Source organism: Amblyomma mixtum, chromosome 2 (genome assembly GCF_055824585.1).
Source record: "Amblyomma mixtum isolate Tamu chromosome 2, ASM5582458v1, whole genome shotgun sequence".
NCBI classification, from domain to species: Eukaryota; Metazoa; Arthropoda; class Arachnida; order Ixodida; family Ixodidae; genus Amblyomma; species Amblyomma mixtum.
Window position 1 is genome coordinate 132,964,719 of NC_143013.1, and position 71,633 is coordinate 133,036,351.

The 71,633-nt window shown below is 47.3% G+C and overlaps 2 protein-coding genes across 6 annotated transcripts; one reads left to right on the forward strand and one right to left on the reverse strand.

The window, feature by feature from the left end:
- Nucleotides 1-5,920: 5,920 nt before the first annotated feature.
- D2hgdh (D-2-hydroxyglutaric acid dehydrogenase) lies at nt 5,921-55,852 on the forward strand. 5 transcript variants are annotated; one of them, XM_089572558.1, is made up of 8 exons: nt 5,921-5,990; nt 10,220-10,448; nt 15,264-15,461; nt 29,300-29,496; nt 29,866-30,034; nt 46,508-46,742; nt 49,804-49,913; nt 54,442-54,693. In XM_089572558.1, the coding sequence occupies exons 2-8, from the start codon at nt 10,244-10,246 to the stop codon at nt 54,558-54,560; spliced, it is 1,233 nt and encodes a 410-aa protein (XP_089428684.1). In that variant the 5' UTR covers nt 5,921-5,990; nt 10,220-10,243; the 3' UTR covers nt 54,561-54,693. The 5 variants fall into 5 exon arrangements, with proteins under 5 accessions (XP_089428684.1, XP_089428680.1, XP_089428682.1 ...); XM_089572554.1 differs by having other exon boundaries at nt 5,922-5,990; nt 46,563-46,742; nt 54,442-55,852; XM_089572556.1 differs by having other exon boundaries at nt 5,956-5,990; nt 10,158-10,448; nt 46,563-46,742; nt 54,442-55,852.
- A 7,104-nt stretch (nt 55,853-62,956) lies between these two features.
- Nucleotides 62,957-66,899, reverse strand: LOC149360946 (histone H1-like). The gene has a single exon (XM_089572559.1). It carries the CDS (start codon nt 66,777-66,779, stop codon nt 66,204-66,206), a length of 576 nt encoding a protein of 191 aa, XP_089428685.1. The 5' UTR covers nt 66,780-66,899; the 3' UTR covers nt 62,957-66,203.
- Nucleotides 66,900-71,633: the final 4,734 nt, after the last annotated feature.

Consider the following 71,633-nt stretch of genomic DNA (forward strand, 5'->3'; position numbering starts at 1 on the left):
TTCTCATGCAAGACGCGTGGTCCTGCCAGCTCAGACAGCAGTTTCCGTCCCCGCTAAATCTTATGGAATTCGGTTGGAGGCTTGCCAGATCATAATTGAACCGGACATACGCAATGTTTTGAAGAAAAACCTATTGGTGACACATGCGCTCATGGACGCTGCGGACGGTTGCAATCACGGGTGGGTCCTTTTTCGTACCCAACAATTCTGGACAAAAGCATTTTTGATTCCAAACCTTTTATGGGCGCAATTTTTCATATAATGTAAGATTTCACTATAACAATCAACATGTCCGCCCATCGCCCGCCGGCAGTCTTGAATTTTTTTTTTCTTTGAACATTTTTGCTATCGTCAGAACCGCTCCCCATTGGTTTTCTATGGGAGTCTTAACTCTTCGATGCGATCGATGTAAACATTTAAAAGAAAGGTTTTGTTACATTTCGGAAGAATGGACCATTACCTCCAATATTTCATTAAAAGTAGTTTGCAATTTTGCAAAAATATTTGTCCGAAATTTGTCTTCCGTCTGGCTTTAGACTCGCGAGATATGACGGCTATGTTACCGACACTCTCTCTGCCGTTTCCGGTTGTCCCCGAACAGCATCCGAGTCGCCGGACTACGCTGCTGTGTTGCGATATACTGATCAACAAATCGCTCCCCTCTCCCGAGCGACGTGCATTGCAGTTCCAGTACACTGTAGCGCAGCAAAAGACGAGGGCACAGGATACGAGAGACGAACACCACGAGCGCTAACTTCCAACAAATTTTATTCTCCTGAAGCATCACATTTATACGCCAGAAAATAGGAATCACGTGTGCCAACAGTATCAATTCCTTAGAAAAACGAGCTCTTTATCTGAGAGGAGAATGGAAAGTGTGCTTACACATGCGCATCCTGACCTATTTATCTTCGCAGCTTCAATGATTGCGCGTTACCCTTTCTCTGATTTTTCCTATTATCACACTTTTATAAGCAAGGCTTACAGCAACCTACAAGCAAGGCTTACAGGTTTTTGACTTGCAGTAGGAAAAAGCAGAGAAAGGTTAACGCGTGAAATCATTGAAGCTGAAAAGATAAATAGGTCAGGATGCGCGTGTGCAAGCACACCTTCCATTCTCCTCTCAGATAAAGATGGTTTATGGTTTATTGGGGTTTAACGTCCCAAAGCGACTCAGGCTATGAGGGACGCCGTAGTGAAGGGCTCCGGAAATTTCGACCACCTGGGGTTCTTTAACGTGCACTGACATCGCACAGTACACGGGCCTCTAGAATTTCGCCTCCATCGAAATTCAGCTGCCGCTGCCGGGATCGAACCCGCGTCTTTCGGGCCAGCAGCCGAGCGCCATAACCACTGACCCACCGGGGTGGGGCCTGTCAGATAAAGAGTTCGCTTTTCTAAGGAATGGATACTGTTGGCGCATGTGATGCCTGTTTTCTGGCGTATAAATGTGATGCTTCAGGATAATAAAATTTGTTGGAAGTTAGCGCTCGTGGTGTTCGACTCTTGATTCTTGTGTCCTCGTCTTTTGCTGCGCTACAGTGTACTCGAACATGTACCAACAAGCCCAAAAAGCCACGCTACTGTACTCTGCAGGACGTTCTCGCGCTTAATTCATACCCACGTGTTCGACTTTACCGGACCGGATCTACTTCCTCTTTCCCAGTCTCTCGCATGCAAAATAAAAATAATACGGGGGATGCCAGCCCCATTCGCCCGAAACCGAATCGAGTCTCTGCAGCCGAGCGCGAAATCATTCACGATCAGGTCTAAGAGGTGCTGCGGAAAGGAGACATTCGAGAGTCTTGCAACCCGTGGGCCTCGCCCGTAACACCAGTAGGGAAGAAAGACAATTCAAGGCGATTTTTTGTCGATGATGTCACAAAGATCGGCTTTGGAAAAAATGCAAACGTTCATCTTAACAATGAAGCCCTCCACTTAGAATATAAAATTGCTAGAAACAAGGTGGTCGCTCTTCTGAGCGCTTCAAAACGCCGCTTTTTCTCCCAATAATGAAATGAATCGTCCAAAAATGCTGGCAAGACCTGGTCACTAAAAAAAAACAAAAAAAAATCTCAGTGGCAAATCTGACACCGCAGAACTCAGGAATATGTCACCCGAAACCCTACTAAACGGCCAATTTGTTTTGTCTTCTGTCAGGCTTCAAAAGAGGCGTCATCCAGGCTTCGGCAAGACTTGAACCTCGAAGATTCTTAGAGCATCCACCTTTTTGCCGCGGCTTTCAAAATCTGCTCTCGCCCGAATAATTTCCAATTTTGTTGTTGTTGTTGTTGTGACTGAGGGAAGGATGAAAAGGAAATTGCACGGGCCTGCTACTGGCTCCAGCCGAGCCACCACCGCTGCCATCGTGCAGACAGAGGAGAGTAAAGAGATCAGAGGAAAGAGAAAAAGGAAAGAAAAGACGCGCGTCGCAGCAACAACTGCGTCCGCCGGAGCGGACGCCGCTCAAAAAACAGAGCGGCCGAAGCCGCGCTCGCCGAAGATTCTTAGAGAAGATTCTTAGAGCATCCACCTCGAAGATTCTTAGAGCATCCACCTTTTTGCCGCGGCTTTCAAAATCTGCTCTCGCCCGAATAATTTCCAATTTTCGACTGAATAAACCATCCGGAGTAGATGGAATGCTTGTATGCATGCTGGGAAGAATCTTTGAGGCGCTTTCAGATTTTATATTAAATGGCCGGTGTTCTAGTCAAAATATCTAAAAACTTATTTGGTTAAACCGTTGCACAAATCTGAAAATAAATCAAATGCTGAGAAGTACCAGGCAATATAAGTTCTGACTATGTTATCTCAGATTATAGAAAAAAATTTACTTGAGGTTATGAAAAGAGGAAATTGGTTTTTGTGGAAAGGAAACGTCGCAGTAATTGTCTCACATCTCGGTGGTTCTCGACGTGCCGTCGTTTTCAATTCAGTCTGACAGACAATTTAGCTTCGTGCAAGGCCAGGGCACAACCTGGAAGAATTTGCAGATTATTTGTATTCTGCTTTTGAACGCAATTTCTTTAGCGTGCATTGTTCCCCGACGTATCCAAATCCTTTGATACAGTTTGACACGACATACTGCTTCGCAAGTTATGCCTAGCGAAGTAATAACTTGCGAAACTATCGTACAACAGGTCACAAATCGTTGTTATAGGCACTGAATATACTAGCAGCAATTTATGTCTTGATGCAGGTGTCCCTCAAGGTATTCCTCACTGGTTATGGTTGGGGAAGGAAGGGGGATATGGCCTATTGTTTTTCTGGCACACCCTTAGCATGTGGTAAAGATCCGCAGTTACTCCTCACTTCCGAAATTTTGTGCTGTAAAGTTCTGGCTACCCGATGTGCTGTTATTTGGGGGTGTGAAAGGTGTTGGTTTATATTGCCGCGAATCTTTGTAGTGTTTGTTTATTCATTATTCAAAGCTGCCGGCACGCCGCTTTATCGCTGTGTGGTGCAAGGACGCGAACAGATTTATCTCAACTGATCGCAGTCAGGCGGAGCCGCTTCTACGTTGTTCCAGAATGTTCAAGTAACTTTGCACGCTTTATCTCGAAAGTTGAGCGGCCGGCACTCTATTCGACGACCGCCGAGCTCGCCTGCTGCTATGCCGCCGCCGACTAAAACAGTTCTTCGTGGGCTCAAGTCAGCCCAAATAAAGAGTTTCGGTTAGCAGCCATTCTCGCCGTTTTCCTGCCGCCGGACTGCAGTCACCACTGCGTGACAGTATTGTTATTAATGCTATTTCAGTGTGCTCAGGGCCTGTCTGAGACTTCCTTCCTTTTTTTTTTTTTTCACTGCACTGCTGGTGGAGTAGATGGAGCTCGGTCGATTTTCTGCTGCTTGCATATTACTCGCGGTAATGTCCCTGCACCGCCGCTTCTCGGTGATTTCGCGGAAAACCGTTGGGCCAAAGTGCGATCCGTTTCTGCCATCGCTGCACCTTTCTCGCGCGGCAACCGATGCGGCAGTCTTCGCTCTGTAGACACAGCGTAGCCGTCTTATCCGCGTCAGTGGCCGTTTAGGAGCACCAGCTAGCCAAGAGTGAGAAGGTCTCGTGAGTAGCCGTGGTGTACCCTTGCTGGCGCGGAAAGGCAGAGTTCACCAAGGCTTTCTTCTGTTCAAATTTTTCTTCTTTTGAAATTGTTAAAATTACCATTTTGACAGTCAAAATGGGCAGAGAGCCACTCTAGCGACCTCGTCGTCTCGCATCTGTATATACCATAGAAGGGCTCTCCTCCTCCATGCCTAGCCACCATATATCGATCCATGCATCAGATGAACATCCACACGATCCACACTTTCGAGAGAGAGAGAGCGAGAACAGCTTTGTTTTCAGAAATAAGGGGGTTACGGAAAGGGTAGTCCTTCCATCTCCACATGGAGGAAAAAAAACTGAGGAGGGAGCGTCCGGCGACAACCTTGAAGCCTAGTCTTAACAAGTAAACATATAGCAAAAAAAAAGAGAGTGTGTCCCCCCGTGATCGCACCACGTGATAGCGTGCGGTAAAGACTAGCCCCGCTGCGCGCGCGCATGCGCCGATTAGCGCGGCAGACTAACTGTAGATCAACTTCCTTGCTGTAGACGCCCGCGCCGCGGGTCGCGCATACGCGCGCACTAAAACATACCGGAATCAAAACATAAAGGACCGGCTCGGAGAGCGAAAAACTGAGGGAGAAAACGACTTCAAAACACTCGGCTTGCGAACGCTGGCCGCGTGACGTCATGCTCCCTCCTTAGTTTTTTTTCCTCCATGCATCTCCATGGTGGGACTCTTTCTAGGACGGACGCCATGCGGCCGACTGGTGATGCCCTCTGGCGACCTCTTCGGCCCTTCTCGCGACCCGGAGTTGAACTTCCGGGTCCGTGCTGAGCAGCGCGGCCTCCCGCTGGGAAGAGAAGAAGGAACAACTTCATTTAAAAAAAAGAACAAAAGGATCCTCAAAGGTGGGCTCCTATTTGTCGAAGAGTCTATGGGCCTATGGGCCAGCTAGTTCAGCAGCTGTATATTCTAGGCACTATATAGCAGCTGGTTGGGCAGCTCGCAGAGCGGCTGCGGCCTCCCATGAGGCAAAATGGCATTCTTCTGGGCCAGTTGGTATGATTCCATATGGGATTCAGCGTGAACTTTGGGACGCAGGGACGTAGAGAGACACATTGAATTACGGAACACAGCGCTGACTAACAACTTTAACGAAAAGAGTGCGAAAACGGTCGGAAATATATAGCGGTGTAAAGGTGGAGAGAAGAGTGGAGAGAGGGCAAAGCGCATGGCAGATGAGGCTGCAACAAAAGAAAAAAAGAAAAAAACCTTGCAAAAGGTGAAGGAACAGCCGTCAAACGGGAACGCGAACCCAGTGAAACCAGACAATCTGAGGCCACGTGGGGGATGGGTGAGGTTCGGGGCATTGAGCAGAGTGGGAGGATCAAGATGGGGTGGTAGCGATGAAGGAGGTAAGGTGAGATTTCGCAGTTTACAGTTGCCGCCGAACCGCACAGTAATTTGAATCTAGTGTAGGGTGGATTGGTCGGAGAGTTTCAAGCCCTCCGGCGGTTTATCTCGATTGCACAGGCGTAAATTGTCTGGAGTGATTGATTTTTGGTCCGCACAAACAGATCAGACGGGGCTGAACTCTTCGGGGAGCCAATTTGAATACAAGTACTTACAGGTTAAAGAATGTGTCTGTCTGGAGTTGCCACCAGCAGACTTGTTGCGGTTTTTTGCTCAATGATTTGCGTGGTGTGGGGAATATTTGTCTGTTCTGTTTATATGGAGACGTAATTTCGTTATAGGATACCTTTCGCTCTCTGGTCGACTTGAGTCGGGTTGAGTACCGCCAGGTTGACGGCTAAACCTCCCTTTCGACACTGCATGTAATTTTAGAAGTTTTTGAATTCCCCGCGGTTCAATATCATCATCATTAAATGTGGCGCCACAAACCGGAGCAAGGTGCAAAGGCCGCATCTGGGTGATTGAGTGACGGTATGTTTTTTGGTGCGATCAGCTGTTGAATCACATGTGGTGCGGCGCGCTGTTTCTGTAGTTGCCGTGCTGCACCCGTTGCCGATTTGTGCCGCCTTGCTGGCAATACCAGCTGTGTCGTGATATGCCCGTCTACTGGTGTCTGGCCGACTCCGCGCGTGCGGAATTTCGTGGCTGATGCCTGACGATAGGTGCAGCAATCTTCTCACCGCGCGAAGTTTCGGATATCGCAGCTGCTGCTGCAGTGAACCACCGCCTTCCCGTGCTTCGTGTCACAGGCCGCTGTCGGAGAGAGGCTTGGCCGGGAGAGGATAAATCCGGCTGCGCACGGTACGTGGAGCTGCTCCGCGAAACCGGCGCTTGGTCGTGTTTCGTCGCATCTGGTCAGGAAGTCGCGAACGCTATCTCTTAGCTTGAGATAGCCACGTGGTGTTTAAAATGTGCTTCAAGCAACGACGCGCGTGCGACAAGCGAAGCACCGAAGGAAGACGGAGTGGACATATGCCCTGTCAAGTCGGAAGCCGCTTATCAGGGGAGACATGATAAAGCATGAAGACATAGAGCCTAAAGTTCGAAAAGCGTAGCTGACAAATCATGCGCATATTAAGCTAGTTGGTCGTCAGAATCCGCGTTTGCGATGCTTTTTTTAATTGTTTAAGATAGAATGATATGCATTTGTTCATTTTCATAAGGATGAATCCACGGGCAGATATGCTGAATGATGAGGCATCAAAATTATTAAGCATGTTTGCCCAGATATATAAGCAAGCATGTGTATGTTCTATAAACAACAACTGAAATGCGAACATAAAAAGGAGATCTTAGCCAGGGAAGCCCAATACTAATGCAGGCTAATTTCACTTCGAAGTCTTGAAGGCTGTCATTTGTAAGTGTTAATCAACCTGACTTGTATTTCCTCTCTAGGAGCTAATGTGTTTGTGTTCTTGTGTTGCCACTTCAGTTCTCTTGTTCAAATTTCATAAGTTCCTGATATTATACAGTTGAACCTCGTTATAACGATGTTGAAGGGGCCCCCGGCGATTACTTCGTTATAGCGGTAGCTTCATTATAGCTCATGTTGGCCAAGCTTCCAAGGGGAATCATCATTCCTTCGTTATATCCATTATTTCATTATAGTTCGGCAGTGTAGGCTTCAGAATGGTTCTAGTCCAAAAGTGACCCGTGGCTCAGGCAAAAGCTAGCATCTCACAATTCTCTGTGCATTGTGAAAAGCATCAGATGGTGACCTCAACTGCAGCGCTTATTTAGCAAGAGGCATTCCTCACCCATAGCCGTTGTCGACAGGAGGACCTGGACATGTTTCTGATGTCAGCAAGGGGCATGGTGAAAAAAGATGTTATGTGTCAGGCAACATAATTTCGCTGGAGCTACAGTTTTGTGTATCATGATATTGTCTGTGCTCGTAGCTCAAAGGTCCCACTCTGAGATCACCTCTGCTTTGTACTTGTTATTGTAATGTGAATATACTTGTATATTTGCATGAATATACAGAGCCTGGCTGTTTCGCTTAAGCAACATTTGTGACCATGCAAGGCAGCATCTGCAGTAGTTAAAAAACTAGCGCTTAGGACGGGGGTGAAGAAACAGGAAAAAAAAAACAGACGAGCACTTCGTCCCTGTCCTAAGTGCTAGTCTTTTTAACCAAAAATGAACCACCATCTAGCCCAGCTTTCTGTCCTAATGACATCGACAGTAAACTGGACTGCAGATATTATGAGACAAGTGATTGGCACAGTGCTTGTACTGAGCGTGCACTTGTTCTGGCTGCAGTGCTTGGAAGGTTTACATGAACAGGGCCGCTGACATTGCGTGCTGAGATATCCTGAGTCCCACTGCTGTGGTGAGTGTGGTTGGAGGCATCATGTCCCATGATACCTGCATGCAGTGAAACTGAACAGCACCTGTCTAGACTACCTGCAAGTACGTTGCTGACCGTTCCAGTAGCTGCCTCAACTACATGCATGCAAACATGGCGATGAGAGCAGCAGTGAAAGTTTCCTGCTTGGATGGCCGAAGGATGGCCATGTTAGAGTACCGCATTCAGCTTTGTTCGCGTGAGGATCCATTTCACAGAAACACTGCAAGTTTTACTGAAACAGCTGTATCTGGGGCTACTTTGGGCTGAATGGATAATGCAACCATCAATTAGCTCTGGAATGAAAAAAGCAAATCTACGGACTTACTCTTTATGGAGGCACTCTTTTGCATTTTGCTTTCCTTGGGGATGAAGTAATGGCAATTACTGTTCTGTGCCACCTCAAACAAGTACACTGATTCTAAGGGCTAGCTGGATCATACGATGATGTGTTGCATACCATATATTTTATTTTTAGGTAGTGCAGATTTGTTGCTCTGAGGCAGGATAAAAAGAGGGGAAATGTACTCCTCCTGACTGGGCCCTGTCCTGGCGTTCTCATTGGCAAACAGGTTTTAGGTTTGACACACTATAGAAAATCATGTGTACAGTCTTGTAGAGTGTTCTGAGTCATATGAGGCTGGGAAGAGGCATGTTTTTTTTTTCTATCCCTACTGTGTGCTTGTCTGTGCACTGTACATTTTAGGGCTTCATTACACCAGAAGTGTGTTACTGAGTACTCGAGGAGTGGATCTTCCCCACTAAAAGCAGTGCTGAAGACTTTCATGTTTCTACCTTCCACCCCACTACTTCTTCTCACCATTGCCAGAGCATCCACGTGCAGAGGGTCTTAACCCTTTCAGGCTCCACTTTTTGTTTTGATTAAAATCAATTATTTTTTCACCTAAGTAGTATATTTAGGTCTCAAAAAAGGGAATTTGTTAGTTTTTGAGCATGAAAAACCAGTCGGTAACTTTTTACGACTATGTGGAGAATCCCGTACAAAGTATCAGATTTGTTTGAAACAGTAACATCGAAATCTTCTCGTGTGTCACGTAAGCACACTAGGGATCATGGAATCACTTTGTGTTTTGAAGAATTACGCTCGAAATTGAGCACAAACAATCAATGTCTTCAGTCGCGGCGAAATCTGCCTGCCCAAAAATGGCGGATAAAGTGCTACCTGGCTCATTGTTACGTGAAATATTATTTACTGCGTTCGCTACATGGCTCAAAAAACCAACTTATTTGCGACAAGAAGGCTGCTCAGTTCGACTGAAACAATGAAATCACTGCTAGGTGCAGTAGTCTCTTTTACTTATTTATTTATTTATTTACACATACTGCAGTCATGGAGACCAAGCATGGAGGCAACATTCAAAATAAAAATAATATCAAACACTACGCAAATCCACCGTTCCGGCAACAAACAAAGGAAACCAAGCAGAGTGCAATGATATCGCTAAGTTTACACATACGGTAAGACACTCTTTTCAAAAGCAGCGGCATCATGAGCCGTAAAGACATTTGCTGGCAGTGAGTTCCATGTTGTGATTGTTCAGGGGAAAAAATGAGTTTTTGAACGTATTTGTGCGTGCAAAGTATGGGGTAAGGTTATGGTTGTTGCTATTGCGTGTCTGTCGTGTAGAACAGGAAGATATATAGGGAGCAGCATTAATATTAAATTGACTAGAGTAAAATGAGTACAGACATTTAAGCCTTGCAAGTGCTCTCCTTCTTTCTAGAGTGGATATGTTATTCGTAGACATCAGAACGGATGGCGAGATAGAGCTATGATAAGCGTTAAAAATGAAACGGAGAGCTTTTCTTTATATCTTTACAAAGTTTCTTTATATCTTTTTTCTTTATAGTTTCTCTATATCTTTTTTAAAGAACGGATCGGATACAACAGAAGCATACTCAAGTTTTGGACGAATTAGTGTGTTGAAGGCAAGTTGTTTAAGTTCAGAGGGAGCATGTTTTCACTTGTGGCTTAGAAGGCCAACATTTCTTGAAGCAGACAAGCAAATGTTGTTAATGTGGCTGAATCATGAAAAGCGATTTGTAATGGTGACTCCAAGATATTTGTATTCGTTGACCTGTAGCAGTGGAAGATTGTTTATTGCGTAATTAAAACTTTGTGGTGCTTTCTTATTAGTAACCTGAAGAAGAACCGCTATGAGTTTGTTGTCTACACAATTGCGTACAAAGCGCCTGAAAGGGTTAATGCGGGTGAACAGTTCTGGGTTGAACTGACTTGAACCTCAAACTAGGACAGGGTGCTTTTTCAGGGACCTGTGCCGAGCACACTCGCCCCAGTGGGCTGTGAACTGAAGGAGACCCCCCCTTGCAGCAGGGGGATTGCCACTGGCGAGTGATGCTGGCCCGGTGTGCACGGCGCTGCAGCCAGCTGGGCCGGCGCCATGCATCCAGTGAGCGTGTGCAGGAACACAGGGGCCCGTACGCCACCCTGGGCGATGCGGATGTGGCCACCTTCGAACGCCTGCTGGGCCCCTCTGCCGTGCTCACGGACCCCGGAGACACAGAGGCCTACAACGTCGATTGGCTGCGCACCTGCCGTGGTGAGTGTGTGTTGAACGACACTTTTCTCCGTCACCCTCGGTGCATGCACAACAGGTTGACGGCGAGAAGCCTCGCAATTCCTGGGACAGCTGAACGCAATTAACGCTATGGGAAATGAAATTTAGGGCAAGTAGTGACAGCTGATCCGGATCATGAGAGGGAAATAACTAGAAGATGTGGGGTTTAAAATAGGGGGGATAAACACGTTCTCCCCGTTTAACCGTGGCTGACACAGTTCAAAGCCGCGCAGACCCCACCCCGTGGTTGCGTACGCTACCGAGCGCACGCCGACCACGGCGGGCCTTGCTCTGCGGGAACAAAGGAACGACACACTGGCTGACACAAACAAGGCATTTATTGCTGCAACAACAATAACGCCAGCTAGCAACAAAATACACTGAGGAATCGAGGATGTCCGACTCACCAGCACGGCTACGAGCGAACGTTCGCCCACGCTAGGGCAAAGGGAAGCTCCAAGACCGGACGGGACGAGCTGAGGGGAACATGTTTCCACACGAGGTCGCCCGCCGACGAAGAGCGAAGCTGCGAGCGAAACGTCCACTCGCCATCCCGGTCCCAGTGAGAAGAGACCCCGTCGCTCCCCGCGAGCGCGCAGCAAAACGCCATCCGTGGCGCTGGTGTCGCTGCGACGCGAGCGCCCTCCCCTGTTAGTTACAGTAACCCAACTGAGAAGAGTGTATTGCGGAGGAGCTAACTACAGTAGGGGGTGCAATGCGGGAAAGTGAACGCAGGGGATGAAAGCGTCCCCACAAAGAATAAGAATGGGGTGGAGCGCACATGGCAGGTTCTATCAGATCATGAATGGCAGTTTACCTCAGTTCCCCTCTCCTTCAGTATCCTTATCACAGCAACACTTTCAAAGATTCTTTCTTCCCACTAGCAACAAGAGAATGGAACCGTCTAGACGCATCTATAACTAACGCTGATTCATTTTCAAATTTTTGTTCTGAAATAGAAGGTGCGTTTTAAAACTACAGTTGTGGTTCGAAAGCTTTTTTCAACTTCAAGGAGTATACGATGTGTTATGCCCATGTTTATATTATGTCTATGTCTCTGAACTAGCACGCTTTTTTCTTTGGATTGCTTGTGGAAATCTGTCAAACTTCTTTTCAGTTTTTCTGAGCTATGTATTGTCTAGATTATTGTTGTCCTTTGCACAGCCGCTTTTTGAAATGTTTATCCTTTACCCTGTATTATACATGTAATGCCCACCTGCTAAGGTCTCAACCAGAGACTGGCAGTATTTCAAGTAAATAAATAAATAAATAAATACAACAGCTGTATCTTACCGGTGCTCACCTATGGGGCAGAAACATGGAGGCTATAACAAAGAGGGTTCAGCTTAAGTTAAAGACAACGCAGCGAGGGATGGAAAGGAAAATGATAGGTGTAACATTAAGACATTAAGAGATCGGAAGCAGGTGGAGTGGGTGAGGGAACAAACGCGGGTTAATGACATCCTGGTCGAGATCAAGGGGATGAAATGGGCTTCGGCAGAGCGTGTAATGTGAAGGCAAGATAACCTCTGGTCCTTAAGGGTAACGGAGTGGATTCCAAGAGAAGGCAAGCGTAGCAGGGGGCGGCAGAATGTTAGGTGGGCAGATGAGATTAAGAAGTTTGCAGGGATACAGTGGCCGCAACTGGCATAGGACAGGGTTAACTGGAGAGACATGGGAGAGGCCTTTGCCCTGCAGTGGGCGTAGTCAGGCTGATGATGATGATGATGTCTGAGTGGTGAGATTCTCTGCCTTTTATGAAAACTCAACTAGGAAATTACCAGTAATGGTGCAGACTGCAAAGTGACGCATTTGCAGCATTCACTGCTTACATGGTGGGTTTATTGACTGCGTGAAGAGCATATTGCCTCTCTGGTCCAGTTTCTTTGTGTGGACAAGAAATTTACCATTCATTAGCTTCAGAAGAAGGGCACGAAAAGGCCCTTTTTAATATTTTTTACTTGGCAGCCAGCCAAAGACTTAGACTAGATGACTGATGGCAGTGATATGATTCAGTGGCCACTGGCCTAGTGCAAGCTCTCCGTCCCGCACCACTGCCAGTTTCGTCTTCTTGTTCACAATATGCTGAACATTTCAAATTAATAGAAAGCTACAAAAAGCTTCAAGTATGTAAAATGCTATTTATTTTATATCACCTGCCTTGCCTCAGTCGGTGACATGGTCTATACGCCCTGTATACTTAAGGTAGTATACTTAATAAGACCCTTAATTTTTTTAATAATCTCAGAGTGAGGTTGTTAAAGATTTCAATGCTACCCACCATGCGATGATGTCAAGATGTGGTTGAAGTCATATAACATTGCCCTTTGTGCACAGAAGGTTCAGCTCACAATAAATGGATCATATGGAAAATGGTTGGGTTTCGCAAGTGTGCTGTGGAATATCTTTCATCATCGTAGACCGTCTTCAGGATATCAGATGTCAGCAGTTCCAGTGCACTGCTTTAAGGGGAGAAGAGGGTCTTGGAAATAAATATTTATTAATGAAGTCACAACCATGAAATCTTCAGGGAACATGTACTTTTGCGTGCTGATTTCAAATATGTAATTTAATTATATGTACAACAAGTCATTGTGCACTTACACAATATGCTAGGTAACTTTTGCCGAGAGTTTGAAAGAAATTCTACTGCAGGAAACTTGTTAGATTGCATGCCATTTGTTTCTCTTGACATCAAGCTATGCAGTAAGGGTAAAGTTATCATCCTGCCTGTTATAGAAGGTGAGGTATAGGATTTTGAAATCATCACTTTCTTCCCGTCTGTGAAGTGGCAGATTCAAAACCCTGTAACTCAAATTCTATGACAGGCAGGATAGTAATTTTGCCCTTAGTGCATAGTTTGATGTGAAGACAAGCCAATGGCATACGTCCCAGCAAGTTTCCTGGTGCAAAATTTATGGAAAGCTCTCGGCAAGAAGTTAAATAACATATTACATAAGTGCACAAGGACTTGTTTTACATAAAATTAAACTGCCTATTTGGAATCAGCACGCAAAAATACATGTTTCTTGAAGATTTCATTACTGTGACTTCATTAACAAAAATTTTTTTCCTAAGACCAGCTTCCCCCCTTAAAGGACTATAGACACCAAATTTCTGCTTGCATGTTTTCTTCTTCCAACAATGTGTTAGACATTGCTATACATGGAGCACCCCATGGTACATTCACCTACGGCCGCTTAATAATTTGTAATTGGATTTCTTCTCTCAGGCTGTTTCAGTTTCGGTTTCATCAGCCAGACAATGGCTGTGACGTGTAGTTGGTGTTTAGGTCGCGTGAGGCACGAAAAATCGTCTATATAATTGCTGATAGGTCTTTTTTTTTGTCATTTACAGGACTTGCAAAGGCTGGCTTACGTGCTGTAATGAATTAAAATTAAGTATCAGCAGTTATAGTGCAGTTTTTCTAGTGCATCACGTGACCTAAACGCCAACTACGCATCACAGTTGTTGTTCGGTTCATGAAACCGAAACAGCATGAAAGAAGAAATTTAGTTGTAAATTATTTAGCTGCCGTAACCAAATACCACGCAGTAATTTATGTATTCTAATGTCTAATGCAGCATTTGAAAGAAAATGCACAATAAAATTAGGCATCTGTTGTCCTTTAACCCTTTCACTGCCAGGTTTGTTTACTCACAGCTGCACACACCCTGCCGGGTTTTTTTTGCACGTTAGTTTCCTGGAAATGTTTTGCTAGTAACGCACTAAAATGCTCAGCAGGGCATGGAGACATGTTTATTCAGGATAATCTTAGAGATATTAGTTGTACTGAATCAAATCTTCCAGCACCAATCGTGCCTGTCGGATTTCCTCTTCTTACGCGGATTTTTCGGCGGAACGGGGACTTCATCGCTGTCATCACTAGACGAGGCACTTAAGTGGGCTCCTTCCTCGTTCTCATTATCATTGGACTCCGAATTCACAAGCAGTTTTGAATTTCTTCGTCCGTCAAAGCGCGGACGAGTGTGGCACATTGCCTCACATGGCTGCTGTGCGGAAACCAAAACGAAGCGACTCAGATGTGGAAACATGCGCGCTATCTGTTGTGTAAAATTTACCCTACAAGATCTATGAGTTTATAGCGTCTCTCCATAGATGGCGCTACATGTTTGCATCGTTTATTTTTACACGAGTCTTATCGGGAGCGGCAGGGGGTGAGCTGAAAAGCCAAAACGAGTTAGCTCGGGAGAGGCAGGGGGTGTGCATATGTGGTAGCCCGAGAGGGAGTGGCGGTGAAAGTGTTAACACAGAGTACAGCCATTGATCACACAGCCAGTTCTTCTCTTGTGGTGTTCGGAAAGAAATTCTCATCCATAACAGATTTATTTATTTATTTTTATTTACAGAAGACTGCTCGCTTTATTGCAAGGCCTTAAGCAGGAGTTTGTTTTATAATACACTTCGTCAAAAAGAAAACCTCCTTGTAGTACACGCAACTCAGTACACAATACCGAAGAAATGAACGAGGAAAAGAAACAACACTATACAATATTAGACTACACCTCGAGTCAAATATGTCACGTATGTTTTCGTATGTGGCATTCCACAGGACCTATTGTTTAATACTGCTTACGTGTATTTTGACTAATGTTTCTTTCTTCTGTCCCAATAGTTTAGCTATCAGCCGCTGTGTTGCACTTCTTTATTTTTTTTCTAAAATGCCTCTCAGAATAGCCCCATTCAGCCCTGTCACCTCCTTCTGTGAATTCACATGCTCTCTGTTAACAACAACAGGAAAAAAAAAACTGATTGTGACCCCCGATGTGCATGCAGGCTCAGCATCTGCAGTCCTTCTGCCGCGCTCAACCGAGGAGGTGTCCGCGATACTGAAGCACTGCCATGCCAGTCGGCTGGCGGTCTGCCCACAGGGCGGCAACACGGGTCTCGTGGGTGGCAGCGTGCCGGTCTTCGACGAGATCGTCCTCTCCACTGCGCGCATGGCGCAGGTGGAGTCCGTTGACCCCTTCTCAGGTGGGCACCTCTTAAAGGGCAACTCCAACACTTTTTTGAGAATGTCGCGATATTCAAGGATTCAAATATATATAGGCTGCAGGTAAAGCATGCCAAGTGTTTTTCGACTGCCATTTAAAATAGTGACGTGATCGACGATTGAAATTTGCGCTTCTCCTCAGTGCACCAGAGGAGTGCAGAGAAATTCAATGTGACGTCACGGAAGGTATGATCTCAAATTAGCGCTGTCGTCAGCCACACCCTGCCCTGACTCATTAGATGCTGGCCAAACAACTCTCGGCAGGGTTTGCCTTCGGTGGCGTTGTTTTTTTTTTTTTCATTCAAAGCCAGAGTTTGTGCGTTGGAAATGCACCGATACCTTCGATGACGTCATCATGCACCCCCCATTTTGCGTGGTGCACTGCGGAGAGGCTCGAAGGGCGTCCGGATTTTAATCGGTGATTACGTCACGATTTCAAGTGCTAGCCCAAAAAGACTTCGCATGCTTTACCTGCAAATTTCACACATTCGACCCTCTTAAGCTCGTTGATTTCTAAAACCTGTGCAGTTTCCCTTTAAGGGTAGAGGTTGTTGTGAGCTACAGGTGGGATTAGCTTTGCATTACCTGCAACTGCGGCACCACAGCAACACTCCAGCAGTAATTAGAGATGAAAATTTGTTCCCCACGTCTGTAACCTACAGACCTATGCTCTCTGGCAGTGACACATTCCGGTTTGGTTTGGTTTATGAGGGTTTAACGTCCCAAAGCGACTTAGGTTATGAGGGCGCCGTAGTGAAGGGCTCCGGATATTTCGACCACCTGGAGTTCTTTACCGTGCACTGAGATCACGCAGAACACGGACCTCTAGAATCTTGCCTCCATCGAAATTCGGCCGCCGTGGCCGGGATCGAACCCGCGTCTTTCGGGCCAGCAGCCGAACGCTGTAACCGCTGAGCCACCGTGGCGGTTTGGAAGAAATGTTTGTTGCCAGGACTTGCGTAGAGGTGACTTGCGCGGTAGCTCCTGGATGATTGATCTATTAACTTTGAGTACAGAGCCGACTTGTTAGCTTTTAAAAATGAGTATGCAGATGTTTGCATGAGCAGCTGGTCGAACATGACATGATTTTCGTCGCTTTTTGCCCCAGTATTGGAAAGGTTGCTTCACCAAGAAAAGCATACCACTGTGGGACACCCATTTCTTTAAAATTTTTGCCTCAACATGGTTGTTATTTGCAGTTCAATAAGGTGCATTGTAGTAAGCCTGGAGTTCTTTACCGTGCACTGAGATCACGCAGAACACGGACCTCTAGAATCTTGCCTCCATCGAAATTCGGCCATTGCAGCAGGGGTCAAAACCGCATCTTTTGGGTCTGCCGCCAATCCTTGTGTGGTTGGTATCGTGGTGAAGTAAATGCTGATGACCACGGCATCCTTTGTGATACTGATACCCGCATTTTATGCCGGCGGATGGTGTAGTTTACTCTGCCATCCACAGGAAGCATCAGTTGAGGTAAGGGATCCGAATGTGTATAGAGATAGTGTTATGTAACCAGGGTGGAAATCTGGGCAAGTCGGTACTGATCCATTACACAAGAGTAGTGCAAAACCAGGGCGACGGACAAAAGGGGAGAGAACACTCACCCACAACACAGTGCCTGTGTTGTGGGTGTGGGTTCTCTCCCCTCTTGTCCGTCGTCCTGGTTTTGCACTACTTTTATATTATAGCGTTATATACACCACTGTTGAAGCATGACTTGAGACAGGGATCCGAACACGCAGCCCACTGGCCCTAGAGAGCTCGGCTTTTGTTCCGGAAGTGGTGCCGGGCAGGGCACTGGGCACAGTGGCTTAGCAAATAATTATTGTATTGAGGCTTACTACAATGCACCTTATTGAACTGCAAATAACCACCATGTTGAGGCAAAAATTTTAAAGAAATGGGTGTCCCACAGTGGTATGCTTTTCTTGGTGAAGCAACCTTTCCAATACTGGGGCAAAAAGCGACGAAAATCATGTCATGTTCGACCAGCTGCTCATGCAAACATCTGCATACTCATTTTTAAAAGCTAACAAGTCGGCTCTGTACTCAAAGTTAATAGATCAATCATCCAGGAGCTACCGCGCAAGTCACCTCTACGCAAGTCCTGGCAACAAACATTTCTTCCAAACCGCCACAGTGGCTCAGCGGTTACAGCGTTCGGCTGCTGGCCCGAAAGACGCGGGTTCGATCCCGGCCACGGCGGCCGAATTTCGATGGAGGCGAAATTCTAGAGGCCCATGTGCTGTGCGATGTCAGTGCACGTTAAAGAACCCCAGGTGGTCGAAATTATCCGGAGCCCTTCACTACGGCGCCCTCATAACCTAAGTTGCTTTGGGACGTTGAACCCCAGCAAAACAAATCACAATCAAGTCAGATACTTCTTCCCTTTTTGCTGCTAGAAGGTGTCAAAACTGTAGCCCCTATTACAGCAAGAGCATTAAGGCTCTCGTTCTGCAGAAAATCCGGTGGCAACGGCAGCGCTGTGAGCAAAAAATTCCTGGAGAAGCAACCTGGGTGGGCCACCTTGGTCACGTGACATTGTGGCATCATCACAACATGCCCACCGGATTGTGAGCAAACTGACCTCCTTGGCAGGTGGCAGTTAAATTATTGATTGGTCGTGAGAGGCTGCTCGGGGAGAGCAGTCTACGTTGCACAAGCCCCGCCGTTGCCAACGCCTCCCATTGCAGGGCAGTGGCTGGTCGCTTAACCGCTGCACCACTGCGCCAGGAACCAGGGATCTGTTCATAATAGATTCCTGTTGAGGATGACTAATTCCGCATATATGGGCGGTAACACATTAACGCTATTGTGTCATAGCCTTAAGGGAGAGCAGAACGATGTGTCAAAAAATCATCATCATCATCATTAGCCTGACAACGCCCACTGCAGGGCAGAGGCCTCTCTCATGTCTCTCCAATTAACCCTGTCCTTTGCCAGTTGCAGCCACCGTATCCCCGCAAACTTCTTAATCTCATCCGCCCACCTAACTTCCTGCCGCCCCCTGCTATGCTTGCCTCCTCTTGGAATCCACTCCATTACCCTTAAGGACCAGCGGTTGTCTTGCCTTCGCATTACATGGCCTGCCCAAGCCAAATATGCACAAAACTACAGTAAGGTTCAACAGTCTCGCATAGGAACAGCAGGTCACAACTGGCAGCAAGGTGCTGGAAGTAGTGAGCGAATATGTCTACTTAGGGCAGGTAGTGGCCGCTGATCTCGATCATGAGAGGGAAATAACTAGAAAAATAAGAATGGGGTGGAGCGCATATGGCAGGTTCTCTGAGATCATAAATGGCAGTTTACCAATATCCCACAAGAGAAAAGTATACAACAGGTGCATCCCACCGGTACTCTCCTATGGGGCAGAAATGTGGAGGCTAACAAAGAGGGTTCAGCTTAAGTTAAGAACAACGCAGTGAGCTATGGAAAGGAAAATGATTGGCGTAACGATAAGAGATCGGAAGCAGGCAGAGTGGGCGAGGGAACAAATGCAGGTTAATAACATTCTGGTTGAAATCAGGAGGAAGAAATGGGCTTGGGCAGGGCATGTAGTGCGAAGGCAAGATAACCGCTGGTCTTTAAGGGTAACGGAGTGGACTCCAAGAGAAAGCAAACGTAGCAGGGGGCGGCAGAAAGTTGGAACATTGAATTCCTCTTTGTTGCCACCTATATCGCGATTGATGAGGAATTCTACACCTAGTTCTCGTCTGTCCACTAATCCACAATAGCACAGTACGTGCCTGCCCTTTAACACTGTATATGCTTCACCTGTCCTCCTGTGACATCCCACCCTTGTTCTGGCGGCTCCAACTCAAGTCACCAGATACGACCCGCAGACCTTGCAGATCTTAAGAATGGGCATGACTCAAACCAAGGATACGACTCAAGCTGAGGAGCCTCTACCAACAGAGGACGAATACCTCCAGGATATGGTCCGCGTGTGGTGTGGAAAGAAGAACGCAGTGGCGGCATCGAGGGATGCCGGTGCTGGTGCCGCCCAGCAACAGGTCCGGGCTAGCTGTGCAGATACGCAGGGCGGGAGTGCGCTGAACGCAGCCTCGAAGCGCTCCAAGCAACTCCGGTGGCGGCCGCAAAACACGCCGCGTATCGAAAAAGATGAGACCATTGTGGGGCTCAAACTGCGAAAGATACTTGACCTCAAGGCAACTTTTGGTCCTGGACAAGCCGGCACTGCAATCCGCAGCATCCTCAGGGACCACGCAAATGCGGGACTTGCGGTGTGGCCCATTTGGGACCAAAATGTGCTAGTATGTGCTCTCAGATCAGTCGACGCCACTGAGAAGCTACTCCAGGATATTGTGCTGCCGGTCCGGGACTGCAAGCTACCATTCCGGGGACACCCCAAACTCTCCGGTGCGTTCTGTCGGGGCATTGTGACTGTCTCGCTGGACGAAACGTCCGAAACCGTTAAAAGCAAACTCAGTGCGGAACCAAATGTGGTGTCTGTGCGCAAGCTGGGGGGAACCACGGTTGCGGTGATCACCTTCGCGGGGACCAAGGTGTCATGGACGGTGTTGTACAGCTACAAACGGCTCCCTGTTCGTCTGTACAAGAAGACAGTGCCTGCATGCCACCGCTGTGACACAGTGGGCCATCGGGCCGATGCGTGCCCGCGACCGCAGCCGGGGCGCTGCAAATGCTGCGGAGTCCAGGTTCCTGGTGCCACTACTGACGGCCCAGCGGAACATGACTGTGTTCCGAGCTGCCTCATCTGCGGAGGCGGCCACCCAAGCAGAGCTCCCGGCTGTGCCGGGCGGTTACGGGAAGCCATCAGACCGGGCTCCCCATCTGGATCCAAGCTGAAGACAAAGACGGGGCTCAAGCAGGCTCCTCCGCCCAAGGTCAAGAAAGTGCCAGCCGCTAAGCCGGAACCCAAGGCCCAAACCGGGCCATCGAAACCTGTCAAGTCCGGGACCCAGGCGGTGCCCCCGGTCCTCAACGCCAGGGACTTCCCGCCCTTGGCTCCCGTCCAACCACAGGTGAGCAGTTGGAGTAGGGCAGTCTCCGGGCCCCCTACCCGTCCCTCCCCTACCGAAACCGCCCTACAGCAGGACGTAGAGGAGCTCAGGCACCAGAACCAAATTCTAGTGCGCAAAATTGAAGAATTAGAGGCCAAACACGCCGGGTCATCCGAGCCAATTCAGGAAGCCGAGCCAGAGGATGAGGATGACGGATCATCTGTAACATCCTGCCTCTCTAGCATCTTGAGGCAGACTGGGGACACGGCAGTTGGATCAGTTTCCACTGCTGGTTGCGTTGACGGCCTCAAGGACCTGCAGCGCCAAACCGAGCAACTGGAGGAGCAAGTGGTGGCCCTCATGAATCAGATCATGTCAGCAGTCCGCGAATCCTTCCAGGACATGTTAAAGGCGGCCTTTGTGCAAGCACTTCCCGACCATATGGCCCAGGTCACTGACTCGGTCCTTAAAGCTGTGCAGCCCTGGGTCAGCACCCAAATTAAGAACGCCACTAGCTGCGGATCCCCTCACCTCAAACGTAAGACATCCTCCCGCCAGGCAGCGGAGGAGCACGGTTCAGGGTCGGCTGCCGGTGAGCCGGTGCGGCCCCTCACTGGGGTTGCGCCGGCTCCCGGCCAGAGCTAGTCCGATCGCCCGTTAATAAATACAACAAGATGGCTAGCAGATTTAACAGGAATGCTAAAAACCTTGAAAATCCCACATCATCCAATGGAACTGCAGGGGTTTCAGATCTTGGAAAAAGTGGTCACACCTCGAGCTCTACCTGCAGTCCCTCGGTGACATGCCGGCACTAATTGCCCTGCAGGAGCCCGGCATAGACAGTAAATTCTTTCAGCACCTTTCAGGCGGGCCCCTCAACGTGCATCCTGGTGCATAAGGCTTACACTGTGGTTCAGGTCAGCTTACACTTGAGCACCGAGCAAGAATACACAATGGTCCGGGTACTGCCTCTCAGACGCTGCGACCCGTCAATACATATCCTCAACATATACTTCCCTCCACAAAAAACCGCGCGTAACTTTCAGTGAAATCTTCCTTCACGTGATCAAAATGGCAGCCAAAGAGCCTCTAGTGATCGTTGGAGACTTCAGTGCTCCCAGCCTTCACTGGGGCTACCACTTCGAAAAGGTACGACGGCACAACTTGCGGATTCTCTGTGCGACAGATATCTCTGTTGTGCGGAGTACCCGACTAGGCCTGAGTACATGTACTCTGGCAGGCCTAATGAAACACTCGATGCCCCTTTTGAGTTGCACGACCTTAAGGCGGCCTTAGCAAAAATGCGCCGGGGTGCGGCTCCGGGACGGGACCGCATAACAGTGAACCTGCTGGTGAACATACCGGACTCGGCCTACCTCCATTTATTAGAATACATGAACCTGATCTGGGGCGGGCGTTCACTCCCTCCCGAGTGGAAAACATCACTTGTGACGTTTATCCCTAAAACAGGTAAGGCCGTGAATACGGACAACCTGAGGCCCATATCACTGACCTCATGTGCGGGCAAGCTTATGGAGACGATGGTACGGGATCGCTTCTCTCCATACCTGAAGAGTAAGGGCTTCTTTGCAGTCACCATGTTCGGGGTTCGCCCCCACATGTCTGCACAGGGCGTCCTTCTCCAGCTGCACAGGGATGTAATACGACCCACAACTATGCAACACAATGACAAAGCAATCCTTGCCCTTGATCTGAAAGGGGCTTTTGACAATGTTAAACACGGTAGTATCCTGGCCAACTTGAGTTCTACCGATTGTGGGGCTACAGCCTACTGGTATGTAAGAGGTTTCCTGACTAATCGCCAGGCCTTTCTTCGGATTGAGGGCGAGGAATACAGCCCTTACATGATGGGAACACGGGGTACCCCTCAGGGAGCAGTGTTATCACCGCTCCTGTTCAACATTGCTATGATGCGCCTCCCAAGCCAACTGGCCCGGGTGGAAGGCATTCAGCACGCGCTATATGCAGATGACATCACAATCTGGACCACACAGGGGAGCCTTGGGGACATGGAGCAGGCTGCTTCCATAGTCGATGCATATGCTATTGACTGTGGGCTCCTATGTGCTCCCGCGAAATCAGAGCTTCTGCATGTCAGAGCGAATCAAACCCAAAGGATAGGACAGCTATACACATCTCTCTGTCAAGAGGTCCTATTAGAGAGGTAGAGGAGCTCCAGATTCTGGGCCTGTTCATTCACCGGACTCCACTATTGCGAAACTCAAGAGAGTAGGTGAACAGGTAGGGCGCATGATCCGCCACGTTTCCAGCAAGCGAGGCGGTCTGTGGGGCAAGGACGTGTTTCGGCTCGTCTATGCCTTCGTGACTAGCCAGGTCCTCTACGCCGTGCCACACCTTCGCACTACTAAGCAAGACGAGGCGCGAATAGACGCCATCATCCGCAAGGCAACTAAGCGAGCCCTGGATCTCCCGGTGGCTACCTCTAATGCCAAACAGGCATTGGGGGTGATAAATTCCTACCAGGAGCTGCGGGAGGCCCACCTCGTGAACCAATACACGGGGCTCATGCAGACGGCCCCCGAGCACCGCCTGCTAAACCGCTTACACATCCAACACGATTGCACTCCAGAGGAGGCGGAGCGTATCCCAGAACGGCGGCGCCATATGCTCTGGGTCTCCCCAGTCCCCGTAACATGGACACCGACATGCACGAAAACAAACAAGCGCGGGCTCGGACTCTTGAGATACAACACAGCTCCCGACTCGGTGTATACTATGTAGACGTAGCAGGGCCATCGCCAATGGGATTTTACACGGCCGCTGTCGTTCACCATGAAATGCACGTTGATGGACTCTCCTTCCGAGCCCAGAATTCAGTGCGAGCCGAAGAAGTAGCGATAGCGCTTGCTGCCGTCCACGCCAATTCGAGAATCATCATCACGGACTCCTGGAAAGCATGTGGTCATTACTTGGCAGGGGAGATCTCCCCCTTAGCTGCTTGCATTCTAAGACGGACTGCCACTGATCCAACACCCAAAAGAATCATTTGGGCTCCTGGCCACCAGGGCTTACGAGGTAATGAGGCCGCTGACGCGGCTGGCTGAGCGCTTATTCACCGGGCTCCTCATCCCAGCTCATCTGGCTCGGAGACTAACTAGCCGCTGCTGCGATTGAGGGAAGTAATAACGCATTATAACGACAACCACCACCTTTTCCCGGCCCCTGCAAAGGGGCTGAGTAAGACAGAGGAGCGAACTTTAAGGCGCCTGCAGACAGGTATTCTACTCTGACCTGCAATGATCAAACATTACGATCCTAACACGGTTGGGCGATGCTTGCACTGTGGGGAGACCTGTGATATCTTCCACATGGTGTGGGCATGTACTCAAAATCGCCCCCTCCCCGCTTCCCCTGCCCCTTCCAGAGAGGCATGGGAGACTGCCCTCCTCAACTACTCCTCACTTGAGTCCCAAAGGGCTCTGGTGAAACGGGCGAGAGACGGGGCCTCGTCATGCGGTGTCCCGGACTAGGGACGCCGACCATGTAGCGGGGCCACTCTGTGGCTCCCAAACTCTCTTCCACCAAATAAAAGTTTTCACCGCCACTACCATGACATCCCAATTAATAGCCTCTAGTTCCTCTTACAACACTGCTAGATAAGGTTGGATAAGGTTGTAGTGTTAAACATTGCCAGCTTCAGTTTCCAATGATGGCCTGTCCAGAGCCAGACTGCCACCCTGGTCAGTTGCTCCGCACTCACTGGGGGCAGGGCCAAAGGTTAATTGGTTTGTTTATATACGAGGTTGTGGCAAGTACTACACCAGGGTGGCCAAATCCTGTTCTGGTGAGGGAGCGCGTTGTTGGTTCTGGTCGCCAAGGTCAGGCTGCATCCCAGGCCTGATTACGAAATTCCATCAACACGCGGTGATTATTCTTTTTTTACACCTGGTGGAGAATTGCGCAGCACACAAGGGCATTACTGCACCTCTCATCATGCACCATGTGGGACACCACATATCTGTAAGTTACTGCAATGTAATTAATGCTGTGCTATCATTGTAGCCAAAACATGACACTTTCGTGACGCTTGTGCACGGTTTTGTGTCAGTGCCCTTAAGTGCAGTAGAGAATCCTGCTTAACCATGTAAATGACCTGAACAAGTGTCGACAGTGAACAAAGAACACCTTGCTAGCAGACAGCGAGTAGGAGGAGCCTCCCGGTCTGCAGAGACATTTAATGTTGCACAGAATTGCCTAAAAGACTGGACAGGACGCTTAAACTCTGCCTGAAGGGTATGGCGCAATAGCTTTAGTGGGTAATTACCCATATATGCGTAACTGGTTTTTCTGTACTTTAATTCACAGATCCCTGGAGGTCCTCGTACCATTCCTGACGCAGTGTTTGTTTATGCAGTTAATGAAATTTTTGTTAATGAAGTCACAATAATGGAATCTTCGAGAAACATGTATTTTTGCATGCTGATTTGAAATATGTAATTAAATTTTCAGTTAAACAAGTCCTTGTGCACTTATATAATATGTTATGTAACTTTCTGCCAAGAGCCTTGAATAAATTTTGCGGCACGAAACTTGCTAGGATGCATGCCATTGGCTTGTCTTGACATCACACTATGCAAATAAGGGCAGAATTATTATCCTGCCCGTCATAGAGGTTGAGTTACAGGGTTTTGAATTTGCCACTTCACAGACGGGGAGAAACTGATGATTTCAAGATCCTATAGCTCACCTTCTATAACAGGCAGGATGATAACTTCACTCTTATTGCATAGCTTGATGTCAGGAGATGCCAATGGCATGCAATCTAACAAGTTCTTTGCAGCAAAATTTCTTTCAAACGCTCGGCAAAAGTTACCTCACGTATTGCATAAGTGCACAAGGACTTGCTTTACATAAAATTAAATTACATATTTGGAATCAGCACGCAAAAATGCATGTTTCCTGAAGATTTCATAGTTGTGACTTCATTAATAAAAATTTATTTCTAAGACCCTCTTCCCCCCTTAACTGCCAGCTACCACTATGGGCAGGATTGTGATGACGTCGCAATGTCAAGTGACTTACTTTGCAGGAGGGCCAGGTGCTTTTTTCGCTAACATTACCAACGCTGGATGTTCTGCACAATGGGAGCCCTAACACTGTCCTGTTAAAATGCATAACTGCATTAATCCAATGGTCTTGCTGTCTCCCCACACCCCTGGCTTCTGTACTTCATCAGTTTTCTGCTTTGACCAAATGGAGCTCCTACTGGATAGATGCATGCATTTGAAGGATACTGACCTCTTATGGTTGAAACTGAATTTCGAAAATTTAATTCAACATAATTTTATTGTTTTTTTTTCCCCAGTTTAAACTGAGGAGTCCAACCCTTATTTGTAAGCTACCATGGACAGAAGTAGAAGTGCAGTGCAAAAGCAAGATGGAAGAGGGCACTGCACTGGCAGTACAGTGTGGAAAGGGTGCAGGGGGGTGTTACACAGCTCTGCATGACAGCTGTCACTGGGTTTTTAGCACTGCGCTGTGTGGCATAAACATCTTTCTGTTTTTTGTAAAGTGCATCATGCCTTGAATGGCATATATGGAAATACGTAAAGGCGCACATACTCTGGCAACATTGGCATAGCAGAGTTTTAATGAGGCACACAGGGCTGTGGCATGTTCCAAGATCTCGCACAAATTATGGCTTTCAGATGGTTCAGTCTGGCATTCCACAGATTTTAAATAAATACCACCTCACAATAGACAAATTGCATGCACTTTCTAAACTTGACTTGTATTCACTTTTTGTATAATGCTTGCTAATACTTTGCTGTTTATTCCAATTCCTTAAGTAACAGAGTTGTTTGCATTTGATGTCTGCTGTTTGCAAACTAGCTTCGTAGTCGTGATATTTGTTGCGTGAATCTGTGCTACTCACCTTTGTCAAAGCGTCCGCTGTCAGTTATTGGGAGGTGCGGCTGGTCAAGCTACTAATGTGTAGCTTTTTTCCCACCTTCCCTACCACATCTCATGTATCAAATTTTGCTTTGTGGTAAAAAATAAACTTCAAACTTCAGACTTCAAACATATTGCACACTCTTACGTCTGCCTTCAAGCATATTGAACACAGAGGTGCTTTTTACATGCTCTTACTGTAACGAGATAGCCGAGGTTATCAGGTCACGTTCAGGTGCTCCGTTCAGAAAGCAGCAGTAATTTGTCTGCTTGCAGTGTGGGAATATTATGAAGATGCAGTAGCAGCCAGTTCACTTGGCTTTAGTCTAGTCTGTGTGTGTGGGGCAAAGGTCTTTCTGGAAGCATCGTCACGGATGCCTGCTGTACGTGGGTCGCCAACCTTGAGGCACCAACACCAGAGTGCTGCTGCCACTTCATTCATCGCCTACCCCTCTTAGTGACGTCCTTCAAGCTCCTGAATGACTGCTGCATGCAGCCCAGCCCATAGTCGTTCATTTCGTTCAGGGAATTCCTCAAGATTGGGGCAATTCCGAACAAAAGAATAATTAGCATCAGCACCAGCCTGCACAGCACCATGCAGCTGCTTATGAAAGCTCTACAGCTCTCTTTATAGGTGATGAATGACTTGACCTGGTACAGGGCTCAAATCCAAAATCAGCACCTATCCAGGTATATGCCTAAGCTAATCTGGATGGAGACCAGTTTGGGGGTGGGGGGGGGTCCAGGCAGGCAGGCGGCAGGCAGGCAACAGGCAGGCGACAGGCAGGGCAGAAGGGATCGAGAGCTTGATGAGGAGTTATCTCTTGCTCTTGAACTTGTCAGCTTTTCTACTGACAGCGATATGACAATGAAGATTAGTGGGATGTTCACTGTCATCAGTGGTAGCAGCATCCAGATTACATCATCAGCAGCAGCAGCCTGGCTATGCCCATTGCAAAACAAATGCTTCTCCCACACCTCTTCAGTTAACCCTGCCTTGTGCCAGTCGTCTCCACCTTATCCCCGCAAAACTTCCCAATCTTATCTGCCCACCTGACTTTCTGCCACACCCTGTGACACTTGCCTTCCCTTGGAATAGAGTGTGTTGCCGTTATCGACCAGCGGTTACCTTGCTGTCACATTACATGTCCTGCCCAAGTCTATCTCTTCTTCTTGATTTCGATTAGGACGTCAATAGCCTGCGTTTCTTCCCTTACGCAGTCTGCTCTCCATGTTGCACTGCAGTGCAAAGGCCCCGTGATCTTCAGGCATCCCTGACCAATGTCAGCTGTAACCAGGGATTGGGCCAGGGAAATTGTAATGGATCGCAAGGAGAAAGGGAAGGGGCGTTAAGATACAGTTAGGTGTGATGTCTCTTTGGCATGGCTGCTTTTAATTGTGAAATAAATTAATAAAACGCTGCATCATGCACTTCCTGTCCACACAGGAGGGTTGCGAGTGGGCTGCAATATGAGCCTGTTAGTGTCTTCCTTGTCGGTGTCTAAATGTAGCACTCGGCTACTTTTTATGTGGCCCAGTAACCTCTAGCCTCCCCTTGGCACCGTCACTGTCTGTAACCTAGGCGATTTCATAATCTCATCTGCCTGTCTGAGTCCAACCCTCAGTTGGCAGCTTTGTAGATCATCATCATCATCATCAGCCTGACTACGCCCACTGCAGGGCAAGAGGCCTCTCCCATGTCTCCCCAATTAACCCTGTCCTTCGCCAGTTGCGGCCACCGTATCCCCACAAAGTTCTTAATCTCATCTGCCCACCTAACTTTCTTCCACCCCCTGCTATGCTTCCCTTCTCTTGGAATCCACTCCGTTACCCTTGAGGACCAGCGGTTATCTTGCCTTCGCATTACATGCCCTGCCCAAGCCCATTTCTTCTTCTTGATTTCAACTAGGATGTCATTAACCCGCGTTTGTTCTCTCACTCACTCCGCCCTCTTCCGATCTCTTAAAGGTGCACTGAAGAGGATTCTGAACTTGTCTTTTTGCCGCGGGAACTCGATCTGCACGTTCCTAGCATTCTTAGAAACTGCAACCTATTGCCCTGTATGGCCGATTTCCGTAATTAAATCGAATTAACGTCCGGCTCCCGCCCTTTTTTTTTAATTCTGCCTCGTACGATGGGCGGAGTCGACCAACGCGTGAAGTTCCTTTCAGCCAGCTCCGTGGAGGCTTTGCTTTCGCTTTATTTTGTTTTTTAGGTTTCCATGAATAAATAGTTTCATTCGCAGATAATATAGCCGCAATATAAGCCCGCAGAAATAAAAATACCCACGGACTATTTGCTACTACGGACTACTACGTATTACTCCGCGGATGGCAGAGCGGCAAGCCGCCACGGGACTGGGTGAAAGGCACTCCACGCGTTGGTCGACTCCGCCCACCGTACGAGGCAGAATTAAAAAAAAAGGGCGGGAGCCGGCCGTTAATTCGATTTAATTTGGGAAATCGGCCATACAGGTCAATAAGTCGCAGTTTCTAAAAATGCTAGGAACGTGTAGATCGAGTTCCCGCGGTAAAAAGACAAGTTCAAATTCCTCTTCAGTGTACCTTTAAAGTTACACCTATCATTTTTCTTTCCATAGCTCGCTGCGCTGTCCTCAACTTAAGCTGAACCCTCTTTGTTAGCCTCCACATTTCTGCCCCACAGGTGAGTACCGGCAAGGCACAGCTGTTGTATACTTTTCTCTTGAGGGATATTGGCAAGCTACCATTCATGATCTGAGAGAACCTGCCATGTGCGCTCCACCCCATTCTTATACTTCTAGTTATTTCCCTCTAGTTATTTTAGTGAAGGCGTTCATTTATGCACAACTCCTCAGAAATGGCAGTTTGGTTCCCCTGGAGTCTAGCGGGGGATGTCCTGTGGACGTCCGTCTTGTGCAGGTGCGGTGAGCTGCCAGGCAGGCTGCATCCTGGAGGCCCTGGACACACAAGTGGGCGAGGAGGCATCCCTGTCGGTGCCCCTCGACCTGGGGGCCAAGGGCTCCTGCCAGCTGGGGGGCAATGTGGCCACCAACGCAGGCGGACTGCGGCTGCTCCGCTATGGACCACTCCATGGATCAGTGCTCGGACTGGAGGCGGTAGGCACACCACCTTTTACCCATATGAAAGCACAAGCACGCCATCCATGGGGGGGCATGCAACCTCCGGGTTGCGCCAAGCGATGGATGAACCAGGGCTTGTTAATTGGATTATATTTGTTAAAGTGTACATGCACTGCTTGTCTCCATATCCAGGCATTGGTTACATGAAAGTTTGCAGTACCACCAATTGTCACTGCCCCCTTGTGGCAGTAAAATGAACTGCATATGACTGCTCAGAAATTGCAGTCTGCAGTAGCTAGTTGATGCTGGAGCACACAGGTGGTGCCTCAATCTGCTGTCCTGCTTTTAGTGGCTGCAAGGGTCGTCCATATCAGCAGGCGTATGCGGCCCCAACTGACTGTGCAGGTGCTTGCCGACGGCACCGTGCTGGATGCGATGCAGATGCTGCGCAAGGACAACACGGGCATCGACCTCAAGCAGCTGTTCATCGGCTCTGAGGGCATCCTGGGGGTCATCACACGCGTCGCCATCCAGTGCGTGCCCCGTCCACAGGCTGTCTGCGTTGCTTTCCTCGGTGAGCACCTGTGCTTGTTGTGATTGAGAAATTTATTGCTGAAAGCATTGTTGCTGCTATTGTCCTTGATTGGAGAAAATATATGGGATTCCATAAACAAAATGAAAATAACTAAGAGTGATCTTGGCTCATTCTATACAAAGTCGGCTGTTTGCCAATGACAAAAGATATAACTGTAAGTGGTAACTTGTCGCCTTGTTGAACAAGATTAGCTGTTCGCCTCTGAAGATGGAGAAACAGCCATGCATCAGCAGAGCAGTGGTCTGGACAGTGTGTGGTACAGTTCTTTAACAAACCACGCAGAGCTTTCTTGAGTTTCATTAAACCAGTGTGTGTTCTCCTTTCCCCAGCTTATGTCCATTCTTGCCTAACTTCTTCCAGTCAAGAAAACATCTGGTTGCCTGTGTTTGCTACAGGGAACGCACAGAGCAATGTGCAGTAGTGTTTGTTAGAGCCACTTTCTTCTCTTCCCATTGTCTTTCTTGTGCGAAATGAAGGCTTTAGTGGTTCAAGAAAAACGGTGTGAAATAGACGAGGACTAAATGAAGATACACACAGACAGGCATTGTGTGTATCTTTATAGATACACACAGAAGATACACACAGTACCTGTCTGTGTGTATCTTCCTGTGGTCCTTGTCTTTTCGCGCTGTTCTTCTTGAACATGTCATACCAACTTGCCCAAGCATCAGTCCTAACGGCTTTAATGGGTCCCTCTGTGAGAGGATGACAAAAAATTTTTCACAGCAGCGGTGCAGATGCTGCTTCTGCAGCTGTGCCTGTCCGGCAGCAGGTGTGCGTAAAAACTGCAGAGAATGTTTACTACAATCGAATCGGAGCGAAAGCACGGATTTGTGCTACGTAGAAGACGACGGTGAGCAGGCAGTACCGCGGGACGGAGAACATGGAAGTTGATGAAGACGGCGCTCTCCAGTGCACAGCGCGAGAGTGTTCTGCAGTTTAACACGAGGCTTGTTGGCTGCGGTGATAGCCTAGTGGTCTCACTGAGCTGCCCTTAAAGGAGGTCTATTCACACAGCCACGGGTTCGACTCCCAGTCATGCATATTGATTCAATTTATTTGTCTCTTTTTCATGGTTTGACCTCTAACTCAGCTGAAGGTGAAATTTACACGGTCCACGACTGAAGCCCGAGGTCCCACAGTGAAGCTTTCACTTCGAAACTCACATAACCCTCCTGGCCAGTATTGTTCACGAGAATGTGCCTTGCGCAGTCATGTGGTCCATATGGGCCTTGTGGGTGGCCATTGTCGTGAGGCTGGAGACAGAGGTCGGGGGCAGGGAGGCATAGAGTTTGTCAGAGCTGCAGTGCGGCTAGACCAACACGTTTGGGTTTTGAACTGACACATTCACACTTGAAGGCACCAACTGTTGTGCAATTTGGTTTTGCATGATGGATGTGAAAGAGCACAATGTTTATACTGCGCCGCTCACGCTCACATGCACAAACGCCGACTTCTTTGTCTTTGACGTGTGCTGTCCTGAGCATGGCACAAGGGGCACTATGAGTTCGTACACAACAATCTTTCCTGCGACGATTGCACACTGGTCCCTGAGCTGGTGCTCTCATACGCTGTGTTCAGGAAAGTAAAAACTTCGCTGAATTTTAAACAAACCACACAGAAAAACAGACCGGACGGGCGCTGACTCCAACTAAGTTTATTGAAAGCCACATGTTGCATATATATAGCCCAAAGAAGGTGAACGCATGCGCGTTTCTTACATGGCAAAAAAAGCACAGACACACACGGACGAAAACTTCTCATAATCTCATATTTTTTAGCAACCTATGCTCACTTCCTCGTAGGGAGATAGAAGTGGTGCCGACGCACATGCTACCTCTCTATTTGATAAAAAAGGCTTCTGCCAGCTCGCGAGTTAATCTATCTTTACTTCTAGTTAGAATTTATGTTCAACACATGGCTTTCAATAAACATAGTTGGAGTCAGCACCCATCCTGTCTGTCTTTCTGTGTGGTTTGTGTACAATTTAGAGCTGTTACTTTCCTGAACACAATGTCACACCAACTAGCCCAGTAAAAGGTACTGTTAAATGAACTCTCATACGCTTGACGTATTAGTCTGTCTCATACTCCTGTTTCATTGTTGTTGCTGCTGCTGCTGTTGCTATAAATTTTGTGCAGTTTTGCTGCATTAGCAGTATGAGCAACATTCCCCCAAGACGTCGGCGTGTGAAGCCTTGACGAATGGGGCCTCCGCTCTTCAGGAGCACCACAATTCCGCAGTGTGTAAATGGGTGCCTCCCCTCATGTACAACCTCTGCATACTTCCTGATGATTCCTTGAAGAAGCATGGTGCTGTTTATCACAAACTTTTCTCTTTTAATGCAGTAGCATTTAGGTTGTCGTCTCACAGAATATTTTCCGCCTTCTCTGTCTCGAAATTCCCTGAGTGGTCAAGAGGGTTGTAACATCATCGACACCATGTGACTACCAGTGGACCAATCATAGGGCACCGCCAGATTTGAACATCCGAGGACCCACAAAATTTGAAAGTCGGCCTACCCCCAAAAATTCCTAGAGTCCCTCAGAATTTTGGAAGTAGGCTCACGCCAGAAAATGGATTAAGGTGGGTTAGTGGGTGGATTAAGGTGGGTTAGTGGGTCGGATTAGTACCAAAGACCCCCAACATTTTGGAAGTAGGCTCACCCCATAAAATGGATTAGTGGATGGATTAAGGTGGGTTAGTGGGTCAGATTAGTACCAAAAGACACAAAATTTTGGAAGTAGGCTCACCCCATAAAATGGATTAGTGGGTGGATTAAGGTGGGTTAGTGGGTCAGATTAGTACCAAATGACCCCCAAAATTTTGGAAGTAGGCTCACCCCAGAAAATGGATTAAGGTGGATTAGTGGGTGGATTAAGGTGGGTTAGTGGGTCAGGTTAGTACCAAATGACCCCCAAAATTTTGAAAGTAGGCTTACCCCAGAAAATGGATTAAGGTGGATTAGTGGTTAAATTAGGGTGGTTTAGTGGGTCAGATTAGTACCACAAGACCCCCAAAATTTGGAAGTAGGCTCACTGCAGAAAATCGATTAAGGTGGATTAGTGGTTGGATTAGGGTGGTTTAGTGGGTCAGATTAGTACCAAAAGACCCCCAAAATTTTGGAAGTAGGCTCACTCCAGAAAATGGATTAAGGTAGATTAGTGGGTGGATTAAGGTGGGTTAGTGGGTCAGATTAGTACCAAAAGACCCCCAAAATTTGGAAGTAGGCTCACTGCAGAAAATCGATTAAGGTGGATTAGTGGTTAAATTAGGGTGGTTTAGTGGGTCAGATTAGTACCAAAAGACCCCCAAAATTTTGGAAGTAGGCTCACCCCAGTAAATTGATTAAGGTGGATTAGTGTGTGGATTAAGGTGGGTTAGTGGGTCAGATTACTATAATTCTGTGTGATAATCCAATGGAAAGTACTTCAAACATCCTAAAAGGTGATGATTCATGCATACTATATAAGGGCAATGGAACTGACTCCAGCCGGAGTTTGGGTGGGAAAATTACAAGAATATTAGACACTCATTGCAGATACAATAGCAGGTAACTTAAATGCTATTGCATTTCCTTCTTTAAGAATGTGGTCAGAAAGGGTCTGAAGTTTTTTGGTGATGCGTATACTGTACACACCTAGACAGCCTTTGAGAAGATTTGAGTTTGTTCATTTTTGCATCCCAGGTATGTAAGCAGAGTTTTAGTTGTTCAACAAATGAGTATAAGATGACCACAGCCTGTACAATTTGGCTGCAGTGCTGAGAACCACCAAAAATGGTCTCTTTCACATCCTCACCTTCACATGATCAAGAGGTGGCCACTCACATAATAAACTGGTCGTCATAGTAAGAAAAAAATGTTGCTTTTCCCTACAGTTTGGCCAGTGGTCCTTGGACCAGCACCAATGGGGTCGCGTTTCAAAATTCTTAATTTTAAAGGTGCCAGTAAACAGGACGAAACACAAAGAGCTTCATCCTGTCATCTCCCTTCGTGTTCTGTCCTGTTTATTGGTGCCTTTAAAATCAAGAACAAACAAAACCCAACTAGCCCAACAACAAGTTCTCCATTTTAAAAACTGAGGTTTTTTTCATGAATAGAAGTTAGAGGGTTACAGGCCACTCACACAACAAAGAATTACCACAGTTGCTCGTATAATGAACCCAGGCCACTCACGCAAAAAAGAATTACCATAATTACTGATGCAATGAACCCAGGCCACTCGTACAGAAAATAATTACTATAATTATGCGTGTAACGAACCCACTTGTTTTTGTTTTGTTTTCTAGAAAAGTTGGCATCAGTGTGGGGAAAGGAGGGTTCATTATGCGAGAAAAAAAAAGTTCCGACAGATTTTTACATAGGAGTCAAAACTTCACGTCCGTCTCCCCCCACCCGTTCGTTCGCCCATCCATCCATCGTCATCAACAAAAGCGCACAGTTGAGTGTCCTCATGCTACTCACGTTCATGTGTAGCCGGTGTTTAGCATCGTTAACTTCAAAAGGTGTTTTAATGTATTATGGTGAAATATAATGATTTCACAATAGTCTGTGCTGGCAGCCGATCACAGCAAGATAAAGCAAACATGCTGAACATTGGCCCTGATATAGTCAAGAGTGTATTTTTTTTATGCGAGTTTTAAAAACGCAAATTCTCATTGACAAGTAGGGGGCGAGTTAATTACTCAAGCAAATACAGTATGCCTGTCCTGCTGGTACCATAGCAAGCATAGACAGGCCTGGCTTGTCAAAACAGAGCAGAAAATAGTTCTGCCCAGGGAAGTCAGGTGCACTTGTCATAAATATTGAGGCGGGAGCCTTTAATGCCTCATCGTTGTAAGCAGGAGTTGTTGACAGAAATGTCACGCTTTCCAATTGGTTGAAATGGTCGTGACATCACAGTGCGCGAATTTCAAACGGGGCCAATTGTACTTTGGCTCATAACTATGCAACCAATTAAAGGGATGGTATAGTGATGCACCAAGTAAAATGAATAAATAAATAAATAAAACCGAGTAGAAAATTGGCCGAGTTAGGGAATCAAACCAGGGTCTCTGGAGTGCGAGACAAGCACGCTAACCACACCGCCATGCCAGCTGGTTGGTTTGGAATGAACAAAGGCGCGTCTAGTGAATACGGTGTCTTTGTTCACTCCCATCTTCCTCCCTTCCCTTACAGCGAGGTTCACATGTCCACTGAGATATGCGAGAGAGGGATACATTTCCTTTCCTCAAAAACCAATTTACCGTCGAACGGGGATGGGGTTCTGTGGACTCTCTGGCAGCGTTGCAATACGCTGTCGCGTTCCATTCTTAGAGGCGAAGCTTAACATCTGAACCACACATCAGTGACACAAGCAGCAACACCGCCCTTAAGGCTTTCGCTTCACCACACTTTAGGTCAACAAAGCGCCCCCCTGAATATTTTTGGGCACAGCTGAGAATTGCAAGCCAGGCTCATCGAGGATGGTCAAGGAGTTATGCGCGACAGATAGCTGAAATTAGCACTGCATCGGCCACTATTGTGACTGGGCCATGTCATCTTGTTCTGTGCACTGTTGTGATCAAGTTGACGAACAATCTCAGCAGTGAATTTGCAGTATGTGCTGCGTATGCTATTAAATGCATCCTGCAGCACCTAATTCCATTCCTGAGCCACTCCAGGATGATGACAGAGGCATTTCAAACTAATTAGTTGGACAGTTGCTTTCCTGAATTTGACACGGGTAACTTGGACTATGGATCATGCTAACACAATTTAAACCTTTCGGTTTAAACTCACCAGTCCTCGAAGCAAAAGACAAGTTCTCTGCCATTGTCTGCATCGGTAGCTTGGTTGCTGATGAAGAATTAACTTATCATTGATTTGATTACTGGACATGCTACTAGTAGCTCCATCTGGTTGGCTATTAGCATAACGTGCTACCTACATCTGTTGGAAGGTGTGCAGAAAAACAAGAAAGTGTTCACAGTGAAAGTTCTAGAGCCACTTTTGCATGCTGCATTAACAGTGCAGTGCATGCACGCATGTGCCAGTCTTGAAGGCATTACGGAACCAGGGTGTGAAAGAGAAATGGCTGCATAGCCTTTGTAGCTCTCCATAGACGAAGTAATAGTTTCCCAATCTGGAAGAGTTCAGGCAGGGAGACATGATCTCTGTAGTACTATTCATTGCATGTTTACAGCAGGTATTCAGTGATTTGAAGTGAGAAGAGCTTGGGATAAAAGTTCATCATCACCATTCTCAGCGTCAGCCTGAATACGCCCACTGCAGGGCAAAGACCTCTCCCATGTCTCTCCATTTAACCCTGTCCTTGGCCAGTTGCGGCCCCCATATTCCTGCAAACTTCTTAATCTCATCCGCCCACCTAACTTTCTGCCGCCCTCTGCTACGCTCGCCTTCTCTCGGAATCCACTCCGTTACCCTTAAAGGGGTGGAGACACCAAATTTTGAAGCTATAAAAAGCCTGCTATGGGATTCCTATGTATGCAAGGGCAGTCACTGCCAGGTGTTGGACGCAACAAACGTTTAAAAAATATTTTAATTCGGTTCCAAAGATTACCTAAATGCTCACTCTCACGACCTAGACCCATTCGCTAGCGCCATCAACCATGACGTCACAAGGGGTGTAGAAAAATAAAGTTTTAGTGACGTCATATCAAAATACAGTGACGTACGATGAGCGGGGCACAGCCGCGTGAGCGCAGTCTCGACGCACCAGCGAGCCGCGTTTGCTGCTAACCGCCACTCGCTCGGTTTGCGGCGCGCCGTTGCGAACAGCGTCGCAACGTCCGATTGCAGCTCGTTGCCTGCTAGATGTCAACGGCGGGCCGCTCGCGGCAACAACGACGGGAAGCGGCAGCCAATGCGAGCGCGGAGAGCGGCAGCGTCATGATGACATAGGGCGCACTCCTTGGAGCCGGGCGGCCTGCGCCAGTCTTCGTGCCGAACGCCGGCATCTGAAGAACGCGATAGTATTGTTTGTTCACGTTCATAGCAAACCCTGGGATATATGAATATCAAAAATGCATCGTTTGTGACGATCGTTGGCAAATACCGAGTTCCTGGTAGAAGTGATGACTGCGATGCAAGCAAATTTCATCCCATAGCCGGTTTTGTGCTGCTGCTACCTGGTGCGGTTCGCCTGCCGTCTGCTAGCTCTGTTGCTGAAGACGTCGTGGAAATCGAGCACATCTTTTATTATGGGACGAGTTCACAGTAAAGGGGTGCCGAGCGGAGCACGTTTCTGAGCGCTGGCCAGTCCCGAAGCTCCCTCAGCTGCGGAGTCGATATCGAAAGCAGCTAGGCCTAGCGACGACTAGGGCAGTCTGGGACCAGCGCGCAGGTCGTCGGCCGGCGTTGCCGCAGGCAGTGTCGCTGCCGAAAGATCCACTTTTAGCACAGATGCATGCTGTCGTATCTCGAATCTATAAAGCATCCTTTCTGGTGGCATGGCTGTTTTGTATTTTCTTGTGCGGACGTGAAGTACGCCGAGTCTGCCGGCCGGTAGGTCAGCCTGGATACCGTCTGCCGACGTCATAAAAGCGAGCTAAAGAGTGTTCTTGACGTAAATAATAAACCATGGGACAAGAAATGTGAAAAAAGTGTCATTTTTGAGGATCGCTGACCAATACTGAGCTGCTAGTAGAGGTAACAACTGTGATATGAGCAAATTTCTCACAACCGCGCATAGCAGCTGCCGCTGGCGCGACGTCGGGGTTCGGCTCGCCTGGCGCCCGCTAGCTCCGCTGCCGAAGGCGTCGAGGAGATTGACCATACTATTATTTTATTGTGAGATGATTCTGTTAACACTACAGCTATTTGTGAAAAGTAGGCCTTTTATTATAGCGCAGGCGACTTCCGAAGCGCCGGCCGCTTGCTAAACAGGCTATAGGCCTAGCGACGACCACGGCAGCCAGGCAGCAGCAGAGCTCGTCGCCCGGAGCGCCCGCGAGCGGTGCCGTTGCCGAAAGCTCCCAACATAAGCAGACATGCTTTGTCGCTGCTCGAGTATAGCTGGCAGTTCTGATAACAAGGCGATCTTGTCTTTTCTTGTGATATTTGTACACCATCCCAAGCAGCGCTCAGGTACTGCTGCACGGCAGCGAACTGTGACACCGGTTGTGGGCGCAGCTTGGGTAGAGCGGCGCAGCGATGCTTACTGGCATTTTGCAAAGTGTTTCGCATCCTCACGCGAACCCGCGAAGGCGATATTAGCGTGCGAACAAAAAAAAAAAAGTCGATGTCCTCACTCGTTGGAATCAGATCTGTCAGAATCCGAGCTGCTGGGACTAGACGTGCAGTTGTTTGTTTTCATATGCGCTGGTCAGCACGTGTGTGGGAAAGCAGACGATGCAGCAGTAGGTGCGTCACAACTTTTGTGGGCCCACGTGACCAAGCGTTGATCTTCCCCCTCTGTGACGTCACTGTACAACTCGGCGTTCCGAAACCGAAACCGAAAATCGTTCACCTAAAAATGCTATAATAAATTATTCACTGTGAATATATGAATCTCTGAGTGTGTATCATGCTTCCTGGAGCCGTAAGAAACGTTTGCAACTAAGAACGCGTGAACCACAAATTTGGTGTCTCCACCCCTTTAAGGACCAGCGGTTATGTTGCCTTCGTATTACATGCCCTGTCCAAGCCCGTTCCGTCCTCTTGATTTCGACTAGGATTTCATTAACCAGCACTTGTTTCTTCACCCACTCCACCCACTTCAGATCTCTTAACGTTTGCACCTATCATTCTTCTTTCCATAGCTCGCTGCGTTGTCCTTAACTTAGGCTGAACCCTCTTTGTTAGCCTCCACGTTTCTGCCCCATAGGTGAGTACCGGTAGGATACAACTGTTGTATACTTTTCTCTTGAGGGATATTGGTAAACTGCCATTCATGATCTAAGATAACCTGCCATATTTGAATTGAATTGAATTGAATCCAAACTTTATTTCAAAAATATGCACATTCTTTAGAATGAGCCACAGGCCAAAAGCTAAAGAAAATAGCTTGAAAATGCCTGTGGCTCATCTAAGAGCCATTACAACATAATAAATAAGATAAACACATTCATACAACGGTGGCAGGTCGCATACGAGCACACTATAGAAAGAATTAATATTTACAATTGAACGGATTGCTACACAGAGATGTAGTTTGAAACTAGAAAAAAACAATTAAAACTGAACAAGATGCATTTGAAAGTTACACACACTGCTGGGTTGATGACAAATGGGAAAAGGACACCGATACATACACAAACTACAATATATGATAAGAAGTTATGGAATATTATTTACAAAGTACACTTTTAAATCATGTGGCCGGAGGTTATACATGCTAAGCTGGTTAGATTCGTAGCTGTTTAGAACATTAGGTATAAGAAAATTAAGTGCTTGTTTACCATAATTAGTTCTAGTGCGTGGAAGTTTCCATTTTGCAGTTGATCGGGTTTGAACATACTTTTCTATGGGCTTTAACATTGCGATATTAAGCAAAAAAATTACATATTGATGGTGAAGAAAATTTGAGATAGTATAATAGGCGGTACTCAAGAAAAATATTTACACGAATTACTTCATACTTAATAAACAATTCAGCCGTATGGGCAGTAAAACTGGCACCTTCGATAATCCTGATAGCTTTCTTTTGGAGAATTAGAATTTTCTGTAGATTTGTTTTGGATGTGGTAGCCCAAACTATGTGGCAATAGTTAATGTGTGATTGGAATAGGGCATGATAAATCATTCGTTTTATACAGGGAGGAAATTCAGTGCGGTACCGAGCAAGAAAACCAACGGAAGGAGCTAATTTCTTACGAAGATGTGTTGCGTGTGCGGTCCAGCTCATACAGGCGTCAAAAATTACCCCGAGTGATCTGAAGGTGTCCACTATTTCTATTTTATGGTTACCAAGTTGAAGATCATCGTTTAAGTTAATTTTGATGTTTTTAGGTCTGAAGAAAACAGCTTTAGATTTATTGGTATTAATAGACAACCCATTTTGAACGGACCACGCATGCAAAGTTTTAAGAACAGCATTACCGCGATTTAATAAATGATCTGTTGAGGAGCCCGTTAAGAAAATACTGGTGTCATCTGCGTACAGAATGAATTTAACGTCACTGTCAATGTTTACGAGGTCATTTATATATACGTTAAAGAGAAAAGGACCTAAAAGGCTGCCCTGAGGCACGCCACAGTTTATAGCCTGGAGGGTGGATCCATGTCCATCACAGAAAACAGCCTGCTTTCGATCTGTGAGGTATGTCCGTAGAAGATGGAGACACATTCCTCGAACACCATACATTTCTAGTTTAGCAAGCAAAATAGTGTGGTTAAGAAAGTCAAAAGCCTTACTGAAATCAACAAAGATACCGAGAGTTAGACATTTGCGTTCAAAATTTTGCAAGATAAATTCTTTTTGTGAGAGGAGAGCAGATTCGGTAGAGCGTCCTTTTCGAAACCCAAACTGTGAATCTGTTAGCAAGCTGTGTTTAGTAAAAAAGCTATCCATTCTTTTTAGAATAATCTTTTCATATACCTTCGAAAAAACCGGAAGTACGGAAATCGGGCGGTAGTTGGTTAATACGGCTTTATTACCTCCTTTAGAGATAACTGTTACTTTGGCATTTTTCATTTCATTAGGGAAAATAGAGCATGAAAGGGACTGATTAAAAATGAAAGCTAGATACGGGGCTATTAGGTCTGCAACAAACTTCAGCAGTTTTATTTGCAGCCCATCATAATCCACACAGCGTGTTGATTTCAGATTCATTAATACTGAGAACACTTCTTCCGAATCCGTTTGATAAAAGACCAGTGATTCATTAGGCATATTGCTAATTGTACTAGTGGCAGGTTTTACATCTCCGGTTGGCTTAAAGGCAGTAAAGAAAGAGTTAAATTTCTGTGCAAGGGAGGCCCCGGATAAAAGCTCATTTTCGACAAATAGTTCACCTAGTGTTTTGTTATGTTTTTTGTGGACAAAAGCTTCATTCAAAACTTTCCATAGCTGTCGGGGATTGTGCTTGTTATTACTAACTAAGCGCTGCTGGTAAGCTTGCTTAGCGCGCCTTAGCTCACTTGTTAGATTATTACGATATTTTTTGAATGAAACTAAATCAGCAGGATCCTTAGTGAGCATAAAACGCTTGAAAAGCTTACTTTTGCGGTTCATTATTTTCATGTGAAGGGGGGTTACCCATGGTTTTTGGATCTTAGATTTTTTAGTTTTTGTCTTCCATGGAAAGCAGCGTGTGTAGTGTACTTTTAATTTATTAAGAAAGTACTTATAGCATTCGTCCGGCTGAGAGTAATTGAAAATCGAGCTCCAGTCTTCAGAAAGTATTGACAGCCTAAAACGGTTAAGGGATTCTTCATTAATGCACTGGTAAGTAAAGACGTTATGTTCACAATTGACAGCAGGGGTTTGGGCAACAACAGAAGCAAATATAGCGCAGTGATCACTAATATCCGAAACTATAGTTCCAGCACAATTCACATGCGAAGCGATGTCAACGATCAAAAGATCAAGTGTACTCGAAGAAGTAGCTGTAAATCTGGTAGGTGTGGTTATTAAATTCAAAAATCCATTGGACCAGACAGCTTCTAAAAAGGCACTGCTGTTACAACTATTATCTTCAATGTTAAGATTAAAGTCCCCACCAATCAGCGTAGATTTTTCCCGGGAGCAAAAGTCAAGAAAGGCATCAAAAAACTCAATAAAGGCATCAGTGCAACCTGACGGGGGCCTATATACCACTGAGACAATACTGTCAGCAATTTTGACTGTAAGTATCTCAAAATCATCCTTCATAACAGAAAACTCGGGTAGCAGGTCTGCTTTGAGACCGCTTTTCACGTAAATGGCTACACCGCCACCACGCGTGCTTCGGTTCAAATAGAAAAGAGAATAATCAGGAAGGTTTATGAAATCAATTTCATGCACCGCCCACGTTTCTGTGAACAACAGCACATCAAAGCTATGTTGAAGGTGTGCTAAGAGATAGGGCAAGTGGTCAGCCTTGTTTCTTATCGAGCGAATATTTAGGTGTAAAGCTGAAAAGCTGTTTTCTATTGCTACGCTGCTCTTAACTTCGTGCGGTAGGAGAAGCTCGTGGTACTGCATAATGTGTAAAGAGCTTAAGACAGCTGAGCGAGGTCCGCTTCAGATCGGACAACGACGACTGAATCACCTTGCTTCTTTCTGATAAGGATCCTGCCGTTTGCGTGCCAAACAAACGCATAACCGTGCTCCTTAGCCCAGTTCTTTGTGACAAAGAGAAGATTACGAGCGTGCTTTGTCAGGTTTTCCAGGATGTACTGGTCACTATTCTCGTCACTCAAGGCACGTTTCTTGGCAAACCATTTATGCCTTAATTCCTGACGGGCAAAACGAACGATGACACCAGGTATTTTGTCGCGTTTCGACGGCAGCCTGTGGATTGCTGTGACGTCGTGTGTGACGAGGGGTTCCAGACTCAGTGTTGCACCAATTTCATTTACTTTGTCGAGAAGAATTTCGTTATCCGTTTGAGAAATGCCATGAAACTCCAGGTTCAGCCTCCGGCTTCGCCACTCAAGGTCATTCAGTTCAGCTTTTAGTTCTGCCACTTCATTTGAATCACATTTGTTTTCCAAGGTGCTTACCCTATCTTTCAACTGCTTCGTTTCTTTTTCTTGAGCATCAAGACGTGTAGCAAAGTTGTCGAACTCCGCTGAGAGCAACTCAATGGAATTCTCAATCGAATCGACTTTGCCTGGTAGACAAAGGAGAGAGTTCAGTTTGCCATTTATGTCTAGAAGTACTGCATGTATGTCTGTTTCCAGCGAGACCGGAGACTCAGCACAGTTTTCTTTTGACCCACCTGGCTTGCATGAGCTGCACTTCCAATTTTTCTTGAGGGACTCTCTTTTGTTTTTGGTTTTAAGTGCTCCCTCAGCAACCCCGGAACACTGCCCCAAATGGAATAAGAATGCGCATTCAGTGCAAGCCAAGCGAGCAGAATCCCCAAGAAACACACCCCTGCAAGCACAGCAACGCGACATTGCAAGATACGTCAAACAGCAGCCACTGAATGCAAAACACTTCACATTGGCAGCAGCGGCGGAAAGTTGATACGAAAGAGGTGAATTTGAAAACTAACCTGCAAAAGTTCAAGAACGAAGGGTCAAACAGCGTCCCTCAGACGAGCCGCCGCCGCTGCCAAATGAAGTGTTCCGCCCACGCCGGGAATCAAGCAGATCTTGTCACAAGGAGTCGCCGCTGTTGACGAACGATATCTGTCGATGATGCTGGCCCTCGAAAAGCGATGGTAATCACTGCATTGCACCCGTCTTGAGCTTGAAAAATGCAGATTACTGTACGGCCAAGGACCAAGTAGACAGGCAGCAATACTTTGGTGATGCACTCCTTGGGTCCACTGCAAAAGTTCAAGAACGAAGGGTCAAACAGCGTCCCTCAGACGAGCCCCATACCACTCTTATTCTTCTAGTTATTTCCCTCTCATGATCCGGATCAGTGGTCACTACCTACCCTAATTAGACGTATTCCCTTACTACTTCCAGCTCCTCGCTACTAATTGTGAACTGCTCTTCCCTTGTGGAACTGTTGAACATTACTTTGGTTTCCTGGCTATTAATTTTTAAACCCACCATTCTGCTCTGCTCGTCAACTAATTCGTCATGCAGATTAACTTAGCAATCTGCAATTTGTTGATCATGTTGCCTTCCTAAACTCGGGAGCTTAATTGCAATGCTTGGTGAAGAGTCAGACAGTCAAAGCAGACTGGTCAGCCTGAAAACTAAAATTATCCCTGTAAGGCATTTTGTACACAACTGGGTACAAAGTAAACTTAGAGGATTTCTGAGATAATGCGCACCTACCAGTGGTTTCCTTGCTTGAGGGTAAATTAGCATCCTATAGCTCGGAAGTAAGATGGTTTTTAGTTCCATGTCATGAACAGTAATTAAATATTTTGTGAAACTGTGAGTGAGGTAGCATTTTTTGGTTTTGCCGCCTGCAATAAGCTCAATTTCTTTTTCACAATTTCATGAGTAATATGCTCCTTGAAAGAGAAATTGATTCCAGGACAATTCGGGTGTTTACTTCTATAAGTCCTGGCATTTAGATGTTGTTATTTCTAACAAATATGGCACATTGTGTAAACTTTTGTACATCCCTGTAAAGAATTAACTGCTGGTATTTTGCACTGGAAACTGTTTAAATAGAAAAATGATGGTTTTCGGTGGATATACGAAAATGACATCTGAAAGGATCGTAGACGATCGATGCGACTGATGCGAGAGAGTATGCGTTAGCATTGGTGGTCCTTGTGGGCATAGTGGTTGCTGCCGCTGATGGGTTCAGGCCATACTGGCAGGCAGGGACACCCACTCCACTGATCACCGTGTGACCCCTGCTCCTCTGTCCACCACCTGACACCCTCTCTTTGTCTTTCCTTTCCCACTTTCACTGAACGCATGTGAAAAAAATTAAGGGGGGCACTTCATTGACATAAAGTGCGGTGAGGCGAAAGCCTTAAGCGCGGTGTTGCTGCTTGTGTCACTGATGTGTGGTTAAGATGTTAAGCTTCGCCTCTAAGAGTGGAACGCGACAGCGTCTTGCAACGCTGCCAGGGAGTCCACAGGCCGCCATCGCCTCACTCGTCGGTAAATTGGTTTTTGAGGAAAGGAAATGTATCCCTCTCTCGCATATCTCAGTGAACATGTGAACCTCGCTGTAAGGGAAGGGAGGAAGATGGGAGTGAATGAAGACACCGTATTCACTAGAGGCGCCTTTGTTCATTCCATATCATAGAGCTGGCATGACGGAGTCGTTACAGTTTGCTGCTCTCGCACTCCGGAGACCCTGGTTCGATTCCCCAACTAGACCAATTTCCTACTCGATTTTATTTATTTACTATTATTACTCAATTAGTCATTAATTATCGTGCAATTATCATGGAATGCCTTAAATCATGTTCCGATATCATTCGAATGCCATTGATTAAGTATCGATTAAGTAATGATTGGCATATGCCCAGATAAGGCACGTAACCGAAATGCGCACACATCTGCCGACACAGCTGCTAACGACAGTATGAGGAATTAAAGGCTTCCGCCTTAAAATCCATTGGTTTCAAATGTATATTGGGAACCAATTGAAAGCTCCAGTTGGGACGTACCGATTGGTTCTAACTGGGATGTCCACTTGGTTTGAACTGAAACCATTGGGTTCCAAATACACAATTCGATCCAGTTGGGCATTCCAAATTAAAACCCCAATTGGAGCCAATTTTTTTTTTTTTGCCTAGAAAGTGGAGAGGGTTATTTCCCTCTCTCCACTTTGCCACCTGCCAACTGAGGCTTCAGACAGGTGGACAGATTTTTCCAACATGGGGGGTTGTAATGCTAACACATTAATGTAAAGAAAACTAATGTTCAATAGTCTCGGAAGGGAACAGGAGTTCACGATAGGCAGCAAAGTGTTAGAAGTCACCAGGGGATCTTCTTAGGGCAGGTAGTCAGTGCAGGTTCAAAGCACGAGAGCTAAATAACTCGGAACAAGAATGGAGATGAGTGCATCTGACAGGTACCTTCAGATTGTGGATGAGAGTTTCTACCATCCTTCAAGAGGAAATTATATAGCAGCTGTATCTTACTGGTGATCAATTGCTTATGGGGCAGAAACGTGTTCAAAAACATGTTCAAAAAAGGGTTGAACTTAAATCGCGGACGACTCGGGGAGGTATGGAAAGAAAAATGATGTGTGTAACGTTAAGAGACAGGAAGAGGGCAGAGTGGGTGAGGGAACACATGTGGGTTAATGACATCCCAGTCAAAATCAAGAGGAAGAAATGGGCTTGGGCAGGGCATGTAGTGCGAAGGCAAGATAACCGCTGGTCCTTAAGGATAACGGAGTGGATTCCAAAAGAAAGCAAGCATAGCAGGGGGCCGGCAGAAAGTCAGATGGGTGGGATAGATTAGAAAGTTTGCGGGGACAAGGTGGCCGCGGCTGACTGAGGAAAGGCTTAATTGTGGGGATACTGGAGAGGCCTTTCTCCTGCAGTGAGTGCATTTAGGCTAATCATGATGATGACAGGCATGCATGGCACTATACTTGGTTCCTTTTCCTGATTGAATTAGGGAGTAATTACTCACTGACATCCACCCGAGCGCAGCCATACGGCTACAAGGGAAAGCTATACAGCTTTCTCAGAAACTTCGTAGTTAAAGAAAAATTCGTCCCTGTCCGTGGTTCGAACCCGGGACCACCGCTTCACCGGAGCAGTCGCTCTACCAACAGAGAAGTGGGAACTGTGTTGGTCAAATGTTTAGGGGAATCCCCCAAGGTGGATTGACTGTAGCTGGATGAGTGCGAAACACTGCAGGTGTGCATTGACATTCGTAGCCACCTGTGATCACAGTGCAGACACTTGCTGTGCCTGCAGAACAACACCCTGGGGGGAGATGGGAACTGACCAGCATCGCACCTGCCCTATGCAGGGTGCCCCAGCTTCGAGGCTGCAAGGCAGACATTCCGCTCCGCACGCCAGGAGCTGCCAGAGTTCCTCTCTTCCTTCGAGGTGATGGATGCGGAGTCAATGCGCTGCGTGCAGGACAACATGCACCTGCGGCTGCCCCTGGAAGAGGAGCACGCATTCTACCTGCTCATCGAGGTGTCCGGTGAGTGCACACTTCTCCGTCCGATCGCCTGTGATGGGTGTGGAAGCGGATCAGAGACCATCGTCATCATCATCAGCCTGACTATGCCCACTGCGGGGCAAAGGCCTCTCCCATGTCATTAACCCTGTCCTTCGCCAGTTGCGGCCACCGTATTCCCGCAAACTTCTTTATATCATATCCACCCACCTAACTTTCTGCCGCCCCCTGCTTCGCCTGCCTTCTCTTGGTATCCACTCCGTTACCCTTAAGGACCAGCGGTTATCTTGCCCCCTCGCATCACATGCCCTGCCCAAGCCCACTTCTTCCCCTTGATTTCGACTAGGATGTCATTAACCCGGGTTTGTTCTTTAAACTTTCACTGGTCTGCAGTGGTCAGTGCTGAATCTAGCCAGGACAATTACACTGACCTCTGCTGTTCACCTTTAAATGGGTACTCTGCGGGTGAGAGGACATGTTGTTCATAGGTTCGGATGAGTGCAAGGTCACTCATTCTAGTGATGAAGGTCAGAGCAAGCTGCTTGAAATTTGGTAAGGTATTCCATGTTAGACAAGCGTGCATTCTCACCTGAAGAGCAAGAAAGATCTGCTTCGGACCAGCCAGTTGTCCCATAGTTTGGCTAGGATACCATCTTTTGTGTTTAGATTTGTGCAGAAGTTGAAAATGGCGAGTTTCCTAAGCGTGGAGAACCTAAAGCAGCATGTCGGCCCCACCTGTCTGTTGATCAGACAAGGGTTGGGAAATTAAGGGCTCATCGTGATACCGTGATACCAGGGAACTTAAACAGTCGCTGAAACCAAGGAGCATAGCTATGTAAATGTTTTGTTTCTTTTTTTTTGTTTCTGCTGTTAATCAGTGGGAATTTATTAGCGTAATTTTTTTATGTTTGGAAGGTAATTGATTTGAAAGTAGAAGGAAAAACAAGCATATGCCGCCAGTAGGATCCGAACCCACGACCTCCGAATTTCGCCCATGGTGCTCTAAAAACTGAGCTGTGCTGGCGCCTGTCTCCAATCTCCTACTTTCGTGGGTATTTATGTTGTGTGGAACCTAAACTGTGTTGTACAATGCCTAGCTGAACACTCTCATGGCTAGGTTACATGCAACTTAGGCTAGGCTAGGCTAGGCTAGGCTAGGTTAGGTTAGGTTAGGTTAGGTTACATGCAACTTAAATATCCCCGGAAGCGCGAGATTGGACAAGTGCCATTGCAGCTCAGTTGTCAGAGCACCGTAGGCGAAATTTGGAGGTCAAGGGTTCGGATCCCACCGGTGGCATGTGGTTGTTTAAGCCATAACATAATTACACTATGAATTTCACATCTCTTAACATCAGAAACAAAAAAAGAAAGAGAAACATTTAGTATGGCATCGCATGTGGCGGGCAGGTGCAAGCCACAATGTTATGACAATAACCCGACACCACTGCTTGGTGGGGCTCCTTTGAGGGGCACTACGCTGTGAAAGCATCTCATCATCATCATCATCAGCCTGACTACGCCCACTGCAGGGCAAAGGCCTCTCCCATGTCTCTCCAATTAACCCTGTCCTTCGCCAGCTGCGGCCACTCTATCCCCGCAAACTTCTTTATCTCATCCGCCCACCCAACTCTCTGCCGTCCCCTCCTACGCTGGCCTTCTCTTGGAATCCACTCCGTTACCCTTAAGGACCAGCGGTTATCTTGCTTTCGCATTACATGCCCTGCCCAAGCCCACTTCTTCCTCTTGATTTCAACTAGGATGTCATTAACTCGCGTTTGTTCCCTCACCCACTCCGCCCGCTTCCGCTCTCTTAACATTACACGTATCATTTTCCTTTCCATGGCTCACTGCGTTGTCCTCTTAACTTAAGCTGAACCCTCTTTGTTAGCCTCCACGTTTCTGCCCCATAGGTGAGCACCAGTAAGATACAGCTTTTGTATACTTTTCTCTTGAGGGATATTGGCAAACTGGCATTCATGATCAGAGAGAATCTGCCATATGTTCTCCACCCCACAAGCAGCAATCTTCCTCCGTATCACGCTTTTGTTTAGTACTAGTCTGCTATCAAGCGCCATGAATGATAGGTGAAAGTAAGGGACCGGCACAGGCATGGAAAGAATATAGATTTGGCTTTTTGACGATTCTGCGCTGGACGCAGCTTCTACCGTAGAAGCCGGAATATAGAACGGAACGGAATATAGGCCGGCCCCCCCCAGGTAACCAATTCTAAAAATGAAAAAAACTTTTTCACGGCAAAAGTACCAAAAGACACCCTTACCTTGAAACAAATGCAACTGGACCTGTTGCACAATGGTGACAGTACTTATTTTCATTTAGATGCTGCTCGTATGTAGTACACCCAGAAGTTCTTTAACAGTACCGCGTGACCTGAGCCGCGTGCTTGCCAGCGCCTCGCGGGTCAATGGTCACGCGATACTGTTAAACAATTGGCCGGGTGTACAGTACAGTCATCAGCGTTACTCCGAGTCATCAGCGTCATCCGAACTCGAATAGGATGACAATTGCTTCTCGCTGCCCACGGCCCATAGAGCATCACCCTCTGTGCCGTCTAGCGCATTGCTTATGCCGTCGGCTTCCGCTCATTTTGAAACAAAAGTGAAAAAGCAGCCTTTAACTAAAAATCACTTCATGTCAACAGAAATGCAAATTAGCGACACCACACCGCGCTGCTGCTGATGGTGATGGTGATGGAGGCTGTTGACTTCAGCTGCCCATTGTTGCAAGACTTCCATAGTTTTTCCGCCAATGACCAGTTTATAAGACGGGGGTCGACTTTTCGCCATGGTTTTTTTTTTTTTAATTTCAACCTATATTCTGGTTTTTACGGTACCTGTCGCTGCAGCAGCAGCAGCAGCTCACAGCATGTAACTGTTCTCCAGTGTTGTTCTTGCAGTAGTAACTTACTGTGTCCTCCGGTTGTGCATACACTTTGAAGGTCTGTCTACCAACACAGCCATACCTGCATGCAACTGTTGAAGCGTGCTGTTCACAGCAATGCACTGAGCAGTGTGCAAACCTTTCTGAAGTGTTTGGGTGAGACAGCAGCCGATCGTGTGGCACGCAGGCTCAGACGAAGGTGTCCTGGAAGAGAGCCTGCTGCGCTTTGTGGACCGGTGCATGGGCCAGTCGCACGTTGCGGACGGGACCATGGCCAAGGACTCTGCTCGTGTCAAGGTGGGTGGAAGGCAGTGTGTGTGTGCTGAAGCATTGCACAGTGCTGACCAAACTCCTCATTTTATGCCTTGAATTGCATACGTACTTTACAAAAGTGTGTGCATATCTTCAGTATTGTGTGTGCAGAGCCTGTGCTTTATTTATTTATTTGTTAATTCATTTATTAATCCACTTAAGAGGATGCGGCTTTCCTCAGCCGCAGGCGTTCCAGACTGCATCACTGCACTTTTGCAAGCTGTTGCACTGTTGCAGGGCAGTCCTGACGGCTGCCATTCTCTCTCCTTGTATAAGACAGAGCCACATTCATGAGTGACAGGGAAGCCGCGTCAGGTTGTGTTGTAGTGATGCAAAACTATTGATAGTACTATTGATACTATCTATAGTTGAGTCACTATCGAACTATCAATGGTAAAAAAGACTATCTATAGTACTATCGATGGCCGTATCAATACTACTTTTTATATAGAGTACTATCTATGCTATAAAATCAACCACGCGTACACACTGCATCCTAAACATGGTTTCCCGAGTGTGTGGTATGGAGGTGATGGTATGAGTAACTGACAGGACTCACCCGTTTTGGCGGCCTACGTGTCACTGAGCTCTGGAGACGTTCCCTACGTAAAGTTGCTGGATATAATGTTAGCTTGGGAATGTCCTAGTTGAGAAGCATGTGTGCGAAAACCATTTCTGCAGCGGTTACGTCAGCTAGCCAGCACAACTTGTGCTTTTGCTCTTTCATCGGATGCAGTTCCAGGTATTTGTTTGAACTGTCCCAGTGCTTGCTCTTTCATCAGATGCAGTTCCAGGCATTTTTCCGAACTGACCCAGTGCACGTTAAAGAATCACAGCTGGTTGAAATTTACCCGGAGGCCTCTACTACAGCATTCCTCATAGCTTGAGTCTCTTAGGAACGTTAATTCTCATGAGACTGTGAAACCAATCAGGTATTGCAAATGTTTTGGTTATATCGCTGGCCAACGAATGCATAATATCAGTATTGTTACTATCAATAGTCTTACCATCGAGAGTGTCACTATCGATAGCATTGCTATCGATAGTGGTACTATCGCAAGTAGTACTATTGACAGCAACACTATCGATAATACTATCGATAGTCTATCAATAGTAGCACTATCGATAGTTTTTTTACACTATCGGTAGTTTCAAAAAAACTATCGATACTATCGATAGTCAGTTTTCTGATAGTTTTGCATCACTACTGTGTTGGCAAACCCTTTCTCCTTACCCAGCGCTGCTTCAAAGTGCAGGTGCTGGTTAGCCCAAGTAGGCAGTGTAAATCTGCTTTGCTGGTAGACTGTGCTCTTGTGCAGTTCGGTGTGCTGTTGCTCACGGCATGTTTTTGTACGGGGCTTCTCTCCTCGTAATGATTTGGGCACCGTCACTAGTTGCGTGGCTGGCAGTTGTAACACACATGAGGTAGCTTGCAACACACCATAGTTGGCCGGAAACAAGCAACCGAAGTGAAGGGCCCAACATTGTACAAAAAATTGTTTAACTTCACGCCTCGTCAGTGAAATACTTGTCACTGTCTCAGATTCTGTTAGTGCATAAACCAAGTTTTTTTTCTCTCTCACCTTTCACAGCATCTCATCAAGAGTTAATCACAAGAATATAGCTCAGCGCTTAAACTACCATCTCTTCAGCACTCTTCATATTCTGCTAGCATTTCAGTGGCTTAGTGTGGCATCATGCTCCTCAGACATTGCTCACTGTTTGACTCAAGGACATACTTAGTTACTGCCCCTAACCTAGCTCTCACGTGCACTTAAACTTGTCAACTTAAATGTAGTCATCATCCAAAGTTGACAAGCTGCAAAATACATTGTTTAATCATTGTGCTCATTCAGTATTCCTCGTCAATGATGTTCAATCGCTGGTGAGATCTGCATGCCTTCCACAAGATTGGAAGATTGTACATCTCATTCCAACACTAAGGAAGGCCAGCTTTCATTCTGTTTTGTATGACCATTGTGAGTTCCTTTTGTCCTCCTCTTATAGTCATTGAAGAATATCGCAATTTCATCATTTCAATGCTTTTTCAGAACCGGTTCTTGAAATGCTAGTCAGCTCCCTCAGGATGCTCATTTTCTTGCATCTGTCACTGACGGGACTGGGACTAAAAGTGATGTTCTTATACTTGCTCTTAATACGATAGCATTTAGGTTGTCTTCTGACAAAAAAAAACTCCGAGGAGCACTTTGACGACCTAAAGTGCGAAGAGGCGAAAGCCTTTAACCGCCTCTCTCGCTGCCCTCTGCTTGGCAACTGTTAAAGATCTTTTGGCAACTCTTGCTGCATCCGCTCACCATTCTGGATCATCTCGGTAGGCGTGGTGTTCAATCTCTTCAAACACATCTGTTCGGCATTGCGAGTGCATTTCGTAGCGGGCGACATTGGGGCGCGCGCAGGCGGCATCCTTCCTCGACCAACATTCAGAGAGCAACTGAGGAGAGAGCTCTGGGTGGGACGACCATTGCGAAATCTTGTGATGTCATTGTGCATGCGCCGTTGTTAAACCACCTGAGGATTGCGCGTGGAGGGCACTGCGCATGCACAGTGTACGCGTTGAGTGGGTTTGCGCATTTACTGGGTACCATTAACTAATTATCATTCACTAAATTAAATAATTATCATTAACGACTGTTCCATTCTTACTATTCTTACTATCATACTGATGATTGACAGGTGCCACAGACGTACGGATGGACGGACACGCTGGCGAGTCATAAGCCATAACAGGCTTTTGCTTAAAACTTTCAGCTTCTCTGTCACGAGATTCTATGATTGTTCGAGGGCAGTCATGGCACCTTGTTACGTCATCACAGCCCACCCTGATGGGCCAGCCTGATTGGTCGCAAGAGGTCACATGACCTTGTGATGTCATCACAACCTGTCCACCGTGGCAGCACCGTGCACACTGACTTGTGAGCAGTGTGGCCATTGTAATAGGTGGCTACTGTGGCCACCTGCCGAAATTCCAAAAGACCCCCGAAATTCTGGAAGCTGACCCACCCCAGAAAATGGATTCGAGGTGGATTGGTGGGGATTGTTTTGTGTATTAGTGGGTCGCGTTAGTATAATCTCATATGATAATCCAATGGAAGGCACTGGAGCATTCTAGGTGATGACTCGTGCATACCATGTAAAGACAATGGAACCGGTTCCAACCAGAGTTTTGACGGTAAAATCGCATGAAGAACATTAGACACTTGCTGCAGACACCATGGAAAGCACCTTAATGCAATCACAGTTTCTTCTTAATAACAGGGCCAAGAAGGCCCCAAAGTTTTTTCATGGGTCTCATTCTGCTTGCCGTGTCCAGAGCAGCCTGCAGTCATAGGTGGCCAGTAGTCTGACACTCTTCTGGTGCCCCTTGGCATATTGTCCCTAGAACTTTGCTTTGTCTTGCTTTTTTGACGCTTCTAAACTTGCGATTGCTGAAACCCAATAGTAATGACTTTAAAGTTGTACTTGAAGCAGTCCAAACCGGTTCTTGTAGCCTCATTCGTGCTCCATTCTTTGGAGCTTTTATGTTTTCACGATACTGTAGAGAGTGCCTCGCCAGCAAAGGAGTGTGGATTGCAGCTTGTTTTTATGCTCCATGCCATTGCAATGCTGCTGTTAGTGTTCTAATGTTACTTCAGTGTGTGGATGGTGTTGGGACGTGTCTGTGATGTGAAGGCACCCTGTCGCATGGCGCAATGAGACAGCTGACATAAGATCTGCTCAGGCCCACGATGGCAGAATCAAGAAATTAAACAGAGGGAAGTAAGCAACAAGCTGCCCCTTGTAGAGCTCTGTCTTGGGGAATGTAAGTCATGCATCCACCAAGAATTTTTTATTCAAGTTATTTTATGCCATTTTCACAAATCTATAATCTGGGCAGAGTCTAGTATGGCAGAGTCTGTGGCCTGTACGTGTGAACACCATTACTGCCTTCGCATACTGCACAGGACTAGGCTTAGAAAATTTCACGGTGAGAAGTTCCAGGCAGGAAGATTGTTGAGTGCTTAACCTTTTCTTCAGGCTTAGACCTGGCTCACGTGGGCATAACCTATTGCAGCTTAGACTTTGGGCTAAAATGCGCCATATTAACATGAGTATAAAGAGGGTTCAGCTTAAGTTAAGGACAACGCAGTGAGCTATGGAAAGAAATATGATAGGTGCAACGTCAAGAGATCGGAAGCGGGCGGAGTGGGTGAGGGAACAAACACGGGTTAATGATATCCTAGTCAAAATCAAGAGGAAGAAATGGGCTTCGGCAGGGCATGTAGTGCGAAGGCAAGATAACAGCTGGTCCCTAAGGGTAATGGTGTGGATTCCAAGAGAAGGCAAGCGTGGCAGGGGGCGACAGAAAGTTAGGTGGGCAGATGAGATTAAGAAGTTTGCTGGGATATACGGTGGCTGCAGCTGGCGAAGAAGGACAGGGTTAATTGGAGAGACATGGCAGAGGCCTTTGCCTTGCAGTGGGCGAAGTCAGGCTGATGATGATGATGGCATGCAGGAGCTGTGGCGCCTGCGCGAGAGCATCGGCGAGGCCCTGCGGCACGACGGCTACACGTACAAGTACGATGTGTCGGTGCCGCTCGCCGCCTACATGGACGCCGTGGCGCTGGTGCGTGAGCGAGTGCAGGGGGCCGGTGCCGTGCGCGTGTGCGGTTTCGGCCACATGGGCGACTCCAACCTGCACCTGAACGTTACCTCCACGAGCTGGGACCAGGCACTGCTGGCGCGCATCGAGCCCTTCCTGTACGAGTGGACGGCTTCTCTGCAGGGCAGCATCAGTGCCGAGCATGGCATCGGCCTGCACAAGAAGAAGCACCTGCACCTGTGCAAGACGCCGGCCGCGCTGGATGCCATGCGCAGCCTCAAGCGCACCTTCGATCCCCTGGGCATCCTCAACCCGTACAAGATGCTGCCATGACCCCCGGGGGTGTTCGTAGTAGAGCAGTGTGGGTTCATCATGTGTGCCTTCAGAAGCAAGTGAGGTTCAAATCAATAAAACAAAAGCAAACATGCCCTATGGGCTGCTACTGGAGCCCATGATGCAGCATCAGTACACTCTATCCCATAAGCCGTTAGCAGCGCTGCGAAGGCTGCGGCAATCTGATCAAGTAAAACTAGTTTGGGCGAGTTGGTTCATGTTGAAAGAGAAAAACTGGTAATGTCGCAAGAAACGAGGGCACAGAAGGCACACAAAAGACGGGACTGACGCCAACTTGCAACTGGGGTTTACTGCACCAAGCCTGCCTTTTGTACCACAACCAAGCCGTATCAACAAATGCAGCAACGTTGTACATATCAATCGGCAATTCGTGCGAACACTGGCAACAAAGTATCGCTGGTCACGACAGAATCTAATCTAAACAGAGCTTGGGATGCCAACTTCTTTTCTGGCCAGCAGAAACAACAACATCAAGCAAGGCAAAAAACAAGGCACCGGGGCATGACAAGTCTACACTAACAAATTATGAAACGCGTGGTGAAAGCGAAAAAGAGCAAGAATCGAACGACCATGTGATAAAACCACGTGAAAAATAAAAAATAGATGACCAACAATAACCCGGAAAAAAAATGACCAACAATAACAATAAGGGGGGATAAAGTCTGAAGATACAGCACCTGATGTCAAGTGATAAAAACTGAAGATCATTCCTGAAGAACAGTCGTCAGAGCGGCATGTGCTGCAAAACGGAGTTCCTCCGCACCTGTCAACCCCACGGCTGGTGGCTCCATCCCTGGGAAGGAAAGAGCACTAGTGTCCATTTGCTGCACATAGGAAATTCGGCCAACTCGGCGGACGCCATGTTTACGAATGGTGCTCACCACTTTGCAGCAGGCCTCTGCAGTGCCGTGTTCATGCGGTCTAATTTGGCAGGTGAATAAAACGCTCGCTGTACTTTCAAAACAGCATACTGGACTGCCTTTTTAGTTACTGCAGCAATTGTTTGAAACATAGTCACAACGCTGCTCAAATATCTGAGGGACTATTTTTTGTCTTCCTTGGCATTGATTGGGCGAGAGAACTCTATCTTTAACAGTGCTGCAAACAACTTGCGAGGTGATAGGTGGTCGCTTGTTCACTCAGCATCTGACTGTTGGTGGCTTTGAATATCTTTGCACACTATTACCACCACCCAGTGTACTCACAAAACAAACCCTTGAAGTCGCTCTAGTTACCAGTAAACAGGCGCATTGCGTGCCTGATTTAGTATGCCTGACTATTACTACAGTGGAGTCTCATTCATTTGAACTGGTGGTTTTTTTAAGCTGATAACCGTGGTCCTGTTAACAGCAGGTGTTAAAAAGGCTCCTGGTAATTCAAACTCCACAATAAGTTTACTGCCCTCTTTGAGCTTGAATTTTTGAGAGTTGACAGTGAAGTTAAACGGTTAGTGCAGTTTCCACTTGTCTTTTCCTCTACATTGTGGCTGTGACTTCAATGAACACTGACGTCTTATAGTGACTTCAATGTTCTGCTACTCTCCTTTCTCTTTCTTTTTTTATCCCCTCACCCCCTTCCCCCCGTGTAGGGTAGCAAACCGATTATTCTTCTGGATAACCTCTCTGCTTTTCCTCTCCCACCTCCTCTACATTACAAGTGCTTCACATGTCCAGCTGTATAGATGAGACAACAAAATAGATGAGACAACAATTCCTGTTTTAACTGTTTTGGAATGATGCGATGTATAATTTAACAGCGGTTTTCCCATCCTTGGACGATATGTGGCTCGACTAATTTGGGCCGTTTCTCTTCAAAGGCCACATGCTTGCAGGAGGGGCCTAAAGCGACATCATTCAAATTGGGACACTCCGTGACACGCATGCAACATCTTTCTCTACCTCTCCCGCGCTGGAGCAGCGAAGGGGCAAGGAGCACTGTAGCACGGGCAGGGCTGATATGAAGCATGGTACAGTATGTGACGTGTGCTACGTACATCACAGAGTGTCGCAATTTGATTGACGTTGCATTACGCCTCTCCCGCAAGTGCGCGGTTTTCGAATGGCGTAGGAAGTGACCCAAATTAGTTGAGCCACAGTGGCGAGGGTAATAACACTTTTTCAATTCTAACAACTGGTACGGCTATTACTAACAGCCGACTACAAATCTGTCATTGCAGTCAGATGCCTGTCTATAATGGCTAAAAAGTTAACTACTAGAATTTAGTTAATCACTTTACTAGTTAGCACGATTAGCCTGTTGTTTTTTTTTGGCATGCACCAACTCTGCTATTACTATGCTGGAAAAAGCTTCTCTTTTGCCCAGAAACCCTATTTTCAAAAATTAGTGAATGGCTTCCCTGAAACACCTGTGGTTGAATTCGATCATGCAACCTAGGCCTCAAGAGCTGTATGCCTTAACTCCTACGCTGCAGTGACAGATGTAGTAAGCGTTTGTTCAGGGTGCATGGATGCTAACACTGCAAGTTCTGCAAAATGCCACAGCTGTTGTCCGAGGCACGTTCTGCAAATGTATCTAGATACAATTTAGAGCTAAAATGTGTGCTGCTCATGTGTGCAGAGTACAATTTTTGGTTTACTGCAAGAGAGGTTTAGAAACTTGCGTGTCAGATACTCTGCACCCCTGGCACATATTTCATACCCTCATGAAAACTGCTTGACTTAAGAGCTGTGAAGGACCCATGGATACTGGCAGCATCTTTTTCACGTGCAAGTACCCCACAAAGTTACCGCATGTGTGCGTTCTGGTCAAGACATAATTTAATCTCATCCTTTTTGGACAACAACTTATGAGCAGCTAGAGTGCCCCGTCGCGGTGGCTCAGTGGTTACGGCGCTCAGCTGCTGACCCGAAAGACGTGGGTTCGATCCCAGCCGCGGCGGTCGAATTTCAATGGAGGCGACATTTTAGAGGCCCGTGTACTGTGCGATGTCAGTGCTCGTTGAAGAACCCCAGGTGGTCGAAATTTCCGGAGCCCTTCACTACGGCGTCCCTCATAGCCTGAGCTGCTTTGGGACGTTAAACCCCAATAAACCAAACTTCTGGGCAGCTAGAGCTGGTTCATGGGCAGTGTTGGGAAACCACATGACTTAAGGCTGCATGTTTCATCTTTATTACATTGAAGGTCTCATTCTGCTGTGCCAAAGGTACTGTACGGATGATGTCAGTTTCTCCACTGCTGCTGCAGGTTCTGGTAGCATCTATATAGACACCAGTTCTTTCAGAACGCTATGCCCCAGATTGGCCAGTGAAAGGCTGAGTAGGACTGCCACTTTGCATCATCACCCTCAAACTATACTTGGCGACAGCTTTTCTGGGCAATGGAGAGAAGGCTACAGGGGTGGAGACTCCGTAACTGTGTCACTCTACCAAATAGTTTGGCCGCACCGCAGTGCAGCTGGCCACTGGCGCATTGCTCCCTGAGTGGCTGCTTCATTCTGTGTGCCACTGGTATAGCTGGAGCCATCTATCAAAGCTCTTTGTAACAAGATGTGCCTAGCAGCGTTGTAAACAAGGAAACAGTTATTACTTTCACTCTGTCGAGTAGAAAGCTGGCAGTTGTGCTAGAAATATGCCTTAAATAACAAATATTACCAATAAACTATGTTTTAAGATGACTGCTAGCTGCCACTGGGGACTCTATTCTGCTGCTTAGCAAGAGTCGTCATGTTTTGGCTCTAACTTTTGCTCTGTTGTCAAGAAACGTCGTGGAATACACCACCTTCCTCAACCTGTCACGGAGAAGAGATTTTAAACTTCACATGTCGGCCACGCAGAAAAAATGTTCTACCTTGAATGCGGAAATATCACTCAGAGAAGATGAACACTCCTAAGAAGCATTCTCTTATTCTTTATTCAGAGGTACCCAGTTTTGCCAAAGGGCATATGAGCAGGGGGTGGTTACAACTTGAACAGAAACAAATCTTCATTAGTACAGCACACTTGGTTATAGGCTAATCAGTTCCACTCTGTCACAGTTTGTTCAGAAAATGAATTAACGTAAAGGTTCATTCTAGTACGGTATTGTTGAATTTTAAAGTCATGTTCAGGTCTTCTAGATATGTAGTGTGGTTGTTGAAAATGTGTCTTTGTTAATTCCGGTCATGTTTTTATAAATTCGAAACAGCAACTTCTTCAAGCACAATTTGCTTCGGTGCTTGCTGCTACCAAGAAATATGGGGACCTGCGTGAGCGGCATCTCTTATTTTGTGCGAGCCTATACATTTGAAGAACTCAGATTAGCATTTCACTGCAAGCACTGGTTACTAAAAGTTAGTGCGGCTGCAATGCTATCTGCATTGACGTATTGTCAGTCGGAAAAGTTGTGAGGCCAAAATGCACATGGCTGGAGAGGGAGAATATGTGTTTTGTTGAAATGTGCATATTTTCTTTTTTCACGCTAGCTTGAGAAAAGTGGCACAATATTGACCCGCCACATTTAATCTCAATGCAGCCAAAGGCTTTGGATTTTAGTGTAGTCATGGAGGAAGGAAAACTCGGGAGAGGCCCTGGCTATCCGAGCTGCGTGCCAAAAAGTGTGCCGGAAGTCATGCACTTTTGCAAGGACTTCTGGGAGTCTTTGGCCGATGGTGCAGCCAGTCGCAACGCTGGACGCAGCGTCGTCGTCTGCTGAATTCTCTGCTGAGCATGCGCAAGCGTGCCGAGGCAGTGGCCAAGTAGGGGGGAGCAAGGAGGCACCACCTTCAAAAAATGTGACGTAACCACCTCTCCTGAGTTCTTTCCTTCCTCCATGAGTGTAGCCCAATGGGGACTGAAACTCCCTCGGATGTCCCAGGGATGTCCTGGACATCCAAAAGATGTCTCAGAGAGTTTAAGTGCGCATTGGGTAGCAGAGGGCTCAACTTAGATTGAGGACAATGTACCAAGCTGTGGAAAGGACATCGATAGGTGCAACATTATGAAACAGGAAGAGGGCAGAGTGGGTCAAAGAACAAATGCAGCTTATGACATCCCAGTTGAAATCGAGAATGAGAAATCTGCTTGTGCAGGGCATGTATTGCGAAAGCAAGGTAACCGATAGTCGTTAAGGGTAACGGACTGGATACCATGGGAAGGCAAGCGTAGCATGGGGGTGGCAGCAAGTTAGGTGGGTGGATGAGATCAAAAAGTTTATGATGGCCATGGCTGGCACAGGAGAGGGTGAATTAGAGGGATATGGAAGAGGCATTTGCCCTGCAGTGGGCGTAGTCAGTCTGATGATGATGATGAGTAGCAAAGTAATTTTTACATCAAGTGCTATGTTTCATGCTGTGGTTCCTTGTGTGGAGGGAGACGGGAAAGGCTGGGAGGTTAGCCATGCATAGTGCCCAGTTGGTTGCCTTGCACATGGGAAAAGAGGAATAATGGGAAGAGCCCATTGTGTCCATGGAACATGGCCATTGCTGTGGGTCTATTGTGACCAATATGAATGGTGAATGTTGCATTGTGCCTATAGGGCCGTCACGGTGGCTCAGTGGTTATGGTGCTCGGCTGCTGACCTGAGAGATGCTGGTTCAATCCTGGCCGCATCGGTCGAATTTCAATGGAAGCGAAATTCTAGAGGCCCGTGCACTGTGCGATGTCAGTGCACGTTAAAGAACCCCAGGTGGTCGAAATTTCCGGACCCTCCACTACGGCGTCTCTCATAGCCTCAGTCGCTTTGGGACGTTGAGCCCATACATCATACGCCATTGCATCTAGAGGTGGGTGCTCAAGCCAAAACAATGATTTGATGGTGTACCATGCTGTTGAAAGTTGCGGCCACGATCCTGGTATGTTGGCCTTTAATAAGGGATGCAAGCCTAAAAAAATTCCATCTACAGTGAAGGGATCCAGTTCAGTTCTGTTATTGTTATTACAGCAAAATATCACTGAACGAACTGCTTGGGACCATAAGCAAATGTTCAGTGAACTGAAGTGAGCATGCAGTTATTCATGTTGGTGAACCGAATTTCAAGCATTGAAATGGTTCCCAAGGCGTTTATGTGAGAACCATACGCACGCTTTGCATGTGGCACTTCTGGTAAAATGCAGTAGATCTCCTTCTGAATATTTGTACAGACATCCAGACACTTGTCTAGAGGCCCGTGCACTGTGCGATGTCGGAGCACTTTAAAGAACCCCAGGTGGTCGAAACTTACAAGCGGCCTAGGGTCCAAAACAACATCTTACAGGCATGCACATTCCCATGGATCATATTTAATTTCCCATATCTCTGAAATATATATCCGGCCCTCCAGGCAGTTGTCACTAGCCCACAAACGTGTCTGCCACCCAAGCACTCTAGACAGGTGTATACATGTATGTACTCACCGTTACAAACTTTGTAGCTGCTTTGCTGATATCTCTATTGAATTTTTTTTTAATACGTTCCCCTTCTAGTTCTTCCCGAGACTGAAAGTGAGCAGGCCAATATGTTAGACAATTGCAGCCATGCCAAACAAAAGGAAATATCAAATCCCGGGGTTTTGCAAGTGAAAGTCTGCACAGTTCAGGATTGCAGTGCTTGAAGTTAGGGGGACGACAATTGTCACGTCTGCCAAACTAATGTATTCTGGCCCAGAAGCAGTGTGCTAATGCTTCCCAAATTGCTCATTAAACTGAACATTATGCCACGGTGATTCAGTGGTTATGGCGCTTGGCTGCTGACCCGAAAGACGCGGGTTCGATCCCGGCCGCGGCGATTGCATTTTAATGGAAACGAAATGCTGGAGGCCCGTGTACTGTGCGATGTCAGTGCACGTTAAGGAACCCCTGGTGGTCGAAATTTCCGGAGCCCTCCACAACAGCGTCCCTCATAGCCTGAGTCGCTTTTGGACGTTAAACCCCATCAACCAACCAACTAAACATTGTCGTATACTGAAATTTGTTCAGCGGAAATACATATGCATTGGATACAATGGATATTTTACAAAAGTTTGTCGAAGTGAGAAACTTAAGTGATGTTTGCTGGAGTGGCATTTCATTGTGCTGGGTTTGAAAACACAAGGACAGAGCCAGGAAAATGAAATAGGAAGAGGCTGGCATTGGCCACCAGGAGGTGCACAAATGCTTGCATGCACCACTGAGACAGAGAGAGGATGCCTGAAAGACAGAATAGCAGCATTTATTTGGTCATTAGGATTGTAATGCACGCCGATACTCGGGAGCTCGCCATTGTTGGCCTCCACCAAGACGCGGCCGTCGGATTCATTTGCTCGGCTGCAGAATGCCACATCTGGTCCTTTCAGCTGCCGCATGAAAGGCCTCGGCATACAGGTGCATTCTGATATCCGTCCGCCAGACTGACTCTAGGGGCCTGCAGTTGGTTTGCAGTCCTTCAGCTTTCGCGTGAGGTTGCCCCTTGCACTGTTGTTGTATGGATTCTGGTAACGGAAATGCTGCCCAAGATACAATACATGCTTTGTGGCAGCCTGGTTGTCAGCATTTTTTTGGAAGCTGTCTGAAAGATTAGCACGGTGCGTCTAAAAAGGTTTCTTAAATTAGTGAAGAGTGGCAAGAGGGACAGCCAGCACATGCACTGGAGTGGAGACCCCCAGTGTTTGCTTGGAGGCAGTGAAAAAGAGCAAGAACAAAGCTTGCCACTTCCATAGCTGCCTTTGCATGGAGTGTGTGCACAAGAATGTTGTAGTGTTAATCTCTGCTTTAAATATGGACGGCAGAAGTGTTGTTGTCCTCAAAGAGTCAATGGTGCATGCTACTCACTGGCCAAGACATAGATAGAGACTGTTTTTTTTGTTGTTAGCCTTTGAAAAGATGGCACATGCCCACACTGGGGGAGCAGCCAAGAATCGGGAGGTAAAGGTTGGTATTCACCTGTACATAGTAAAGGCAAAAGAAAAGCACACGGGAGAGCAACACCGGGGGAGTCTACCACAAGGAGGGCAGGGAGAGAAAAAAAAAAGAAGAGATGAATTCAAAATAAGAAAAGTAAGAATAAAGGTAAAGCAAATTTAATCGAATGCTGCAAGGTCAGTGACTGAAAAAGGAACGAGTAGCTGGAAGATTGAATTCACAAAGTTTTTGGATGGTAGCCATTTCTTTGCCCATGTGGTTGGGTGCAACCCTGGGCATCCTCTGTAAAATAAACAGCCAGGCCCTTCTGTGTACGTGGCATATCCATTCGAAATGACAGTTCACTCCATAGGTGCCCCATGCTGGAATGGCAGCACAAGAGAACTCAGCCACAATGCACAAGCAAATCAGTCACGCAGCCATTGCAAGGGCAGTTTCTACAATTTGGTCCCTACTGTGGTAGCCAGGTTTTGTGGATGGCATATTACTGTGCCCAGGACCTTTTGACACAGACTGCACACACTAAGCTGCCCTTAACACCCATTCAAAGCCTTTTGCTCCACGTTTGGCACCATAAGTGAAACATGTCAAATGAATGACGTCATAGTTTCTCAGGAGGGTGTATTTCAGCAGCTCTTCATTAAAGGCCAATGGACCAGACAACATACCAACCCCAGTTTCTCTGAAGACATTCCAAGTAGGCGTCGCGATACCTTAAACTTATTTTTCAAAAATCTTTGCACACCCATTGTGTACCACAAGATTGGCGCAATGCACTAGCAATTCCGGTGTTTAAAGGGGGAAACCGAGCACTTGTAAATAACTACCGCCCAATATCTCTTGCATCGATTTCTTGTAAACTTATGGAACATATTATAGCGAAGCACATCTTTCATCACCTAGAAACAAGCTGTTTACTTTACCCTCACCAACACGGATTCAGAGCAGGCCTTTCCACCACTACACAACTTGTAGAGACAATTCATGATTTGGCAATGACGATTGATGGGAAGCAGCAGATGGACGTAATCGCTGTAGACTTTGCCAAAGCTTTTGATAAAGTGCCGCACAATAAATTAGTTTTTAAACTGGAAAGAGCTCGAATTAGTTTGAATATTGTGAAATGAATTAAAGCTTACTTAACAAATCGTAGCCAAGTGGTCAAAATGGATGGTCATGTGTCCGGCCCACTAGCAGTGCTTTCAGGAGTTCCGCAGGGTTCTGTACTGGGACCATTGTTATTTTTGGTGTATATTAATCATATCTCTGCCGCCCCGGAACCAAATGTACGACTAAGGCTATTCGCAGATGACTGTAATTTATTCTACAGTTAGAAACAAGGACGACCAGCTTAGTATTAACAACTCTTTACAGGCGTTAAGCGAATGGTGCAAAAAATGGAACATGGAAATAAATTATTCGAAATCAACATACACGCACATTACAACGAAGAAGTCTGTTCTTTCGTTCCCATATGTCATTGGTGACAAATGTTTGGTAAACGTAACTCAGTTTAAGTATCTAGGAATGACAATAACACAAAACTTAAATTGGGGCACACATATAGAAGAGGTGTCTTCTAAAGCATAGCAGAGGTTATGTTTTTTGAGAAAAAAATTGGAGCATGCTACACGGGATGTAAGACTAATTGCGTATTAAGCTTTTGTGAGGCCAGTCCTTGAGTATGCGTCAGTAGTATGGAGTCTTAAACAATTACTTAAAGAAACAATTAGAAAGAGTTCAGAGGAACGCTTTAATTGCTGCTCATATCGAAGGACAGACTAAGTTGCAGACATGTTCTCTTCCTGTAGCCAGGATTTATCAGAAACACGCAGACGATGCAAGAGCGGGGGCTAGTTGGTGCTTCACACTGATCAAATCGCACTTCGTCCGTCTGTGTTTTCGTCTTTGCCTTTTAACGCAGACGAAAAAAATCGGCTGAAGCTATTATTCTAGATGATCCAAGGACAGATAAATATTCAAAGGAAACATACATACAAGCACTAGGCAAACGGAGTTGTAGAACAAATAGTTGAATAATTCAGCCGTACAACGCCTGTAGTGAAACTTTCAAACGTTCCTTCTTCCCTCATGCAGTTGAAATGTGGAATGACTTGCCAATGAGTGTTGTGGAACAGAGTGATGTGCATTAATTCGAACGATCCCTGGATCACCACCTGCTTGAAAGTGCCATTTGATGCTTGACTGAATGATGTACCCTTTCATGCTGATGTATTCAATCCTTGTGAATATTGCTGTTTTTCTATGAAGTTTTTATACCCTCTCTGTAAGCACCCTCGCACGAGGGTTGACAGTATTGTTAAATAAATAAAATAAATGTCTGGCTTACAGCTGAATTGTGCCATCTGAAGCGCACTTGTGCCCCAAGGTCAAAATTCGTTGACAAATTTTCCTCACGACCACCTCTGCTTGCAACATGGCACATACCAAGTGCAGACGGTGATGGTTGCAGGCATTGCTAATGGCATGCCAATGTTTAGTGGTGGATGCCAGGTTCCTGCTGCCAAGAAAATGACACCCCCAAGTTCTTGTGCCAAGCTGTCTCTGCAGAGTCTGAAACAAATCCCTTAAATTTAGCCACTCAAATTGCTGTCTAGAAAAAAGGTGGAGGCATTTTCCTACGGCTTCCTTACAAAGTTGCAGAAACAGCTGCAGCAACATGGTTAGTTCAAGTTGGCCTGTTATGTTCAGAAAGGCCCAGTGAGCCAGACACAGTTAGTGGTTGTGCAACACAGGGAATGTAAATGTGGGCAAAATGCACGCATATTATAACTATGCAAACTGGCAACAAATCTTCACCAATCTGCAATGTTTCCCGGGGTTTTTTTCTTCAATGCAGGAGCGTTATATGGCTCAGAAATTTGTCAACACGATTACGTCGTTTTGCGACTGATAGTGTGCGATGAAATGTCGTGGGAATTTGGTTCATGAGGTATAATTACTTAAACGCGGAAAAAACATGCATAGACGTCAAAATAGCCAAGGACGTCGATATAGTACACGAGCGTCAGAACAGCGACGGAAGTCGGCTGTCGCATTGCGGATCGCCGCAGTGATCTCGAACGTTCTTTTTTTTTCTCATGTTTGCCCGCTCTAAATCGTTTCAGGGAGCCCGGAAAATGGAATAAACCGCGCGCACCCATTTTAGCTGCCTCCCTGCCCACATGAAGATGCAGAAATGGGCGGCAAAAGAGGCACTCGTGTTCCAGCTAGCAGGGCAGCGGCTTCGCCACTTCGCACGTAGGTCGGGCAGAGAAGGCGACGAACGTGGATTATTCCTGGACTGGCAGCGAGTAGCAGCTGCGCTGCATCGCTCACCTGCGTCACCTCGCTGACCGAATCAGCGCAGAGTGGAATAATGAGAAGGACAACGGGTTCCGGGAGCACCGCGCGTGGCACGCGTGTCCGCCGTGGCAGACGGTTGGTTGGCCCTAAAGAGGGCCGTTATTGAGTGTGGGGGGGCCGACTGCGGTTGGGAGCACCAGCAGCTCACTTCTTGGCGGCCTTCTTAGGGGTGGCCGCCTTCTTGGCCGCCGGCTTCTTGGGTTTCTTGGGCAGCGAAGCCTTCTTCTCCGCCTTGGGCTTCTTGGCCGCCGCGGCCTTGGGCTTTTTGGGCGCCTTCTTGGGCGAGGCCCTTTTCTTGGCGGCAGCAGCCTTGGGCTTCGTGGCGCGTGGCTTCTTGGCGGGCGAGGAGGCCTTCTTGGCCGGCTTCTTCTTCTCGGCCCCGGCGGCGGGGCCCTTGTTGGCCAGCTTGAAGGATCCGCTGGCGCCCTTGCCCTTGGTCTGGACCAGCGCGCCTGCGACCACGGCCGACTTGAGGTACCTGCGGATGAAGGGCGACAGCTTCTCCACGTCCACCTTGTAGGTGGCCGCGATGTGCTTCTTGATGGCCTGCAGCGAGGAGCCACCGCGTTCCTTCAGCGCGCCGATGGAAGAGGTCACCATGGCCGACACCTTGGGGTGGCTGGCCGCCGGACGGGGCTTGCCCGAGCCGCGCGGTGCCTTCTTCTTGGGGCTGGCGGGCGCCGCCGGTGCGGCTGCTGCCGTGCTCGTCTCCTCGGCCATGTCGTCTCGTGAAGAAAAGATGCGCGTGCAAAGACAGGCAAATATGCGACCACCTCACTCTGCTGCGAGAAAGCAACTGACCGAGGAGCCGGCAATCGCGCGACGGTCCGCCGCGGAAAAGGCGCGCTAGCCCCTCATTGGCCCGCAGAGCGCTGCCGAGTAGCCAATCAGCTACGCCGTATGCGCGCCTCTACGATGCTGAAAACAGTGAGGATGCGAACGCGACTATAATTTCGAGGAAAAATTAACACACAAAGAATGTTGTCATACAAACTTGACTACAATAAGATGATGCCCCCGGCCCTTGACTTTCTGTTGAAGCAAAAATCAAGCCTATACTACAACGGGTCCCAAATCTACACGCGCAAAACTACAACCATACCATGCTGATATCGACCGCTGGCAAGTTCTTGCCCGCTTGCTCAAGCCCGGATTTCGGTGCCTAATTTTTACTCAACCTGCATACGATGATGTATGTCCACAGGCAAATAAACTAGGTAACCACTGCACAAAAATTAGGCTGGAGGGTGGCCGGAAACGCCCAAGAGAAGCCAAAATCTCTGGCGACAGTTCGGCCAGGTTGTGTTTCTTGAGTCAGAGTTCGAGTCCGTTTCGGAGGTAATTTCACACTCGTGCCGACCATGGATGAGTGAAAGATTTACCGACAATCAAGGACCGCGGTTAGGTAGCGCCGGAGTGCGTCTCGCGGTCCGAGAAAAGTCCTGGGCGGCTTTGAAACAGCGCAGGCGGCATGCGCGTCGCAGACGCGGCGACGTTTGCGGGCTTGCAGCAGGCTAAAAAAACGTCGCATCGGCTTGGTTCGAACGCCGGTGCGTGGCTCACATCCCCTGGATTGTAAATCCGCTGCAGTGGATGTCCTGGCTGCGACGCGAGTGCGTCCTAGAGCGACGGAACGCCGGCGCGGAAACACAAAATCTCGCCCATCTTCGTTGGCGGCTCTTTCGAAGAGCGCGCTATTCCCGTGAGCGCCCCCACCCCCTTCCACAAGGGAAAGAAAAAAAAAGGGGGGGGGGGGGGGGGGGAGCGAAAGGATAGGGCTAGGGCGGCAACATGAGCGGCAATATACACTACGGACAACTACAGGATATACCTGGGATGGCGGCTAAGAGTTTACCGTTGTAAAGTTCCAAACACAGGCATTATCAATTACCGGTTCTGTTAATAACTAGAAAGCACGCTTCGGTGTGTTCAGCTTTTGTCAGGGTACTGTGTTCTCCGCGTCCGGGTGATTCCAATAGACGGGCTGCAGCCTCATCCTACTAATCGTTTTCGGCTGGCCTCATCCAGCTTGTCGTCCAGCGCAATGTTGGGACCGGTTGTAATCAAATACTGCTCAAAGGCTAGCTGGTTCACAATGCAGGGCGTGGAAAAAATATATAAAATTAAACAGCAGCAGTGAACAGTGGCAATGAAATTCGAATGCTGAAAATCAATGTCGAGTGCTCTAAAAGAAACCCAGCGGCCGATTATAGAGAAACGCCTGTTTAATTCGAACCTGATGCTTGGGCGAGTTGGTATGTTTGGTATGATTTATAGGAGTTTGACGTCCCAAAGCGACTCGGGCTATGAGGGACGCCGTAGTCAAGGGCTCCGGAAAATTCGGCCACCTGGGGTTCTTTAACGTGCCCTGGCATCGCGCAGTACAGTGGCCTCTAGAATCTCGCCTCCATCGAAATTCGACCGCCGCGCCCGGGATCGAACCCGCGTCTGAGTTGGTGTGTTGTTATCCTCATAAAGTGGCACACATTTTTGCCCACACAGGGGGATCGGCCAAGAATCGGGGTGCGCAGAGAGTTTTGCAGGTGAATTTTTTCATGGACAAAACTGAAATGATCACCGGGGAAGAGAGAGTAAACACCGAAATAATATGGGAAATGCATGACAGAAGATGGACACTGTGGGATCTATAGCCGAGTGGTTAAGAAAATAATAAAATATAAAAATATAAATAAATATTTATATAAAATATATAAAAATCTTAGCAAGGCATCGCCGATTAGATTCCAGTAAACAAATTTTGAATGGCGGTAGAAACAGACCTGTGGCTGTACCCAAGCATGGTGGCGCCAAACGACAATATGATCGGGCTGCTCAAACTAAGGCGCCAAACTGTCGCAGTGGTTTCTCTAAAAACCGTCGTCTCATCGTGGACAAGCGTCGACAAAACAACAATAAATGGTCTATTGATTACTCTTCACCAACCTGCCCACCACTGCACTCTCCGTAAGTTTGTAAGGGGGGGGGGGGGGGGGGGGGGGGGGGGAGCGACAAACAATTCTCCACCCCGCGTGCAAAAGACGAGGTTCGACTGCTGACCGGCGATAGGGGCCACGCCTGATTAGCCGTTGAACGGAGGCATATGAGGTGTAGGCAAGCTTCTTAACAACCCTTTTACTTGGGCAAAGAACCACGACAAAAGGTTATAAAACGAGCCCAGAAAAATAGCGTCGGTAAGCAGGCGCGACGTCAGACAAAGAATGAGAACACAAACAACTACTGACATGAATTAAGAGGGAAACATCAGGGTGAGAACTATGTAACGTTACAAGATCAAAGCGACGAGAAGCAGCATCAGGACAAAGAAAAATTCAGACGGCACTTCGGCTCTCTAAAGTGCTGCAAGGCCTTTCCTGACGCAGTTTTTTTCCTTCATCTTTTTTTTTTTTAATTTTCACATTTAAACTTTTCTTTTAATTTTTTGTACCTTTTCTTAATTTTTTTTCCACTGTCCACCCAATAAATCACTGGAGAAAGGAAAACACCACCAATCAACAACTGGGAAAGGACAACACAGCCAATCAAAGAAGATAACTCATCTCGACAAACACTGTACAAATATGTACACTTTCCACAATCACGATTTCAGAGTATTCTGCCTTCCTCCCGCGAACTTCGCGAACATTCTCGCTTTCCCAAGGTGCAGGTTATTTCAACCTCCGGTTGACCCAGGTTCGAGGAAAGTCACCTCAAGGCCCATCTGTTCAGTACCCTCACTTACAAACTGTCTTCATGCCTGCAGCTAGCGTAGCAATGTCCTGTTTGTCGTGTTCGTCGACCTTGAGAGAGGTCAAGCGTTGAGAAGATGGTGCCACCCCGCAACTTTGCGAATACCTCCGCGGTTGTCGGTAGCGGGTACGCCGTCTTCTTGACCACTGCGTTTACCGTGCTCCTGTAGTCGCCGCAAACGCGAAATGTGCCGTCCCTTTTGCGCACCCACACTAAAGGTGTGGCCATCACGGCATGTTGCGTCGGCTCCAGGATGCCCTGCTTTTGCAGACGGTCGAGCTCTTCCTCCATTGGCTCTTGGTAGGCTAGAGGTACTGGACGTGCCTTACAGAACTTTGGCTTTGCACCTTCTTCCAAGTCCAAATGAACCAAACGTCCCACGTAGCCGTCGATGTCTTGCTTGAATACATCAGGATGGCGTGCGAGAACCTCCCGGAGCTTTTCACTTGGCTCAGCTATACCTGGTTAATTCCCTGCACGCAGATGTGCAGCGCCGAAAACCAGTCACGTCCTAGCAAGTTGCAGCCAGTTCCTTTCATCACCAGCAGGGGTAGCACACATTCCTTTGATTTAAATCGCACACGAACTTGTGCTGATCCGAGGGTGCGAAGTTCCTCTCCCGACCAAGTGCGTAGGTCAAGGGGTTCTCTCGAAAGCTTCGGGGCGTTCGTTGGCCATGTTTGGTGGTAAACAGCCTCGCTGATCAGAGAACATGATGCACCCGTGTCGACTTCGAACGTTAGGTGCCTTCCCTCGACTTCAACGACAACAACTTCCCTCGACTTCAACGACAACAAGGTATTTGGGGCAGGGTTTTCGCCCACTTACTGCGTGAAGCTCGTAGCATGGGTCGCTGTGCGTAGTGTCGTTGCTCGCGGACTGAGCGCTCACACTGTGCATGCGTTCCTTGCCTGGTGTTAGACTTGTCTCCCTTGCTTTTCTTCTTCCGTGTGATGCAAGCGTTCTCGATGTGACCCTTCTTGGAACAAAAGCGGCATTGAGCTGTCCTGAACTTGCAGGTAGCAGCGTCGTGCCAGCCGTCACATCGGTAGCAACGCCGTTGCTGCGGTGCGTTCTTGCATTCCTTTGTGGGTGGAGACTGGGGTTTATTTCTTTAGAGGGAGAGAGAAAGAGGGCGAGTGTACAAGAATGCACTTTCGCTGCTGTAGGAATGCAGACGGTCACGGCAAGGGAATTGGGAATGCGTCAGTCGACGGGGCCGTGGGGACCAGATGCCGTCGGGGGAGACGCCTGCTAGCTTTTGTGGGTGCTAGCTTTTGTTGGAGCGGCCGGCCCGCGCTTGTTTCTGGGAAGCGGGCGGCGAGTATGCGCGGAGGAGGCAAGGGTTGCTGGAGCGGCCTGGCGTCGCTTGGTCGACGAACACGACACTGTTGACCGCTGCTCAAGCTGTCAACGCGAGCTGCTTTAGACATGGGACAAAAGTCACACGACTCGACGCGGATCCGTCTCGCCGCAAGAACGTGCACAACGGGATGCGACCTGACGTATACGTTCCCGGAGGGGGTTTGACCTTTCCCATTTTCTCGGAATCCTCCGCTATCCGGCTCCCCTTATCCCGCTGGGTAGCGAGTGTGGCTCACCCCCTTGTCTGCAGTTGTGGGCAGAAAAAGAACAATGGGCATTCCACTATCGCGAATCCGGACGCGGCAAACAATGCACAGTACCGCGAACTTCACTGATGCAGTCGCCGAGACCGGGCAGAAGCTTTGCAGAACAGGGAAGGAAATGCCTTCGTTGTCTTCGTCCTCCTCCAACACTTTCCCCCTCAACCCATCGCAACCCAAGCCTGAACAACTCCCCTGTTGC

What these genes read in the sequence shown, in the direction of transcription:
- D2hgdh (XM_089572554.1), top strand. Translation starts at nt 10,244, where the DNA reads ATGCTGGCCCGGTGTGCACGGCGCTGCAGCCAGCTGGGCCGGCGCCAT. An exon ending in TGTCTGCGTTGCTTTCCTCG is followed by an intron (nt 30,035 to 46,562) that starts GTGAGCACCTGT and finishes TGCCCTATGCAG; the next exon opens with GGTGCCCCAGCTTCGAGGCT. An exon ending in CCTGCTCATCGAGGTGTCCG is followed by an intron (nt 46,743 to 49,803) that starts GTGAGTGCACAC and finishes TGTGGCACGCAG; the next exon opens with GCTCAGACGAAGGTGTCCTG.
- LOC149360946 (XM_089572559.1), bottom strand. Translation starts at nt 66,779, where the DNA reads ATGGCCGAGGAGACGAGCACGGCAGCAGCCGCACCGGCGGCGCCCGCC.